The sequence below is a fragment of the Humulus lupulus genome, chromosome 4 (assembly GCF_963169125.1).
Source record: "Humulus lupulus chromosome 4, drHumLupu1.1, whole genome shotgun sequence".
NCBI lineage: Eukaryota > Viridiplantae > Streptophyta > Magnoliopsida > Rosales > Cannabaceae > Humulus > Humulus lupulus.
In genome coordinates, this window is record NC_084796.1 from 5,735,904 (window position 1) to 5,807,992 (window position 72,089).

A 72,089-nucleotide genomic window follows, 5' to 3' on the forward strand; every position below is an offset into this window, starting at 1 on the left:
TAGAATGAATTTCTTTCATCATTAGTAAAAGTTAAAAGAACATAAACCTATACATAAAACAAAATAAAAATATTAATACAACAATTCTAAATAAGAGGGCACGATAAAAAAATTAAAAGATAAAAACAAATTTTTACCTTTAATCTTCTGAAAAAAAAAATCAAAATTATCTTTAAGTGACAATTCTTCTTCCCTAACTTCCAATTCAAATTCTAGAGGATTTTTTAACTAACGTGAATGACAAACAATGATGCCAACAAAGGAATAACTTTAAATCCCTAAACTTAGAAGGCAATAGGGAAGCCACGGAACTCATATCCTGTCTTTGATGAATCTAAAATGCTTGTGAGGTATTTTATTGTTTCATTAAAAGACCAGCGACCCCAAGGATATGCCTAAAACTTTTCTTCATCAACAACTAAATTCAAAACAAAGTTATCAACCAACCTATCACCTCTTTTACTTCCTATTATGTTTTCAACAATGTATACTTTGACTAACTTAATGGCATCTTCAGCATCAATATTAATTCTTCTAGAGTTAATGAAATCTTTCAACTCATTTCTTGAAATTGATGATTTTACAGAAAAGTATTTAACAAGTAATCTACTGTTATCATTGTTAACACCCACATCAGAATGAATTTCATAACAATTTAAACTTGTTATAATAACAAACTCTTCAATGCCAAACTTTGTTCTGTTACCTCCAAAATTTAGATGCAACTCATTTCCATTAAAGCTACCGTCCTCATGAAGAAGAAGAGCATGCATGATCATATGTGACGGTTCAAGCGATCATCCAAATCCAAAATAAACCCAACACAACATTGTTTCAACATTTGAAGTTCTTCATTACTAAGAAAACTTTGTATGCACCCAATATCACTCCAATAACATTGAGCTCAAATATTAAAATAGACAAAAACTAATTTATCTTCACTTAAATTCCGCACAGAAAAATAAAATTAAAAAAATTAATTATATAAAAAAGTAATATAAAATTTGAACAAAAAATAATTGAATTTAGACATGATAAAACTTTTATATACATAGAAAAGCATAAAAATTACTTACTTGAAACATATCTTTTGTTTTTATATTAACAATTGGTAATGACTTCTTATCTTTCTTAATGGAAGATTTGGGAGACATCTGAAATGGTAATAAACAATTAATCACAAAAGAAAATTAACAATAATCATAAAAATGTATCTAACATTACTGATTAAATAATGCTCAATTGAAACAACTGTCTTGAAACATAAACAGTAATAGAAACTTGTTAATAGAAAAATATCAAAATTAAACTACATGCACAAGTATTCATAGAAGCACATACAATGACTTGAACTACCCGATTATTCTTTATTTTGCATAATAAAACTACTTGTATACTAAGAAACAAGACATCAATCTAAAAAATGAAATATTTTTATATTTTAAACAAAAATTATATAATGATTTTGCAAATTGGATTTTGGAATCGTTAGTATAAGTTGGAAAACGAGGGAATTGCGCCGTGGCACAACAAATATAGCGCTGCAGCGCTCAGGAGACAGTAACATATGTGCTTCGGGTGCGCTGCGGCTCTCAGAACACAGGTGCATATCTGCTTCGGGCGCGCTGCGGCGCTCAGGAGATAACAACATATCTGTTGCAGGTGCGCTGCAGCACTACATGAATAGTGCCGCAACAATCAGGAGGCATCTACAAAATTGTTGAATCGATATCTGTTTTGCAAGCTAAAATAATAAAATTTAAGCTATCTAAGACTTGGGGTTTAAGTGTGATTTTGGATCAAATTTGATGCTAATTAAGCCTTGAGGTTCAAATTTTAAGCATTTAAGGCTCATGGTTTAAAGTTTAAGTTTAGTAATTTAAATTTAAAGCCTTGTGATTTAAATTTGTAAAGATTTTGGTTTACATTTTTTTTTAAATTATAGTTTAAAGATACTTGTTTTATAATTTAAGTCGAGGGGTTTAAAATCTCTTTCTCTTGGGCTAATATGAAAGTTGTATGTGGACGGATCATCCAACTAAAATAGTGCCGGAGTAAGACTAATCTTGGTATCACCCGAGGGGCACATGATTCACAATGCCCTAAGATTTGGGTTTGACGCCTCGAACAATGAGGTTGAATATGAGGCCCTCGTAGCTGGATTCTGAGTTTCTTGAGAGCTTAAAATTTAAACCACAACCTTTTAAAAGTTAAACATCAAGGCTTAAAATCTAAATCACAATTCTTCAAAATGTAAACTACAAAGCTTAAAATGTAAGTCACTTGGCTAAAAATCTAAAACCCGACTCTTAAACTTTAAAGCATAAGGTTTAAAATCTAAATCAAAACTCTTTAAAATTTATACCACAAGGCTTAAAATTTAAACCATTAATCTTTAAAACTTAAATCGCAAGACTTAAAATTTAAACAATGACTCTTTAAAATTTAAACCATATGGCTTAAAATTTAAACCACTAGGGTTAAAATATAAACCACGTCTCTTTAAACTATAAATTTAAATTATATAGCAAAATCTTTAAAATCGAAACAAAAATTCTTTAAAATTTAAACCACAAGATTTAAAATTTAAACCACTACGCTTAAAATCTAAACCACGTCTCTTTAAACTATAAAGCATAATGTTTAAAATCTAAACCAAAATAATTTAAAATTAAACACAAGACTTAAAATTTACACCACTAAGCTTAAAATCTAAACCACGTCTCTTTAAACTATAAATTTAAGCTATGAAGCATAATATAATATCATAGTTTTTATCTTTTATTTGGAATTCACTACATGGAAAGCCTTGTTAGTGGATCATTTATATAATAGTATGAGAATATAACACTTTACTCAAACCTAAGAGCAACAGAGGAATTTAACCCTTTGCTAAAAATATTTGATGAATCATTCATTAATGAGAATGCCATCAATGCAATCAAGTCCATATTTGGCATTTTCAATAAGAAATAAGAAAATTGGGTTCTTTTTTCATTTTTATTCATGGATGGACTTTGAGTTGTTATTGTGTTCGGCATATATATATGTGTAAACTTATGTAAAGCTAACAAAAGCGCTTAGGGTTTTGGTTTCGGGGAATCAATTTATTTTTAATTTGTTGATATAGTTTTACTTTTTGAACAAATATTGTGTAGTTCTGAAAAAAAAAATTCTTTCATTATTTCAAAATTTTCATCATCATATTACTCATTAGCAAAAGTGTTTTATGTAATTTTATTTGTCAAGACAATGTGCATCTTGTTTTCTCTTTTTTGTTTCAATGATTAAATGAGAATTATATTAAGAAATTCCAGATGTTACAATATGATAAATATAACATATATAGGAATATATACATGTAGAACAATACATATCAATGATGGAACTATTGTAGTTTATATTTTTCTATTATACTTCTTAATGTGAGTGTTGATTTTCATAAATTATCATTCTACTAATCCAATAAATAATTAATGTATTATCAAAAATCAATTTGGAAGTCATATTAATATGTTTTTATGTTCAATATTATGAACAAAAATGGTAAATACATAGTCATCTATTGCAACTAACTAGATTTATGTATTAAATCTTGGAACTCTGGTTTGATTCGTGCATTGTAAAATTAAGAAGCATGTTGTTTCTCATCACTGGTGTGTTGCATTATTCATTACTGATTGTTCAAGCTAATCTAGTGTTGTACCTAACACGGGAGTTTACATTGCATATTCATATCTAGAGGGAATATTGGACAAGTGTGATAGAATCATCAATTTATCTATTGGTATTTTTCTTTTCATCAAAGACACAATGAGTAGTACTACTCCTATACTTTCCATACACATATGTATATTCATAATACGAGATCATCAGACATTTAAAGAAAAAGAAAAAACATCAATGAAGACTTTCATCAAAACAAACACAAGCTATGAAAACGCTAGATAAGGGAAATTATTCATTTGATGTTTAATGAGGACTTTCATCAAATAAATGGAGTGCAATATATTAAACAAACTTCTTTTACATACCTCGCTACAAGATAAACTAGGTGATTGCAAAAACAAAACAAGCTTCCAAAATGGCTTGGAAATCGGTGCAAAAATAGAGGAGCTCGGCTCTGTCATGGAAGAAGAAAATGAAAGGGGAATCTAGTACAATTAAAGCGCTAGAGATTGTCAATGAAAGGAGTTGGTCGATCAAGGTGCTGGAGTGGTGGAGCACCGTCGAAATCCTTGCGTAGTTGTCGAAGAATTGCCTGCGCCGGAGAGTGGGGAAGCTTGAAGGAAGTTAGGGTCGGAATGCAGAAGGTGGTGGGGGGAATTCAAGTCTGATCTAGAGGAGGAGGAAGATGAAAGTTAGGGATATAACTAGAGTTTGTCTAGCTATGTAATGAATGCTACTAATGGTGGTCGGAGTGGTAGAGGATGGTCGGAGCCGTCGAACAACTGTGAGTTGTGAGTGTTTGAGGAGAGGAAGACAAGGGTGTTTAAATCGTAGGACTAGAGGGGTATAATAGGGATATTGATTGAAATAGTGGGTATTATACTAAGACTTAAAAATTGTAGATAAAAATGAAAGGGCTTACCTAAAAGTGGCTACTATATCTAATTTCTACCAACCTCAATGAACTAGACGTTCAAAACATTCTGTTTGACAAGATTTCCCAAGCCCTTAACCCAAGAGATTACCATCAAGAAATTCCCTTTGAGTTGAACCCTCTCAAACATTCTCACTTACTCACTAGGGTCGTTCCTGAGTATAGGTGGGCTAGACCCATACGCCCTAAAGGGCCCAAATTTTAGAAAAATATCAATTTTTACATACAAAAAAAAACCTCACGTGTAACGACCCAAACTCACTAAGAAGGCTTAAGGACCTTGATTAGTATGTCAGGAGGGCATTATTGGAATAATTGTGATCTAATGAATAATTATGTATTTAATATTGTTTATATGATTATAATATGTGGTAATATGATATGTGATATATGTGAGAACCGCATTATTATGTGGACAGGTTCGCTGAGCACGACTCAAGACGATTCTAGGGCCAGATAGCGGGAAAAGTCACAATGGAGTTTAAGATATGACTTTGGAGAAGTCAGGGATATTTTTAGATAACGGGTAGTGACTTGGGTTATCGGGACATGAAAATAAATATATGGAGATATATTTGGGGTTAGAATGTCTAGGCGGGAATAATGGGGGATTTGACCATTTTGGCCTCGGGGACGATTCCGGCACCCCGAGCCTCGGGATTAATTTAACAGATAAGTTAGACTTGAGGAAGCTTTTAGAAAACATAAATCGACTAACACTTAGGCTCTCTCTCTCTCTCACTCACGCTCAAGGAAACACAGAGAAAAACACAAAGGAAACCAAGGGAACTAGCTGGGATTTCTGTGATTTTAGATGAGGAATTGAAGGTCTAGCTCAGGGATTTATCAAGCATTAGAACAGGGATTAAGGTAAGTATTTAACTCTGTTTTCTGTGGTTGAATTATGAGATTTTGCTGGGTTTTAGTTAAGTGCTGAAACAAGTTTAGTTGTGATGTTTTAAGGCAGAATTAAAGAGGAGAATTTGGGGACTTGACTTGGCTATAGCTTGGTGAAGTGGTTCTACAGCAGAGGTGAGTTTTAACTTCTGGTTTGGAGGTTTTAGATTGAGTTTGGTGGCTGGTTTGTGTGTTTTAGCATTTGGGTTGCAGAAATTGAAAGGAAGAGATTGGAGTATGTTAGGCTATGTTTTCTTGGGAGTTATGCTATTTAGATCATGTTAAAAAGGTTGGGAATTGATTGGTTAGGAGTTGGGGAGTTTTTGGATGGTTTAAGGTAAGGTTTTGAGCTCTAGAATGGTGAAAAAACTGGGTTCGAAGGGGAGGGCCGCGACTCTGTTCTAGAGCGCTGCGGCCCTAGCATGCAAAGAAGGCAAGGAGGTTCGGCTAAGGGGGCGCGTCGCGGCGCCCAAGGCAAGGGCCGCAGCGCATGTGTGGTTCATTGAGGGAATAGGTTCTGTTTTGGGGAAGGGCCGCGGCTAGGCTTTGGGAGCCGCAACCCTTGGTTGCACACTTGGGATTTTGAGGGTTTTAAGCATGGGAGAGTGGTCTTGGGTGCTCGGGTTTGGTTTCACCACCGTGCTTGGTGGAATTAGGAGTCCCGAGAGTTAGTTTTGTAATTGGGAACCTATATTTGATTATTTATGAAACCCTATGATTTGGTTGTGGTTAGGTGATAAAAGCTTAGGCTCGAGAACGAATCGTGCTTAAGGGGCGTTGCTCGTAATTCGATAACCGTTCAGATTAAAGGTAAGAAAACTGCACCCGGTTGAATATATGTGACGGGACTAAGGGCTCCCTATTGTAGATGCTTGAAAATATGGTATTATGCCATGCAAGCCATTTAGTGAACCAACAACCTAAGGGTGCCATGGGTCTCACTAGCGCACAGGGTGCGGCTCGGACACTGGTATCCGAGGACAGCTTATTATGCACTGAGATTGGTTTAAGCGGGCCAGAGTCAGTGGGTTAAACAGAGGGTGCGGCCTAAGTCGTCGGCCTTGAATATTATGAGATATTAATGATATATGAGATAAAATGTGTCTTGGATTGAATTGTATATGCTGATTGTCTGTTGTGGAATATCTGATGAGTATACATGCTTACTAAGCTATTTGTTTGCCTGTTGTTATTGTTTGAGTTATCTGTGATGTTTTCTTGCTGGGCCTTGGCTCACGGGTGCTACGTGGTGCAGGTAAAGACAATGGCAAGTTAGATCAGCCTTGACTGGAGAGCTCAGCGAGCGGAATGTACATAGCCAGGTGCTCGGCCACCACGGTTGAGATCTAAGCAAGGACATGGAACCTGAAGACTGTCTGTTTTGGCCTTAGTATGGCTAGTGGTTCCTCATGTATTTTTGGAAGTCTTTAAACTTTCTTTAACTACGTTTTTAAATGGGATCCCATGCTACTACAGTTTGTACGTGTTGAATGAGTCTTTTGAGACTAAAACCTTTTTAACCCTAGCTCTTACATGTTTAGCAACACGATTTCAAATTAATGATTTGATTAGCAAGTCTTGCACCTTTATAAGTACACAGTGTAGCGGCATTGGCTATCCAGGGCGTTACATCACGCCCCGCCCCTGGCACTCACTCTCCTTTGCAGGTTCTCATCAATGCACATGTAACAAGTTTTTACTCACCAAAGAATCTTGATTTTCAATTACAAAAGATAAGCCTGCTCTTAGGCCTTGAAAATATCAACTTTTAAAATAACTATTTGGTACCTTAGCACTCCAAAGGTGATCTGATGCTATGTCTTGGATCTCATAAGCATCGAGGTGTATTCTGAAGCCATAATAATGCCTGCTGAAAATTTCTAGACTTGGACACAAGAAAACTGGGGCTGCAGCATGGACAAGGCACATTGCTGAGGCCATGGCACCAAGTACAGGTGCTGCCATGGAGAAATCAATTCTCAACTGGTTCAAGTAGTGAAAGAGCCGTACCAAAACAAAGAAAAGTGTTATTAATTCAGTAAAGAAAAATTGAGCAAACTGCATAATACTTCTATTATATATTATGTACATATAGAACTGAAATTACATGACTAAATTGCCAATCAAATTGGATGGATATTAAAGAACTGAGATAAGCTACGCACCTGATGCTTCTACTTGCACCAATTGATCCAAATTCTTTCATTTCTTTATCCTTAAACTGAGAAGAATGATACATATTAAGTATTTCTGTGATTGGAAACCCCATTAGATAAACTGAGACATCAATTGAGAGTCGAAACAGAATTCTATTCCAATCCAATACATCACAGGCTCAACAACTCAAGTACATTTTATACAACTGTAATACCCAACACTTGCAACACATAACAATCAGTTTCAAGTTACAAGGCAAAAGATTGTTCAGTTTTTGGGTTTAAGTAAATCTAAGTTGCAAGTGATTAGGATATTACAGTAACATACCTTTCATATAATGGTTTAATCAACTTTGCTCTTCTTTGGGATTGGCCCTAAGATATTGTTTTTTTTAGTTTTATTACTTCACAGCCGCCCTTTTCATTCCAGGTTGGTCTTCCTGCTCAGAGAACTGTGTGCCTAAACCCAAATGATTCATCAACAACCAAGTGAAAGTCAAAAGTTCTCCACCCCTGCTTGGTTGCTGTGCATGAATAATCGGTCTACAATTAATGGCTGCATAAGACATGAACTCCACCCACACTCGATCCATTATTGTCCACCGCTCATTTTCAAAATTTAACAGTTGTTGTGCGAGCATGCATGCATCAAAGAACACAGATTTACTTTTAGTTCCCTTCACAGCAGCTGATCTGAATTTTGATTTTGTAGATTTCATCTTATCCAAAGCCATTGAATGATCTAATATTGAATACTTTTTGAAAAATCTCTTGCCCTCAGCACAAGTATCCTGGAATGCCACATGCCAATCACCCAGAACTGTGGACAACATAGTAGGTTGTGCAATCAGTAAATAAAACATATAATCTGAAAGAATCTTACAGTACCTCTTCCTTTTATTTTCCCATCTACTGCTTGTGGTTTCGTCTAGGCAACATATTTCAGTAGCTATGTGCCACAATAGAACACTTTCTGCATATTTGAAGTCTCCAACGCTCCATTTTAGCTTGAGATAGCCAGCAACATTGTTCTTAATGGTACTTTCCAACAAAGCTGAATCCCCTCTTTGTAGGCATGCTTCCCTTGCATCTCTCAAACTGAATGCCTCCTCGGATTTCTTTTGCAGAACCACAAAAATAAATTCTTGAAGATCTTCAGGAACCTTATGCGAAGATGAGTACCACCTGATTTTCATGTTGTCTAGAATTTCATCAACGTGAACAAACTTGGCAAATCGGTAGAACCACATAGGAGGCTCGTCTAAACAATAGCTTATCATATTATACTGAGAGATCAACCTCGACCACCTTTGTCGTCTTAAGATAAATGAAGGAACATAATCTGTCCAGTTATCTTTAACGAGTACCAGAGTCCAATCAGAGCATATAAGCACAGTAATCGATATGATCTCGAGGGCAATGGCTGCAATGAGCAAGGCATAAGTAAGAAAAATTTCAAGCCTTCCAAAATGGTGCTTTTCAACTAATAGAAAATATACTGCGGCACTCAATATGGTAAGGAAGCTAATGAACCGAAAGATGTAGCCTATTCTTTGATTCACCACGACCGTCTTGGTGTGAAGAACCTGGAACATGAAGCTGAGCTCGTACTCTAATACTCTAAAAGCAGATTTGTAATCAGCTTTCAGAAAATACTCTCTGCTGGATTTTCTGTCGTCGAAGTTGAGAAAGAAGCCAACAATGAGCCCTTTGAACCTCTCAAAGAGAAGACGAGCGACCCTCAGTTGCCTTATCTCAATCGAAACACTTGAAGTGATTCTATCAAGTTCAAAATAAGGGTTCCCCATAGTACTACCTCTTGGCCTCCCTGAAGTGATTTCTCCCTGTAATGGAGCCTTGACCAAATTCGAGGAATAGATAGACGAAGCCTGTTCGTAGTCAATCCCAGGTTCCGGCTTCGGCAAAGCGGTCCTTCCAAAATAGTCCAAGCTCGCAAGATACAACGCCCGAGTCCTCTCCACATACTTGACAATTCCGGCAAAGAAAACAAGGACCGTACATGGCCAGAGCTTGTTGCCGGAAGGGGTGAGATAGAAGCTGTAAGCAGCTGCTATGGCTTGTATGATGAGCCCAAAAAGGTGCCGAATCCAGAACTCGTTATCCTCGAGAGCAAAAGAAGTAATGGAGTCAGGACCACCGAGATGGACCAAGAGAAAAGCAGCCCAGAATGCGTAAATTTCTTGGTTAAGCACTGTTTTGGTGTCGTTGTCTTCGATTTGTGTGATTAAACCAATGGCGAAAGCTGCAACCCAGTCGGCGAGCAAGTAGGCCGCCCAAATCAGGGAGATGAAAAATGAGTTTTTAGATCGTTGTCTGGATGATGCAAAGAGGACTAGGAAAATCTGTAGAGAGAGACTCAGCGTAATGAAACCACGAAGATTCCATACATCCCAGAGCTTCTTCAACTTACTGATAATGAATGGTGGCGGTGGTGGTGGCGGTGGTGCCATGTGTGTGGACGTACTAACCTTTTTCTCCCTCTCTATGTTCAGTATCTCCTACTTCACTCAAAGCTCACAGCACAGCAGCCGCTCACTTCACACTCTAAGGCAACTCCACCCATGAATACCAAAAAAATGGTGTTCAACCACCGTGAAAATTGGGTCATTTTAACTCCATATTTTTTTTTTTAATCCAATTGTAACACTCTAAATTATAAAAAAAAAAAAACTCCACAAAGTGATATTATTTTATCTTATGAATTAAATAATATACGTATAATTATAAGTATAAAATACTAATATAAAACACAAAAATAAAAAGAAAAGTTTATCGTAATGATCAATCCCAAGTCAATAATGTCGTAGCACTATTTATGTTCCCCATTTTACAGTATCATTTATCATTTGATTGGAGTAATATAGGGTGTAAAATCAACACTAAATTAGTATTTTGCAATCTCGTTGGACTTAGCCTTAAAGAAAAAAATAAGTCAAAAATAAGCATGAATAATATCACACTATTTGACTAACTAAATATTGTTGGAATATTTTATAATAATATATATTAAAAATTAATTTGCTACAACTAATTAATTTTTTATTCATTTAATATATTAAAATTAATGGTCAACATTTATTGTTAATTTGAATTTCCTAACTAAATAGAGGGAATATATCAATTAAGTTAAGAGAATATTTCAACATCTGTAACTATGGCAGAAACTCTGATGGTAGGTCTCACTCTATAAATATAGATTATATAGAGTACTGGTCCCCAAGCTCACTACTCATTCTGATTTTCAGTAACTCCGTCTAAAGAGTTAGTGAGAGCTTGGAAGTCCGTATACTCATTCTAATTTCTTTTCTTTTGTAGATCTAAAGTTTATAGATCGAGATTATCAATAGCAATGACTGGAGATACATATATTCGATCCTCTCTTTATATATGTTCAATCTATATATTAATTTCGCCTACATGTATAGAATTGTTCATATACCTATATATCATTTTTAATCTAATATTTGATATCAGTCGCCATTCTTATCTTTGCCTTGTTAATTTTATCTGCATATATATATTTATTTATTTTATATATACATTTATATTCATATATACATATATATATATATATATATATATTCAACTAGTGTATGTTTCATATTTTCGAATGGTAATTCCAATTTGTTTCTTAATTCAGTTATATTAGAAATATTTGGCACATTTTTCCAATGACTTGTTTCTTCGTGAACCTAATTTACATATAATGGAAACAACTTTATTTATTTATTTATGTTTAATTCTCACTCGTTAATACCCATAATAATCATCCTCACATATATACATATATATGTGTATATTTTTATTTTCATTGCCCATTCATTTATTATTTTGGTGTATGTTTTTCCTTTGTTTTTTATCTTAATTCCATTATTAATATATTAAAATTCGTATTTTTTTTTGGTTTTGTGTATTAAAAACGAGTTTTCTAACCATTGAAACTTATCTTTTGGTCCATTCATACACATTCATGGCCGATTTTTTATTTTTATTTTTATTTTTATTTTTTTATATTAATCTTTGATTTTAAGTTTTTTTTTTTTAAATATATATATTGAAGAAAAATTTATAAAAATTCTGAAAATTACATTTTTAATTTATTTTTGGAATTTCATTATTTTCTTGATTTTAATGCTTGTTTGGACAATAAATTTCATTTTTTTTAATTTTTTTTGCCAATTTAATTAAACAATATAATTTTGGTATATTATATATTTGGAAATTAATTAAAATGTGCAATTACTTGATTTTGGTATATTTATTGTATGATTACTTTCTTTTAATCATGCAATATTAAATAATTGTGTTTTTTTAAGAAGGGTTTATACCTTTTTGGACCCTGTATTTTTTTCCATTACATGTTTGGACTCTGTGTTTTGACAAATTACTTTTTGGACCCTATGTTTTGTAAAATGGTTAAAATAGAACCCAAAACTCAATTTTGATGAAGAAAAAATTGAATGTAACAATATAGTTTTTAAGCAGAATAATTTTATTTTTGTTCTGAATTGTTAGTTTGGTAAATTATTTGTGATTTTAGTTGAGAAAACATTGACCAAAATCGAGTTTAGGATTCTATTTTAACCATTTTACAAAACATAAGGTCCAAAAAGTAATTTGTCAAAACACAGGGTCCAAACAGATAATGAAAAAAAACACAGGGTCCAAAAAGGTATAAACCCTTTTAAGAATGTAATTACATTTTTACTTTACAATTATTTTATTAATTCACCAAATCAATAAATGATTTTATTGTCTTATTTAGCATGAATTTTTCTGCCAAGCGTATATATGGAATTATTGTATTTATTTTCCTACATATGAATAATTATGCTAATTTGTATGATTATTTTGTTATTATTCATCAAAATTAATTTTTAGTATAATTATATGCATGACTTTATGATTATAAATACGTTGTAACATTCCATTATTGTGCTACATATATTTAGATTATATGCAAACATTAAGATATGTTGAATAATATTTAGCACATTAATATTCATAATTTATTCATAAACTATTTAGAGTGAATAAAATTATGAATAATTCATAAACAATTTTGTGGTTGACATAAGAACGCATGAAACTGAGACAAATGCTCAATCTATGTAACGACCCAACTATTCTAGACTTTGGACCATTAATGACTACTATACTAATCTTAAGAAAACGTACATATGAAATAACCATAACTTTATTTAAAAACTGTAAAGTAAAGGTTAAATACATAAAAATTCATTTAGGATATGGGATCTCATTGTTTTGAAAACAAAACATAACTTAAATAAATTGGTTACAAAATTAAGTGCGGAAAAATAATGCATAGAAATCATAACTAAAAGACTTAAAAACTTCATCCTCGAATCGAACGCGCAATCCACCGATTCCATCCTGCCTCAATAAACATCCTCAAACTGCCAAGAATCTTTCCTTCGCCATAACTATTTCCTGCACATATAAACATAAAGGAATGAGCCTAATGCCCAGCAAGGAAAAACTACTACCCACATAAACATACACATAAAATCATATCATAACATATGCTAAAAACATATCATAACATATACTATATAAGACTATACTAATAATGGCTATTATGACATGTGATAAACCATCTACGTCCCCTGTCTAATATTTGAGGTAGGTTAGATCACATGTAGTGTATGATAACCCATCTACGTCCCCTGTCTAATATTTGAGATAAGGTAAATCATAACATAACATATAAAAACATAAACTTATCATAACATATTAAACATAACATAACATAAAAACATAACATATCATACAAACATACAAGATCTAGCCTATTTTCCTTACCAAAATATCGGGATATGAGAACAGTTTTGGGACTTTGGAACACTCCTAAAAACCATAAATGGAAGGGTGAGTATACTAAAGAGAATGAGATGAAAAGAATGGAAGAACTATACCATTAAGAATATACTTACCAAAAACCTTATGTTCAAGAACTTAGATTTCCTATCCAAGAATTAGGGCTGAGCATAAAATCCGAAAAACTGAAAAAACCAGATAAACCGACCATCCGAACACCGAAAAAACCGAAACCGAAAAAACCGAAACCGAAAAAACCGACAACGGTGCAAACCGCCACTGTTCGGTCGGTTTGGAAATATTGTCCAGACCGACCGAACGGAACCGAAACCGACCGAGCACTATTATATATAATAATATAATATTATATAATTATTAATTAAAAAATAAATAAAATCTATTTTTTTATTTTTACTAGGGCATCAGAGAAGAGTCTCTCTATCTCTTCCTTCTCTACGCACGGCGCAAGCGCACGTATCAGGTCTCAGCCCTGTACTCATCCTTCCTCTCTGTCTCTCCTCCCTCCGGCGACTGCCCAAACGAACGAAACAGCCCAGCCCAGCCCAGGCTCTTCCTCATCTCCTCCTCTGCTCTTCCTCTCTGTTTCGCGAACGGAACGGACCGAGCAAACACGTCTCAGCGGCGGCAACACTGCCCAGCCCACTCCGGCGACTGCTTCACGGACACAGTGCCTTCCCTTCCCACTCCGGCGACCACTTCACGGAGGTATGCCATTATTGTATTATTATATATATATCATTATAGATTCGTGAAAACAGATTGACATATATATATATAGATGAGCATAATCTTGAAGTTGTTAAACTTAAATATACTGCTTTAGCTGAGCATAATTTAGAGAAGAAGAAGAAGAAAAAATAAGTAATTGTTTAGTTGAAATGAAAGAGTGAAAAATTTGTCTGTATGTGTACCCTTGTTTCGCCAGATTGCTCGTTGCTTGAGCAGTTCACACTTTCAGGTGGGTAAATTTACTAGTTGCTTGCTAAGTTTCTCCTATCTTTTGTTTCTGTGATGATTTCTGAACTTCAGTTGAAATTGTTGCAACCTCAATAATTTATTTTAATATGAGGTTCTGTTATTCATTTAGTTTTGCTTGTCAACCATAAAATAAAATTAGACAACTTTTGAATTCGAAGTATGTTGAAAATATTTTATACTGGGCATGACTATATCATATAATTCAGTAAATAAACATTCTGCTGACAAAATAAAGTATGTGTGTTTATCTATAAAATGACTGCTTTGTAGGAGTTTCCATTAACAGTTTGGCACCAAAAGTTCAAAGAAAAGAATATATTTCATTGGGTCATTTCTGTGTGTTTGTCTGCGTATGCAACTTCCTCAAATTTTAAGTTGGGCTAGAGTTTGCCCCAAGAGTAAAATCAGATTCCATGGATTAATTAGATTCAGGTGTTTGTTCTAAGCTCTTTGGAAGCTTATTTCTGTTCTTTCTCAAATGCTGAGTTTGTTTGAATGAAATTGTGCAATATTCCTTAATTTTACTTCGGTGAAAAATTGCCTTTTAATTTTCTTATCTTATAGTTGTCAACATTGTATATGCTAGCTAGTTTTGTTGAATATATTGAGATCAATATAAGGGTAGTGTAGCTATAGCCGGTAGTATTATTATATATATAGAGCTATAGCTATATAGCTAGCTAAGAGTAACTTTCAATTAGCTTGTAGTGAGTGAGAGATGAGTCTTTTCTTTGCACTTTCTTTATGGCTTTGGTTTGGTTTGTTGTCAACATTTTAGAACAGAATAAAGAATTAAGGAATATTAGAACACTTAATGAAAGAGTGAAAACTTGAAAGTGAGGATCTTGTAAAATTTGCAGACATTTTTATTGCTTGATGATGGCCACACGTTTGAGGTATTGATGATGATGATGATGATGATCACCATCATTCATTATATATATATATATTATAGCTTATTTGTAGTAATTGAATATTTGTCAGGTGATGGCTCGTGTGTTACCTATGTACCTGAGAATCTTGGCAGTGGGTCTGGGAGTGGGACCGATAAGAACAATTGAAATCTCAAGGTAACTAGTTGAATTCTAAGATTGTAGTTTAGTAGCTTTATTTCTCTAAAAAGTACCATGTAGCATGTGTTATATATACATTATAATTTTATTCTTTCTTTTGTCTTAGGACCAGGTGGTCATGGTTGCTTGATGCAGGCCATGAAATGAATGAATGCTGGATTTTGGATTGGACTTTGTTTTCTATCTATTCTTTTGAAATTTGAACTTGATTTGTGTTGTTGTAGTTGATTAGACTTAGATTTAATTTGTGTTGTAATGGACTATGGACTATGGACTTTAAGTTTAAACTTTAATCATGTGTTGAGATTTGTGGTTGTAGTCTTTTGGTTTTAAATTTTAATTGGGTTGTGTCTTGGATTGAACTAATATATATTGGAGTATTAGACTTTTGATGATGTGTTGTGATTTGAGATTATGTTATGCTCTTATGGACTTTTAATTATGTTTCAAACTTTAAAATTTGTAAATGTAATTATGTTCTATATATTTATGTTTTAAAAACGCACAAAAATGGATTCTAACAATCCAAAATTTTTAATTTTTTTAACTAAAACTAAAAAAAAAAAAAAAATCAGTTTGGTCAGTTTAACCGACCAAACCGCAGTCCAAAACGATCGGTTTTTTTTTAAACTGGTTTGGTTCGGTCGGTTTTTGGATTGCACCAATCCGGACCGAAAACCGAATTCTGGATTTTTTGTTGTGAAAAAACCGCCCAAACCGACCGTTGCTCACCCCTACCAAGAATAAAGAATAAAGTTGGGGGCTGAGTAGAAAACTATAAGAACTTGAAAAAAATAATACCAAATGAACTAGAGTTTTGGAATACCTTGAATGTTTTATGACCAATCTAAACCTTGAACCGAAATGTGTTATAAACCTTACTTCCCAAGTGTTTGGTAAGCTTAAAAATGATTAAGCTTATAATCCCCAACCCAAGTGTTTACACTCTCACAATAACCTAGCAACTTGCAGCCTCTGAACTTAGCTTGATAAATGAATGAAAAATGTTTGGTGCTAGGTCCTATTTATAGAGTTCTATGAATAAAAATCTTCAAATTATAATCCAAATTTAAATTTAAATTTAAAATAGAATCCTAAGGAATAAAAATCTTCTAACTTTCTAAATCCCGTAACTCTAAACTAACCTAGAGTAAAATCAACATATCTGGAGCTGTAGGACTCCAATTTAGAATATCTTTATACCGTTAGAAAGCTAATTAAATTATCTACAACTTTTTAGAAATAATATTTTTCGAAATTCATAACATAACTGGGTCAAAAATAGGTCAGAAATTACAGTAACCTAAAGTCACGAAAAATCTATTTAATTATCTAAATCACAAAAATCTAATAAAATATCTAAATCACAAATAAATAAAATTGTGAGTCTAAATATCTAAATAAATATCATGCTCCTAACAGATTCTGGTGAAAACTAAGTCTTATAATTCCCTTATTAAAATAATGACTCCTTAATAATCATGCATATGACAAGTGTCATAATCCTATAGGCTCTATCTAAACCTTAGGTTATAATAATCATCATATTAATAACCAGCAATATTAATCAAACCTTATGTTATAATTAATATTCTTAAACTATAGGTTAAACTTATAAAATCCATAACTATTGCTAGGAGTTTCCAACTAAGTCCCGGCTTGAACCAAAATCCACAGTAATGAACATACTATAACTAATACTAGCTATTACTACTACTACTACTATCTAACTAGCTAAGTAAATTCTGGGACTCTACAATTCTCCCCTACTACAAAGAATTTCGTCCCCAAAGTTTACTTATCAAACAATTCCGGATACCAGACTAACATTGTAGAGTCCAAGAACTTTACTTAGCTAATTGTTTAGTAGTATTATAGTATGTTTAGTGTTATCTTTGTTACTATGGATTTTTGGTTCAGACCGGGAATTATTTGGACACTCATAGTAGTACTTATTGATTTTCTAAGTTTAATCTATAGTTTAAGAATATTAAGTATAACCTAAGGTTTGATTAATGTGACTGATATTAAGGATTATATTTATTATATTATAAGGTTTAGACATCAACCAATAGGATTTTAAGCACATGTTATGAATGGTGATTAAGGATTAAGTATTTTGAGGATTAAATTTAAAAAGGAGTAAAGTTTGAATGTTATAGGGTCAGTCAGCAGCTTTGAGTACGTTGAGGGCTTAGTCAAGGCTGTTTACTCCATTCAAACTTAGCTAAAAATGTGTAATTTCGTGTTTAATTATTCAGCGTGTGCCGATATATCGCAGCTATAGGGGCGATATATCGCAGCACGTAGATACAGAAAACACGAGACGATGCACGGTCGCCTCGGGCATACCAGCCCAGGCGATATATCGCCTACAGGGGGCGATATATCGCCGCCTCCAGCATAAATTCAAACTCTTTTGAATTCATTTCCTTTCAGCCATTCAAACTCCTTCAACAGTCCAGCATCTTTTGAACGAGTCTTCAGCCTCTGCTGAACGATTATTCAAATGATTTTCACCTAAAAAGCCATTATTTTTATTCAAGTAAAATCAAGATATTTTCATTCCCAAACTCTATAAATAGGACCTAGTACCCAGCCATTTCTTCACCTTTTACTCTAAGTTCAGAAGCTGCTAGTGCTAAGTAAGTGTGAGAGTGTAAACACCTGGTTTGGGGAAAAATCATAAGCTTAAACATCATAAGCTTATCAAACACTTTGGGAAGTGAGATTCGTTAGTATTTCGGTTGTGGTTAGATTGATCTTGCAAGTCTTTGAGGTAAACCCGAAAATCTAGTTCATTTGATTTATGTTATGTTTCCCTTCTCTTAGTCTTCTACTCAGTTTCCTAACCTCATTCTTATTTTGGTTAGGGAATCCAAGTTCTTAAGCACATAAGTTGTGGTAAGCATATGTTCGTTTAATGGTTTAGTCTTCCTATTCATTTTCATTTCTTCTTCTTCTTAAGACTCACTCTTTCTCATATGGTTTTAGGAGTGTTCCAAAAGTCCTAACTCAGTCCATTATATCCCGGTAACTTTGGTAAGGAAAATAGGCTAGAATCAATATGTTATGTGCTTATGTTATCTATATGTTTTATGTTATTAAATGTGTTATGATATGTATGTATGTTTTTAGGCTTGGGCATATGACCCATATGACTAACAAGACCCCAAATGGGTTATGGACATATGACCTACTTAGCTAGTAGGACCCCACTAATTCCATGGGCATATGCTTAATTAGTCTATGGGACCCCAAGTAATAATGGCCATTATAATAAGTGTATGTTATATGTATGGTGTTAAGTCTTTATGTTTCTTATGAAATTATGTATATAACTATGTGTTAGATTTTCCTTGCTGGGCATTAGGCTCATTCCTTTCTGTTTTATGTGCAGGAAAATAAACTTTAGAGGCGGTAAGATTCGTGACGCTTAGAGGATGTGTATCGATGGTGAATGGACTCAAGGGGCCGAGCGTTATTCGATTCGAGGATGTAGTCTCATTTTATGTTTTTTTATGGTTTTATGTGTATTTTCCGCACCAATTATGTAATGTCTTTTATTTTAAATCATCTTTTGTTTTTAAAGACAATGGGATCCCATAATCCTTCTTAGTATTCTATTCAGTTGTAAGTAACTCTTATTTTACAAGTTACTAAATAAAATTGCGGTATTTTCGTAAAAATGTAAGTTTATGTATAGTTTCGTTAATGGTCCAAATAGTCTAGATTAGTGGGTCATTACAAACATGTCCTCCTCCAACTCCCACGTTGCCTCCCGTTCGGAACTATTACTCCATAGGACCTTGACTATCGGAAAACTCTTAGACCATAATTCTTTCATCCCTCTATCTAGGATGCTAACTGGCCGTTCCTCGTAACTCAAGTCTTTCTGGAGTGCTATCGTATCGTACTTGAGGACGTGAGATGGGTCTGACACATATCTATGCAGCATCAAGATGTGAAATACATTATGACTATCTGCTAAAGCTCGCGGTAGGGCTAATCTATATGCAACTACTCCCACTTTGTCCAATATCTCAAAAGGACCTATAAATCAGGGACTAAGTTTGCCTTTCTTCCCAAACCGCTTCACACCTTTCATAGGAGATATTCTTAAGAAAACTTAATCTCCGACTTTGAATTCCACATCATGCTGCTTAGCATCTGCATAACTTTTCTAACGGCTTTGAGCAGCGAGCATACGCTTTCTAATCAGTGCTACTACATCCTGAGCTCCTCTAACAGCTTCAGGTCCAAGTAGTTGCCTTTCTCCTACCTCGTCCTAATGCAACGACGATCGACCCTTCTTCCATAAAGTAGCTTGTAGGGTGCCATCCCGATTGTTGACTGGTAGCTATTGTTGTAGGAGAATTCTATCAACAGCAAATACTCACTCCAAGATCTCGATGTAAACACCGATCCTCCATCGAATACTATTGTCTTAGAGATTCTATGCAGTCGTACTATTTCTTGGACTTAAACGTTTGTGTATTGATCCGCTGTGTATGAAGTCTTAACAGGAAGGAAATGAGCTGACTTGGTTAATCTATCTATTACTATCCAAGCCAAATCATGCTGCTTACTTGTTCGTGGCAAACCCGTCACGAAATCTATGGCTATATCATCCCATTTCCATTTTGGAATGCTAAGTGGTTGCAATAAGCCTGTAGGCTACTGATGTTCTGCTTTCACTTGCTGGCATACTAGACACTTAGACCTATGTTCTTCTTCATCCTTGGCCACCAATACATTGCCTTGATGTCGTGTGCCATCTTAGTCGACCCTGGGTGAACTGAGTACGAGGTACTGTGCGCTTCTTCTAGAATCTTCACCTTAATCCCTTGATCTCTTGGCACGCATACTCGATCTTTATATCTTAATAACCCTTGGCTTGATATTGAGAAATCTGTGGCCTTCCCTTCTCTAACTGCATCTATATGTGTTACTAACGTGTCATCATGCACTTGCCCATTCTGTATATCTTCTAACAGACTTGACTAAATGCACAAGTTAGCCAGTTTACCAATGACTACTTCTATTCCAGCATTGATCAACTTCTACTGTAGCGGCTTTTATATTCCAGCTAACGCTGCTAGACTTCCATAATTCTTCCTACTTAGCACATCGGCAACTACGTTTGCCTTTCTTGGGTGGTATATGATTTCGCAGTCGTAATCCTGCACTAACTCTAACCACCTGCGCTGCCTCATGTTGACCTTGTTCTATGTGAAGAAGTACTTTAAACTTTTGTGGTCCGTATAAATCTCGCACCGTTCTAAGTAAAAATAATGGCGCCAGATTTTCAACGCAAAGACCACCGCTGCCAACTCCATATCATGCATTGGATAGCATTGCTTGTACTCCTTTAGCTGCCGTGAGGCGTAGGCTATCACCTTATCATTCTGCATCAGCACGCAACCCAACCCTTGCTTCAATGCATCCCAGTAGACTACGAACTTATCGTTGGGTGTCGGTACACAGAGTACTGGTGCTGAGCACAACTTGTCCTTAAGCAACTGGAAGCTTTCTTCACATCTATCACTCCAGTTGAATCTTTGTTATTTCCGGGTTAGGTTGGTGAATGGAGTGGCTATCTTAGAAAAGCCCTCTACGAACCTCCTATAATAACCTGCTAATCCCAGAAAGCTCCTTACTTCGGATGCGTTCTTTGGTCTTGACCAATCCTTTACGGCCTCAACTTTAGATGGGTCTACAACAATCCCGTCCTTGGATACTATATGGCTTAGAAATACTACTTGTGAAAGCTGAAATTCGCACTTCTTGAACTTGGCGTAAAGCTGATGCTCCTTTAGTCGTAGCAAGATTAACCTTAAATGTTTCTCGTGCTCGACTTTATCCTTTGAGTACACCAAGATGTCGTCGATGAAAACTACGATGAATTCATCCAAGTAGTCCTTAAAGACCCTATTCATTAAATCCATAAACGCGGCTGAAGCGTTGGTAAGACCAAAAGACATAACTAGAAACTCATAATGTCCATAACGAGTTCTAAAAGACGTCTTGGGAATATCCTCTTCCTGTACCTTGAGCTGGTGATTCCCGGACCGTAGATCAATCTAAAAAAAATGGTTACCCCTCGGAGTTGATCAAACAAGTCGTCAATTCGAGGTAGCGGGTACTTATTTTTATTTGTCACCTTATTCAACTTGCGATAATCTATACATATCTGCATGCTTCCATCCTTCTTCTTCACAAATAGTACCGGTGCTCCCCATAGCGAATGACTCGTTCTAATGAAACCCAAGTCTAAGAGTTCTTCTAACTACATCTTTAACTCATTGAGTTCGGTAGCAGCCAGCCGGTATGGTGCCTTGGAAGTAGCACCAGTACTAATTCAATTGTGAAGTCCATTTCCCGCGTCAGCGACTATCCTAGCAAGTCGTCAGGAATACCTCTGGAAATTCCCTTACAATATGTACATCTCCGACCTTTAGTGGTGTTCCCTAAACTACATCCGTAACGCTAGCTAAGAATGTGTGACATCCTTTTTCTATCATCCTCTAAGCTTTGAAAGATGAAATAAGCGACGTATGTAGTCCTAAAACTTTTCCCATATAGCATCGTTTCTGACTGTCAGGAGTCTCGAACATCACTTGCTTACGTCTGCTATCGATGGTTACGCCATGCCTTGCTAGCCAGTCCATTCCTAATATCACGATGAAATCTTAATCTCCAGTTCTATCAGGTCTCCTTCTAATTCTTACGTCCTCAATTTTGATCGGTATGCCTTGTACTATCCTTGATGATAGGACTATTTTACCCGATGGCAACTATGTCACAAACCTAGTTCTACAAGGTTTGTCTAATTTCTCTATCATTCCTAACGAGATATACAAGTATTTTGTTCTCGAATCAAACAATACTAGAACATATACTATCGAGGATTGGAATCTGACTTGTAACTGCTTGTTACTAGCATTGGCTCCTCCCTGGGTCAAGGCAAAGACTTTGGTCTAGAACCATCGTTTAATCCCTTTTCTCCTTCTACTTGAGCTGTGGACATTCCGTCTTCGATGACTTTCCTAATCACAGTTGAAGCATCCCTTGATGTTTGCATGACATTCCCCAAGATGTTTCTTTTGGCCCTTAGAGAATTGCAGGTATTCTACATAACCCGACTTATTGCCTCCATTGTTTGTCTGTGCTCTTTTATCACCATTGGGCCGCTTATCATCTGGATGCCTTCTCTTCTTACCATTACTATAACTATTGCTATGTTGACGGCTGTTGTCGTGGTTGTTTCGACCATTCTAAGGTTAACCCTGTTGTTTAGGCTCAGGCCTACTAGCCTTCTCCCTACTAACATTCGCCTGAAGCCTTTCTACTTCTATTGTCATTTCTAGAACATTGACATAGGTAGTATTTCCCAGGTTTGCTAGCTTAACCCCTAATTCAATCTTTGGTCTAAGTCCTCTAACGAACTTGGTCACCCTCATAAAGTCAGTTGGAACCAACTCTGGTGCAAACTTGGCTAATCTGTTGAACTGCCGAGCATATTCTACTACCGTTAAGTTGCCCTGCTTCAAACTAGCGAACTGCTCGACCCTTGTAGCGATGACTGCCGAGTTGTAATACTTCTTGTGGAACAACTCCACAAATCTTGTCCATATCATGGTGGTGACATCGTTAGTCTGCTGAACTAAGTCCCACCATATTCTAGCATCCTTCTTAAGCAGAGACGAAATGTAGGATATACGATCCGCGTTGCCGAGATTCATATGCGCTAGGATTGGCTCTACATTTCTGAGCCATTCTTCTGCCTTAAAGGGTTCTGTTGTCCCTTCAAATTTTGGAGCGTGTTGCTTACGAAACCGCTCATAGATTGGCTCCATGTGTTGAGCTGGGTATGGCGCATAGTTCGCCATTGGCCATCCCCCATAAGGACCTAATTGATGGGGTACTTGAGCCATCTACTAAGGTTATGGTTGCGGCTGAGGTGGAGGCTGAGTCTGAGTCTGTTGTCGTTGTTGTTGTAGTAATTCCTCCACTTGCTATCGTAGTCTTGCAATTTCTGCAGTGTTGTCAACCGACGGCGGCGGCACTCTCTCTTTAGCAGCAGCATTGGTTGCACGTCTTCCCCTTCTGCGAACTGGAGGGGCTTCATAAGTTTCAGGAGCAACGCTTGAGGCATTGGCGTTGTTGTGAGCAGATCTTCTGAACGACATCTTCCGCAAAAGTTCTAACAGTCGAGAACATGTTAGAACTTACCCTATTAGGCTCTAAGGCAAAACTTAATCTAAGCAAACATAACTCGGACCTATTAATTATGATTTCTTATGAAAAAAAAAATTATGTAAGCCTTCTTTATAATTAGGGTGTGTTTCTAAACTTAGAAAAATAAGTCATCTTTATAATTTATTAAGTCTGTTTCTAATCATCCTATATGACTTAATTCTCAGGCTCGAAACTCATCGTTGTTCCAAAGTTAACCATATTGAGGGAGGGCTGGGATCAGTAAAATCGTTCCCACTACTATGGCCCCCTAAACTCTCAATATAGAACCCGGTCCATTGATTTGTATCCACCCTCACCGAACTTGGTCATTATTTATTAAATTTATTATTTATTATGATTGTAAAAAAAAAATCAAACTCATACATGTCATTAAAAAATAACGATGATATTTATTTGGAAAAAAAAGTTTTCACTATATACAATCATAAATTCAAAGATAATAAATAAAATAAATAACGAAAAAAATAAACTAATTTACAAATATTATTAACTGAAAACATAAGGACTAAAACATTAACTAAACACATAATCAAAACAACTAAAACATAAACACTTACATTGGCGGTTAGATTCAGAGCTTTGAGTGTGTGTATCGAGGAGAACTTCATGCGAATGGACCGTTTGCTCTGATACCAACTGTAACGACCCAACTATTCTAGACTTTGGACCATTAATGACTACTATACTAATCTTAAGAAAATGTACATATGAAATAACCATAAATTTATTTAAAAACTGTAAAGTAAAGGTTAAATACATAAAAATTCATTTAGGATATGAGATCTCATTGTTTTGAAAACAAAACATAACTTAAATAAATTGGTTACAAAATTAAGTGCGGAAAAATAATACATAGAAATCATAACTAAAAGACTTAAAAACTTCATCCTCGAATAGAACGCGCAATCCACTGATTCCATCCTGCCTCAATACACATCCTCAAACTGCCAAGAATCTTTCTGCCGCCATAACTATTTCCTGCACATATAAACATAAAGGAATGAGCCTAATGCCCAGCAAGGAAAAACTACTAACCACATAAACATACACATAAAATCATATCATAACATATGCTAAAAACATATCATAACATATACTATATAAGACTATACTAATAATGGCCATTATGACATGTGATAAACCATCTACGTCCCCTGTCTAATATTTGAGGTAGGTTAGATCACATGTAGTGTACCATCTACGTCCCCTATCTAATATTTGAGGTAGGGTAAATCATAACATAACATATAAAAACATAAACTTATCATAACATATTAAACATAACATAACATAAAAACATAACATATCATACAAACATACAAGATCTAGCCTATTTTCCTTACCAAAATACCGGGATATGAGAACAGTTTTGGGACTTTGGAACACTCCTAAAAACCATAAATGGAAGGGTGAGTATACTAAAGAGAATGAGATGAAAAGAATGGAAGAACTATACCATTAAGAATATACTTACCAAAAACCTTATGTTCAAGAACTTAGATTTCCTATCCAAGAATAAAGAATAAAGTTAGGGGCTGAGTATAAAACTATAAGAACTTGAAGAAAATAATACCAAATGAACTAGAGTTTTGGAATACCTTGAATGTTTTATGACCAATCTAAACCTTGAACCGAAATGTGTTATAAACCTTACTTCCCAAGTGTTTGGTAAGCTTAAAAATGATTAAGCTTATAATCCCCAACCCAAGTGTTTACACTCTCACAATAACCTAGCAACTTGCAGCCTCTGAACTTAGCTTGGTGAATGAATGAAAAATGCTTGGTGCTAGGTCCTATTTATAGAGTTCTAGGAATAAAAATCTTCAAATTATAATCCAAATTTAAATTTAAATTTAAAATAGAATCCTAAGGAATAAAAATCTTCTAACTTTCTAAATCCCGTAACTCTAAACTAACCTAGAGTAAAATCAACATATCTGGAGCTGTAGGACTCCAATTTAGAATATCTTTATACCGTTAGAAATCTAATTAAATTATCTACAACTTTTTAGAAATACTATTTTTCGAAATTCATAACATAACTGGGTCAAAAATAGGTCAGAAATTACAGTACCCTAAAGTCACGAAAAATCTATTTAATTATCTAAATCACAAAAATCTAATAAAATATCTAAATCACAAATAAATAAAATTGTGAGTCTAAATATCTAAATAAATATCATGCTCCTAACAGATTCTGGTGAAAACTAAGTCTTATAATTCCCTTATTAAAATAATGACTCCTTAATAATCATGCATATGACAAGTGTCATAATCCTATAGGCTCTATCTAAACCTTAGGTTATAATAATCATCATATTAATAACCAGCAATATTAGTCAAACCTTATGTTATAATTAATATTCTTAAACTATAGGTTAAACTTATAAAATCCATAACTATTGCTAGGAGTTTCCAACTAAGTCCCGGCTTGAACCAAAATCCACAGTAATGAACATACTATAACTAATACTAGCTATTACTACTACTACTACTACTATCTAACTAGCTAAGTAAATTCTGGGACTCTACAATCTATAACGGTTTTTAATGATTTTCGGACGACCACACTAGGAGCACTACTCTCTGTGATTGTCTATTATGTTATAACGAAATTGTTCTTAGGTCTTCCTAGAGCCTAAAACATAATGTCTAGTGAACCATATAATTTTATATAATTAGGGAGTAGCCACAGCATCTTTAATTATATAAAGTTATATATTAATTTGAAAGGATCACATAATGGACATAAATTGTGATTGATTATATAGATATAATAATTTTACCCCACAGGGATTTTATTATATTTATATAATTATTAGAATAATATATTAAATTAATTTTCTTAATTTACCCATAGGAGTTGTGATAATTAATTTAATAGTTTTATCATAAATTTTAATTTAGATAGAAGAACCAAACATTAATTATCCCAAATAATTCGTTTGAATAATCTATCATCCTATACATCAAATTTTATTAAATTAAAAATTTAGCCCACAGGCAATTTTTGTGTAATAAAATTTCATCATTCAGCATGTAATACATTGGTAAAACATGACTTCATTAAGCCTCAATCTTTAAAAATCTAAGTTTGTAATCCTATTCATGCAGCTTATTCATCCTCCTCTAATTTCGCTGAAATCCTTACCGAAATTCCTGAGCTTAGGGGTGATAATTTCAAAATCTTGAAGGAACGAGTTCTTCTTCACTTAGGTTGCGCCAACATGGACTACGCAATAAGGAAGGATGAACTTGCTGCAACCACTGCGACTAGCACTACTGCTGAGATCGCACTATATGAAAAATGGGAGCGATCCTATCGCCTCAGCATCATGTTCATCATGTCTAAAATCCCTCTGGGAATGCGTGGATCGGTGGAGCAACCTGAGAAAGTCAAAGACTTTATCAAATTGATCAATGAACAGTTCGACACTTCAGACAAACCACTTTACAACAACCTCATCCACCAGTTCTCATCCACAAAGCTCACTGGTGTCAAAGGAGCTAGAGAACATATCTCAAAGATGAGGGACATTTCTGCTCAACTGAAGAAGTTCGATGTAGTCATTCTTGAAACCTTCCTGGTCCACTACATCCTTAACAATCTTCTACCTCAATACGGGCCTTTCAAAATTTCCTACAACACACATAAGGACAAATGGAGTATCAATGAACTGATAACCATGTGTGCTCAAGAAGAAGCAAGGCTCCTACAGGAACAAGGTGAAAGTGCTCACATGGTCACCCAAGGAAAGAAACGTGAATCATCCAAGAAGGACAAGGGGGAAAATAAAGTGTCTCCCCAAGGCGAAATAAATAAGGATTCCATCAGGTGTTTTTTCTGCAAAAAGAAGGGACATGCGAAAAAGGAATGCGCCAAGTTCAAGAAATGGATGGACGACAAAGGTAATCTAATTTCATTCTTACGTTATGAATCTAATATGGCTAATGTTAATATTAACACATGGTGGATTGATTCTGAATCAACAATTCACATTTCAAATTCCTTGCATGGTTTACAAAACCTAAGGAAGCCAGTGGGAAGTGAGCAAAACATCTTATCTGGAAACAAGATGGGCTCACATGTGGAGGCTATTGGAACGTGTCATTTAGTTTTAAGTAGCGGTTTTGTTTTAAAGTTAGAAAAGACCTTTTATGTACCAAGTTTCTCTAGAAACTTGATTTCCATTTCAAGATTTGTACCTTTTGGTTTTTCCTTTACATTTTCAGACAAATATTTTAATTTATATACTAAATCTGAATGTGTTGGAAATTGTATTTTGTCTTATGGTCTTTACTGCCATAATTTACAAAACAATATCGCTTATAATAATGTGCATGTTCAAGCTGGCAATAAACGATGTGTTATGAATGAGAATTCCTCTACATTATGGCACCAGAGATTGTGACATATCTCCATTTATAGAATTAGAAGGTTAGTGAAAGATGGGGTACTCAATACCTTAGATTTTACTGATTTTGATACTTGTGTGGATTGCATTAAGGGAAAGCATACCTCCAAGTCTAAGAAAAGTAGCGTCCATAGGAGTTCCAACCTATCAAAAATCATACATACTGATATATGTAGTCCAGACATGGACTCATATGGTCATAAACACTTCATCTCTTTCATAGATGATTATTCACGCTACATGTATATCTACTTACTTCAAAATAAAAGCGAAGTGCTAGATGTCTTTCAGATATTTAAAGCTGAAGTAGAAAAACAATGCAACAAGCAAATTAAGATAGTGAGATCATATAGAGGTGGAGAATATTATGGTAGATACACTGAAGATGGACAAGCATCTGGTCCTTTTGCAAAGTTTCTTCAAGAAAATGGGATTGTTGCCTAATATACCATGCCCGGTACACCTGAGCAAAATGGTGTTGCAGAAAGGAAAAACCGAACATTGATGGACATGGTGTGGAATATGCTTAGCAGCAACCCCAATCTTCCTAAATCATTGTGGAGTGAAGCTCTAAAGACATCTGTGTACATATTAAACCGAGTTCCAACCAAGGCAGTCTCAAAAACTCATTTTGAATTATGGAAAGGTTGGAAACCGAGTTTGCAACATGTACGCATTTGGGGATGCCCGTCTGAAGTTAGGGTATACAATCTACAATAAAAGAAACTAGACCCAAGGACCATAAGTGGATACTTTATTGGATACGTTAAAAGGACTAAAGGTTACAAGTTTTATTATCCATCTCATAGCACTAGGATTGTGGAATCAAGGAATGCAAAATTTCTTGAAAATGCCTTGATTAGTGGGAGTGATCAATCCAAGGACTTAGGTTCTGATAAATATCATTCAGAACCCTCCACCTCGAGAGCAAGATTGATTGTGGTTGATAACACTCCTGTAGTCCAAATGGATGTTGAACCACCACAACCAATTGTTGAAGATCCACAAGTCAATGATGAAGTTCAAATGGATCAAGTTGTTCAAGAGTTACCTATAATTGTTGAACAACAAGTTGAACCACCTGCTCCCCAAGAGCCTGCTGGTGTAGCCTTAAGAAGATTCACTAAGACAACAAAATCGACAATACCTAGTGACTATATTGTGTATTTGCAAGAATCTGACTACAATATTGGAGCCGAAAATGATCCAGAAACGTTTTCACAAGCTATGAATAGCAAAGAATCGAAACTGCGGTACAATGCCATGAATGAAGAAATGAATTCTATGAAGAGCAACAGAGTCTGGGATCTTGTTGAGTTGCCTAATGGGGCGATAGCTATTGGGTGTAAATGGGTCTTCAAATTAAAGAAATACTCATTAGGCAACATTGAGAGACACAAAGCGAGACTCGTTGCTAAGGGATTCACTAAAAAAGAAGGAATTGACTACACAAAGACCTTTTCTCCGGTATCTAAGAAAGATTCCCTCAGAGCTATCCTAGCATTAGTTGCTCGTTTCGATTTAGAGTTGCAGCAGATGGATGTGAAAACTGCCTTCCTAAACGGTGACCTAGAGGATGAGGTATACATGAAACAACTAGAAGGATTCTCCTCTAGTGATGGTGAGCATTTGGTGTGCAAGCTTAAGAAGTCCATCTCTGGTTTAAAACAAGCGTCTCGCCAATGGTATTTAAAACTCCATGATGTCATCTCTTCTTTTGGATTTGAAGAGAATGTCATGGATCAATGTATATACCAGAATGTCAGTGGGAGTAAGATTTGTTTTCTTATTTTATATGTGGACGATATTCTTCTTCCAACAAATGATAAGGGCATGCTACATGAGGTGAAACAATTTATCTCAAAGAACTTTGAGATGAAGGATATAGGTGATGCGTCTTATGTCATTGGCATTAAGATCCATCGAGATAGATTGAAATGTATCTTAGGTCTAGCTCAAGAAACCTACATTAACAAAGTTTTAGAGAGATTTCAGATGAAAGATTGTTCACCAAGTGTCGCTCCTATTATTAAGGGTGATAAATTAAATTTGAGCCAGTGTCCAGAGAATGATTTTGAAAAGGAAGAAATGAAGAACATCCCATATGCTTCTGCTGTCAGAAGTTTAATGTATGCTCAGGTGTGCACAAGACCCAACATTGCCTTTGCAGTCGGAATGCTAGGAAGATTTCAGAGTAACCCGGGGTTAGACCACTGGAAAGCTACAAAGAAAGTTATGAGGTATCTTCAGGGTACTAAGGATTACAAACTCATGTTCAAACAAACCGACAACCTGGAAGTAGTTGGCTACTCAGATTCAGACTTTGCTGGTTGTACTGATTCACGTAAATCAACCTCTGGTTACGTGTTTATGTTTGTCGGTGGAGCTACATCATGGAGAAGTAACAAACAAACCTTGACTGTTACTTCTACTATGGAAGCCAAGTTCGTTTCATGTTTTGAGGATACATCGCATGGTGTATGGCTAAAGAGTTTCATTTAGGCCTTAGAGTTGTAGATTCCATATATAGGCCATTGAGGATGTTCTGTGATAATTCATTTGCTGTATTCATGGCTAAGAACAACAAAAGTGGTAGTCGAAGCAAGCACATCGACATAAAGTACTTAGCCGTGAGAGAATGTGTTAAATAAAATAAAGTGGTCATTCAACGCATTAGCACTGAATTGATGATTGCTGATCCTATGACGAAAGGCTTGCCACCTCATAAATTCAAGGATCATGTAGTGAACATAAGACTTGGTTCTCTTATGTAAATTTATTGTACAAACTGAAGTTATTATCAATGAAACTCTTATTTTGATGTTTTATCATATTTATGCGCATTTTAATTTTATTTGAGAAAAATTTATCTTCATAGGACCTAAATAAACAGAGGGTTTATTCGTTTAAGTACATAGCCACATAAAGTACATTGTTATGTAATAAATACATTGTAATACATAGAAGATAATACTCGCCATGAAAGGAGGACCTATCGCAATGATTCATGCGTTTATTATCTAATAGGGATAATCGTTGAGATTGAGTTATACATTAATTAAATGTTGACCAAGTGTGAGAATGTTGAAATATTTTATAATGATATATATTAAAAATCATTTTGTTATAACTAATTGATTTTTTTTATTCATTTAATATATCAAAATTAATGGTTAACATTTATATGTTAAACCCAATTTGAATTTCTTAACTAAATAGAAGAAATATCTCAATTAAGTTGAGAGAATATCTCAAGCTCTGTAATTGTGGCAGATGACTCTGATGGTAGTTCTCACTCTATAAATATAGAGTATCGGTCCCCAAACTTACTACTCATTCTGACTTTCAGTAACTTCATCTAAAGAGTTAGTAAGAGCTTCGAAGCCCGTATACTCGTTCTAATTTCTCTTATTTTCTTTTGTAGATCTAAAGTTTATAGATCGAGATTATCAATACCAATGGCTGGAAGTACATATATTCGATCATCTCTTCATATATGTTCAATCTATATATTAATTCTGCATATATGTATAGAATTGTTCATATACCTATATTTCATTTTTAATCTAACAAATTTTTGATTATTTTTCATAGTGTTGCTATTTTGCTCGCGCCCAACATTACACGAGTTTACACTCATAATTACTCATCCATAAATCCAATAAGAGTAATGATATTTAAGGTGGGTCCTACTAACTAAAAATGATTTGTCACACAAGTATGTGTAATGTTTGGGTGTAATTTGTGTGTGCACATATCATTACTCATCCATAAATAGTAATGATATATACACACACAAATTATATCCAAACATTACACACTTAAGGGACAACTTTTTTCAACTAACCACATTTATTTAACATGGTTCTCACTAAGTAAAAGTGACTTGCCACATAAGTGTGTGTAATGTTTGGATATAATTTGTGTGTGCACATATCATTACTCATATTCATAATACTTATTAAATTCAAATACACGGATTCGATATTAAATTCCTTCACTAGAACCCTAAGCAATTCTCTATTGTAGGCCTAGAAAATAGATTTTTAAAATTATTCAAATTTTTTTAAAAAAAATAGTATAATGTCTCCTATACTATACACTATTATATAAAAAAAATATATTAAATTATAAAATTTCAAAAATAGAAATAAAAAATAACCATATATTATTGAGAATCTACTACTTTTACTGTCACTGTTCCGAAGAGAAGCGATGCAGCTTTACACCTACTCCAAAGGTCCAAACCCAAAAATTTCACATTTGTATAATCTAAGTTTCAGATTATTTTATTTTATTTTATCAACAACTTGAATTATTATTTTATCTTGCTGACAACCCTCCACTAAATTTTTATTTTATTTTATCAACAACTTACCCACATTATAGCTAACCATTTTTTTTTAAATTATTATTCTTGTAGTTATGTCCTAACCATATATCACACACTACAAATTAATTATTTTTATAATGATTATTTAACTAATTTTTATGTCATATATTTAAAGTATGAGAAAAAAAAATTATTCTTTTATTAATTTTTTTAACTTATCCTTTTGTACTATTGTGGATCGGTATATATTATAAAAGAAAACGATATATATCTGTAGATTCAAAGAATATGAGAACCTTTATATATGAATGAGTAAATAAATTTAAAATAAGTAAAAAAAATATTGATATAATTATCTAAAGAATTTACATATTTTAAAAAGGGATTTTGACAAAATTTGTTTTGAGGAGAGCATATTTTTATTTTTGAAAATAAGAATGTTTATATAAATTAAGAGACAAATTCTCTACCCAATTTACAATCACTTATGAGCATATGTATATATATATTCATACTAGGTAGAACAAGGTGCAATATACGTTTGATTAGTTTTAAAGTTGTAAACATTATTTATAATTTTAATAAAAATTGTGATTCACAAATTAAAAAATATATATATAATAGAATAAATTATAGTTTTATAGTATATGTAAATATTTATATCAATAATCTCTAGATATATGACATTTAAACACAACATTGACATAGATATTGTTTACCCAAAAACGGACTACCTGATGACGTGACAGAACTGGTATACACGTGGCAGAATTGATCTACACGTGGAGTGCACTGTGTGAGAATGTGAATCTAAATCTCTGGTTCAAATTTTAAGGGGTAAAGTTAATAATTTGTGTGAGCCCCACATGTATTTCAATGGTAAAGTGAACCATTTTGTACACAAGAGTTTAATATTACCTCCATCCTAAGTTCATCTACATTTTTCAAGATAACTCAACTACTCAAAACAAACACCCCTAAGTGTATCCTGCTCGGCCATCGACCAAAAAATTATTAGTTTATCAAGCATCATACTTATGGGCGACCAGCCTGGTCGCATACATTCACTTATTTCCTTCTGAAATGCCTGGTCGCATACATTCACTTATTTCCTTCTGAAATGTAATCTGGTAATTATGCATTCATTATAATTTCTCATATTATTTAGATACACAAATATTAATTGTAATTAAGGCCCATCGGCCCATGTAACCTTCTTGAGCCTATAAATAAGAATCAAATGACTCAAGGGGGAGATTTTCAGACCTTTGCTTTTGGAACATTTAGCTTGAGAACGCTGAGAGATTCTAAGAGAAAAAGAGTGTTGTTATCCATCACATTTGTATCCATATGAGAATTAGTGAAACTCGTGAACACTAGTCCATTGATCACTGTTCTTGGAATACTACATCAATGAGAATACTAAGTGGACGTAGGTCATTACCATCTCATTGGGACCGAACCACTCTAAATTGTTTGTGTCGTTTACCTTTTTTCGTCTTAATTTCCTCTTGTTTTCATCTCATTTTATATCGTATAACTGATTCCGTGTCGTTGACCAATCTGAGGGTCAACATAAATGTATATTTAGATGGCTACATAACATAAATATAAAATATAATAATATTTAAAAATGAATTAATAATATAAATAAAATAAGAATAGAAAAAATCATAGTCTAGAGAGTAGTATACATGCATTAACTATTTTTAGTTTATAATGTATCTCACAATGTCCATTGATGAATTTGATGAAGAAAAAGAGCTCAAATTACTTGATAAAAAACAAACTATCACTCAAATTTATAAAATAAAAAAGTGATATATATGTCTTTATTATTTTTAAATAAATATAATTTAATTATTTAAATTATCATAAAATATCTTAAAAATATTATATTATATTTTAATTAATTAATTTATTTTTGTTTATGTTTATGTTTGTTCTAATTTTTGAATTTAGTAGTGACAACAAAAAATTATATATTATATGTTTAATATAATATTAAGTTTAATTAAATTTTATTTAAATTATTAAATATATATTTTTATTATTTTAAATAATTATTATTATAAAATATCTCAAAAATATTATATTTTAATTTGTTTAATTATTTATTTATTTAATTTTGTTAAGTTTAAGTTATGTTTATAATATACTGTTAAATATAAAAATATTCTATTAAATATAAATATTTCATCAAAATTTAGAGAAAAAAAATCAAATCCAAAATCAGAATTTTCCTTTCCCTATATATAGCATATATATATATATATAAAAAAAAAAAAAGAGTTTATATTTTTTTGGCCTTATAATTTGTCATATTACTTGTTTGAACTATGTATTTTGATAAATTATTTTTTTAACTCTATATTTTGTAAAATAGTTAAAATAGAACCCTAAATTTAATTTTGATGAAGAAAAAATTGAATATAACAACATAATTTTTAAGCAGAATGATTTTATTTTATTCTGAATTGTTAGTTGGATAAATTATTTGTGATTTTAATTAAAAAAATATTCCCTAAAATGAAGTTAAATATTATATTTTAATTATTTTATAAAATATAGTGTTCAGACAGAAAATATATGTCCAAAAAAATATAAACCAAACAATAATCACAATTTTCATTTTAGTCCATTGACTGAGTGAGACATTCTCTTCGAAACCTTTTTTACGTCCCTTTCACATCAATCTCAAACTCAGAACGTATTATCTTATAACGTTAATCTCACCTTGCTCGAAACAAGAAAAGCAGTAGCTTTCTCGCAATGGCAGCAGGAAATCTCTCAGTCGTCGCAGGTCGGATCCTCGAATTGCTGAATTCGGAAGAGAAAGTAAAAGCCATGGAATCTCTCTCGGGCGCACACAAGGAGTTCATGCAGAGACTGAAGGATTCCATTTCAGAAATCGAGCCCGTTCTTCTTGATGCGGAAAAGAAGAGTCAACGCGATAACAACATCAAAGATTGGCTGATGGAGCTCGAACACGTCCTCTACAATGCCGAGAACTTGCTGTGCTTCTACACCCAGCAATTTGCCAAACAGGTACGCAGTGATTTCTTCGCATCATCTAAGCGCAAGAACATGCTTCAGGAATTAAATGAAGTTAGGGAGGCACTAGGTAGAATTGTAGATCAGAGAAAACTTTTCGATTTGGAAGTGGTGTGCGGTGAAGAAGTAGTCATCGGAAAAGATCATAGGTCAGAGAACCAGTCAGACCGACCCATAGAAGGCACTCTTAGGAACGAAGATATAACAAAAATCATTAGAATTTTGTTAGGTGCGGAAGATAGGGAGAAAATTGGGGTTCTTCCCGTAGTTGGTAGGGCAGGAACGGGGAAAACCAGGGTTGCAGAAGTTGTGTACGAGGATGAGGCCGTGAAAACTAATTTTGAACCTCGAATTTGGGTATTCGTTTCTGAAATCTTTGATGTTGAACTAATTCTGAGAAAAATACTTGCAAAATTAACTGGTAAAAACATAGAGGATCTTCCGAGTAACCAAAAGTCGCAAGACTCAATGCTTGCACAGTTATTATCTGGAAAGAAGTACTTTATGGTATTAGATGACGTGCATAAGACAGAGTCTAGACAATGGAGTTCTCTAATGGAGTCTTTAGAAGTTGGTGCATTAGGGAGTAAAATACTTGTGACTACTCCATCTAACAGGGTCGCAGACTTGGTTAAAGGCAGCCTCAAACCTTATCTGTTAAAAGATCTAAGCTTAGACAACTACTTGTTTTTATTTGGAAAATTTGCATTTGGAGATTGTAAGAAGAAGATTGAAGATCGGCCTCACCAGATACGCCTTGGGATGGAGATCGTAAGGAGGTGTGCTGGTCGTTCTCTTGTCATTAAGGCAATGGCAGCCATGTTACATTCAAGAAGTGTAGAGCAGTGGCGGCTCTTTTACAAGAATGAATTTTCCAAAATAGGGGAATATACAAATGATCATAATGAGATGCTGAGTTTACTGAAGCTGTGTTACGATCATCTCCCTTCACCTCTCAAACATTGTTTTGCTTTTTGTAGCTTGTTTCCAAAAGGTCAAGTGATGGTTGTCCAGACGCTGATAAAGTTGTGGATGGCTCAAGGTTTCATCATTGAAAAATCTGATAAATCTGCTGAGGATGTTGGTTATGAGTATGTTCAGATTTTAGTCGGGGGATACTTCTTTGAAGTAGTTGAAAGGGACGCTGCACAGCAAGTGACAAAATGCAAATTGCATAGATTCATGTATGATCTCGCAGTGTTGGTAACGGGCGGCCAATGCTTGTTATTATCATCAGCAGATAGTTATGATACCAGTAGAAGAACTTTGCATGTGTGCTTTGATTTTGACTTATCTTCTACTGAATTCATTGCAGCTCTTGATGTAAAAAAGACAAGAACGATTGTTTTGTCAGGTCAATCAAGACAGAGACAAGGAGGGAGATATGGAGGGATTCACGTTAACATAATTTTTGATAAAATATGTTCCAAATTCACATTTTTACTAGCACTGGACATGCATGATTCAGGGATTGAGATCGTGCCAGATTCTATTAGCAAGTTGAAGCTTTTGAAATATCTTGATCTTTCTGAAAATGAGGGCATCACAGAGCTTCCTAATTCTATCACTCGACTTTTGAATTTGCAAACATTGAGACTCTCCTCTTGTTTCAAGCTTAAGAAGTTGCCTGAAGATTTTAGTAATCTGACTAATTTAAGACATCTTGAGATTGATGGGTGTAATAATTTGACTAATCTTCCGAGAGGAATCGATCAAGTACATGATCTCGAGGCTTTATCACAACTTGTAGTAAGGGAAGACTCCTCCAAGTCCGATGGTGTGTTGAAAAAATTGCAAGAACTGAGCAAGCTGCCGATCAGAAATTTGAGACTTGTTTTAAGACATGAAAAATATGTCACTGGTTATTTGAAGGAAGTATCAAGAGGAATTCGATCCTTGTCATTAGAAACTGAAGGTTATAACGTGGAATCTGAATTCAAACAAACATGTCTAAACAGATACCTCAGTTCTGATCTTGAAGAATTGTCTATAAATGGATTCAGGGGTGTCTCGCTATTTTGTCCTTACTCGTATTTTCCTGGTAAGCTGGTGAAACTTTCATTGAGAAGATGTGCAAATTGCAAAAATTTACCAGCAGTTCAGTTATCTAGTCTCAAGGTATTGGTGCTAGATGATATTCCCAATCTAGAATACATTGCAGATTCTTATTCATCTTCTTCAACAACATGCTTTTCAACCCTGGAAGAACTCTGGCTCACGGAACTACCAAAGTTTAAGGGATGGTGGAACAATGAAGTCAACGGGTTGCCTTCATTCCGTGGTCTCTCTAAACTAGTTATTGAGGATTGCCCCAACTTGGCCTTCATGCCGCGATTCCCAAATCTGGAGAAAGGCCTAGTTCTGGATAGAATTAGCTGGAAGCTGTTTGAGCAGACCATGAACCAGAATGTAGCAGATCCATCATCATCAACTTCCCTGCCTCCTCTCTCCAATTTAAAGATTCTGTGTATTGTAGGCATTAAAGACTGCATAGCTGATCAAATTAGGTGGAAAACTCTAAAAAAACTACAATTCTTGAAATTCGATTGTCTTCCAACACTGAAGATTCTTCCAGATGATCTTAGAGAACTGACCGGCTTGCAAGAACTCCATATTTGGCGCTGTGTTATCAAGAAACTACCAGACTGGATCAATAAACTCCAAAGTCTTGAGAAACTTGTGATTCACGTGTGTCCCTTTTTGGAAGAATTACCTGAAGAAATCAGTAGCCTTCCTGTTTTGAAGACACTGGAGATTGAGGAATGTAACACACTATTGAGAAGATGCGAAGATAGAATAGGTGCAGATTGGTCCAAGATTGCTAAAATTCCCAAAAAGAAATTGGGTCTGATTTCCGGGAGATGATGTAGAGTCATTCCTTTTTTCAGGTACACTAGTCATACTCCTACTAATGAAGGATCAAAGCCCAATCTATCATTCTCCTCTTTTTTCCCTTTCACTGTTTTGATGCAATTGGAGAATTTAACAAGTGGTATTTTTTATTGTTGTTTTCCTTTCTTTGACATACAGAGCAAGGCACAATGATAGAGACATCTTTACAGAAAATATGTAGCAAGTGAAAATCTAATGGTAATGACCTTATTTTCTCATTTTGATTTGGGGCTCATTATTAATTTGCAGAACAAATTGGTGGAAAATTTTAGCTTATAGATTGGATCTTGTTTTATCCTCAGCTTCTTGGAAATGTGAACAACTCTAGAGTAAAGAGGTACTTATTTCTCCATTCCACTAACTTAACATTTTCATTGTAAATCTGGTAGATGAAGTGGTATATTGTGGTGTTTCATTGCAGAAGCAGAAAGGAAACTGGATAGAATTGGATGATAGTACTAGTGAATGCTAAGATTTGTTTAGAGGTATTTTCATTGTTCGTTAATTCTTTATAGATAATCTGTATGTATTCTTTATAGACAAGCTTATATGTATCTTTTAATCAATAAAAAAAGCATACAATCTGTATTGAAGCCACCAGTGACCACATTGCCTTGATGAATTTAGTCTCACTTCTTAATAGATAAGCCAGTTGAATGATTGCCCATATTATAATTTATTGGTACACAAAAAATGTGATTGTAGAAAACTATGGTTGGGCTTTTTTAGAATAGAGGACAGAACATGACTTTATGAGATGGTATTCAACCATCCCTGGTCGTTTTTATATCATATGTAATCCAAAAGTTTAGTAAGAGCTAACATCATATATAATAAAATCTTTCATCTAGAATTCTGAAATCTTACTTGCTGCAATAGTTTTGTTTTTATTAGAACCAATTTCTGACATTCAAAGTGATATAATTCTTTATTATCTTGAGAAAAAATTGTTAGGCCCGGAACAGTTATCACATATACTAGGCAATGAAAGAGCTAAAAGTTAGTTGTAGTTAGTTTTTTATGCTTAGTTGCATGACTTAGATTTAAAATATAAAGGGAAATTTGATAAATCATGCTTACATTAGCTTAATAATTAAAATTTGAACCAAAGTTAACCACCCTATGATACAAATGCTTATCTTTCATTTAATACCAAAAATACTCCTCTCATAACAAAATCCCATACCTTTCCTCTCTAAAATCTTGCAAAAAAGATACACATGGGTAAGTAATTTTCTTTGATTCTTGTTGTTGTTGGTTGTTTTTATGATTTAGATTGCTGTTTAGATGTTGGATCTGTAGTTTGTTGGTATTTTTTGCTGTTTTTTGGGTGAAAATCGTGGTCTGTGAAAATCTGCGTTTTTTTGGGTTCCTTGAATTTTTTTCTAAATGCCCGATAGTGTCCGATATAGGCCCGATGCAGGGACGATAGTTGTTGGGTTTCAAGGTTAGTGATGAGGTCCGATGGCCACCCGATGCTTGCTCGATATGTTTTGGTTACCCGATGGTCATTAAGGTTCGATGGCTACCCGATGGTTGCCCGATATTTATTTCATTCTACAAACCCTTTAAGTACGATAATGGATCGATACGAGTCCGATGCATGCCCGATAGTTGTTATTAAGTTAATGCAGACCTAGTCGTACGATTGTACACGATGGTACCCGATAAGTGCCCGATGCTTGCCCAATAGTACGATGGTACACGATTTTACCCGATGGTACACGATAGTGATAAAAAAACTTAATAAAAACCGTACCTTTCGGCTTTTCCCCTGCCCATTTCCCGTTCCCTCCCAAATCCCAACTCTTCACTCCCACAAAACCATCGAGCAACATAAGTACTCACACCCGACGCTTCTCTCTCCCTCACCCACCATCACCCGACGCTGCTCTCTCCCTCACCCGACGGTCAGAAAAACCCCCACCGGAGACGTAGAAAAACCAAGCCCCAACCCCCACTGGAGACGAAGAAAAACCAAGCCCCAACCCCCACCGGAGACGAAGAAAAACCAAGCTCCAACCCCTCACCGGAGAAGAAAAACCGACACCCCATTGCGCAAAAATGTCTAGGGTATGTGTTTTTTTAAATCTCTTCTCCATTAAAAAATGTTATAGTATGTATTGTTGAATTTGACTGTGTTAAATCTGACTGTGTGACATCTGATAAACCGTAAAATTTTGAAAAAAATTTCTGGGTTTTTTTAGAGGTACGATAAGGTACGATAGTGGGTCGATATGGGTACGATAGTATTTGTGTTTCTCATAACTTCAGGTTGAAGATGAGTGTACGATAGGGGTACGATAGTGGTTCGATGGTGGTACGATAGGTTGTGTTTTCTGATAACTTGAGGTTGAAGATGGAGGTACGATAGGGTACGATGTTGGGTACGATGTGTGCCCGATAGTGGGAACAAATTGTTGTGTATGTTATAATACGATGGTGTACGATGTGAGGTACGATTGTGCACGATAATGTTATAGTTCCAGTTTTCCATTGGTGTCCGATATGGTGCGATAGATTCCGATAGTTGCTCGATAGTATATTGCAGAATATAAAATTTGATGTTTTTTTTTGTTATTCTATTTAATTGGGTATTTATTTGTTTTATGCAGAACTTAAGACCTCCACAACTGATAGTTCCAGTAGAGGAACATTTTACGGGACGTATCACTTGGCGCGACAGTTGGTACTTTCCAAAGATTAAAGCAAAATTTATACAGTGTGGTTTATTGGATAGGGTGAAGGAATCCCCTTTCAAACAGTTCTTCATGGCGGAACCATTAAATTTTTCTGGTGCCTTAGTCCATCAATTGTTGTTGCACAAATTCAGAGGGGAGAAGACTGACGAAGTCCAGTTTTATATTGGGAAAAAAAGATGTAGATTTAGCCAATTGGAGTTCGCTTTAGTTACTGGTTTAAATTTTGAGGCCGGACCGTCTGAAGCTGAGATTAAAGCGAAGACCACTTCGGATCGGTTAATTCTTGAGTACTTCAATGGTCATTCCCAAGTGAGCATAGGGCAACTGCGCAGAACTTTTGAGAGTTGTCAAATAGTTGATGATGTGTACAAGATGAGTTTGTGCTTATTAGTTGAGGGTGTTTTGAAAGGTCGTGAGGAGAAGTTGATGGTTTGGACTGACATGCTGAAGATGGTAGACGACGTTGACTTCTTTTTCCAGTACCCGTGGGGGAAGATATCATACCAGAAGTTGTTACAAACTTGTCAAAAAGACTTTGTTGAAATGAAGAAGCATTTACAGAAGAAGATTGAGAAAGGAAAGACTCAAAAGGAGGCCAAGTACTCTATTTATGGGTATGCTGCAGCATTGCAGTATTGGGCTTTTGAGTCCATCATTGAGTTGGGTCAGGATCATGCTGTGAGATTGGGCCAAGGCATACCAAGAATGATCAACTGGCAGAGCAAGGAGAAAGTAGAGATACACAAAGAGCAACTTATTAAGTTGTTTGCCAAAAAGGTGAGCTTTTACTTTACTTTTGAATGTTCTATATTTTTTTCTAGATATGCAATTTTATGGGTACTGCACGATAGGAATACGATAGAGTACGATTTGAGTACGATTATGGGGTTATATTGTGGTTTTTTGTCAACTGTTTGAAAACTGACTAAGTGGTACGATTTGGTACGATGATGGTCCGATGGGGATACGATATGTATTCTTTGTTAATGTAGTAGTAGTGGTACGATATTGGTACGATGTTGTACGATGATGGTACGATAGTTAGCAAGCAATTCTCACTTACGGGTACGATATTGTTATGTTATGGGTACGATATGGGTACGATAATTGCATGATATGGGTACGATATGGGTACGATTGGGGTACGATAGTTTACCATTTTTCAGAGATGACAATTACTTATTTTTTATATTGTTTTACTTTCCAATCTAAATATGCATTGTTTTTTGTGGCAGTTGACAGTATACCCCTACCTGTGTGCCCGACCTGCTGAAGAACAGTATGTGAGGACCCTTACAGACAATGAAGCCCCATTGTATGTGGACATGGGGTTAGAGGAACTAGAGGTGGGTCCCGATGGACAGCCTACACAGGAAGCCTTACAGAGCCAGGCTGAAAAGCTTGCTGAAAAGTTAGCTGAGCAAGCAGAAGCAGCAAATATTTTTAAGGAGGTTCCACCAGCTCAACCTGAGGTTCCCCATCAACACCTCATGCCAGCACCTCCTCCCAAGCTGAGCAACCAGGCTACTCTATGATTTTGGCCAGGTTGGAAAAGGTTGAAGGGCAACAAAGTGCCCTTATTAAAGGTCAGTCCGAGATCTTGGGTCAATTGCAGAAGCTTATGACAATGATGGAAGATCTTAGTAGGCCAGTTCCAGATCCACACCCTCAGTCCACTGAAGAAGGCCCTCAGTCTCCTGTAGATGAAGACATTCTCCCTAACGATTACAGACCTGATGATGTAGATGATCATATTTTTCGCACACCAGAGGATATGCAAATTACTGTAATCGGAGATACTGAAGATTCTGAAGTACAATTCTTAAACATAGCTCCACCAGCACCGGAGAAGAGGAGAGAAAGAAAGAGGCCTAGGTGGTTCGATGAGTACACTGCAATGAGGAAAAGGAATAAGAAATCGAAGACAGCAGTGAATGTGGATCCATTGAGGGTTGTTGATGGTAAATTACTTATGACCTTTCACAAGTGGTTGCTTGGCACCATTGGGAATAAATATCCGAGGGAATGCTTCTCAGGGACACACGATGCTGCTTGGTTCCTGAAACTGCATACTCCGAGGACATGGCTTTCTGACTCTGTAAGTTTTCTATAACTTCATAATTAAATAATGTTGAAAATTTATTTAAATGTTTCTATATATAGTGGTACGATATGGGTACGATATGGTACGAATGTAGTACGATAATTATAAGTGTCAAATTATAAACTGTTTATATGTCAATGGTACGATGGTGGTACGACATTAGCACGATAGTGGTACGATATAATTTGTTAAGTAGTTACTATTACCATCATAATTTTAGAATTTGTAGTGGGACAATTTAGGTACGATGGTAGTACGATAATGTACGATGATGGTACGACAGTGGGACGCTAGTGGGTACGATAGTGTATAATACTAGTTTTTGCCATAAAGGTACGATGATGGTACGACATTAACACGATATTGGTACGATAGAAGGTTTTATTGTTACTATATTCATGTACGATTGGGGTACGATAATGGTACGATTGGGGTACGATAGTTACTATATTCATGTCTGATAGTTTTTTGTTTGTTTATTTTGGTACGATATTGTGGTTACTGACTTAATTTTCCTTTAATGTAGCATTTAGATGCAGCATTCCATCTCATGAGGAGGCGTCTAGAATTTTATCCTAACGTGTACCCTCAGAAATGTGTTGTTATGCCTACAATTTTTCCCGAATCATTGAAGGGTCGGTGGGACGCTTTTCCAGGTTCTGACTACTCTAGATTTAGTTGGGATGACAGTATATTGGACCTGGTTAGGGGTGATGCAGTCCAGTTCTTACCGAGTTGGCAGAACAAGGAGTTCATTTATTTTGCCCTCTTCTTGAAAGACCAAATGCATTGGGTAGCTGTAGAGGCAGACCTGAATGGGTGGATGCTCAACATCTTTGACTCCAGTATTGGATCAATTTCCGAAAACGATTTGATCAGCTTGATGGTTGACTGGTGTACCATTTTCCCGTCGGTCTTGCGACAGTCCGGTTTATTTGAGAACCATGACGTTATACTCGCGCCTCAGTTGACAGCATCAGAGAGTCAGGTCAGACCCTTCGATTGGAAACTCATTCCACGTGAATTCGTACCGCAAACAAAATCCAGGTGAACTTTATTAAATATCACATATTAATTATTATTTCTTAATTACAAAACTTTATTAAATTATTGTTTATTTTCTAATGCAGTGGCGATTGCGGATGTTACGTAATTGGGCATATTGAACATAAGCTTCTACAACTACCATTTGATAATGTAACTGACAATAATATGAAACTTTTTAGGCAAAGGTGGTGTGTAGACTTATTCTACCAAAACTTATGTTGAACGGTCTTAATTTTTTTGAATTGTATAATTTTTTTGATTGCTCTTTTTGTAATTACTACATTTTAATGTGCTTAATCTTTGCATCGTACTATCATCGATCACTATCGTACTCTATCGTACCCTCACTTGCCTCACAAATTTCACGAACAGTCCTGAAACCATACCATCGTACCATTATCGGACCAATATCGTACATTATCGTACCCTAATGTCGTACATTAACTATCGTACTACATCGAGCAACGTCGTACCATATTGTAAGATACATTTAAATAATCCTACAACAAACAATATCGTGCATTGTCGTACCGGCATCGTGCACTATCGAACCAACACTGGATTATTACATATTTAAGAGTTTCATAATGGAGAAAAAAACAGAAAAAAACCTGCAAAATCCAGCACATAACAAATATTACTAGTTCAAGCAGAAATAAAACATAATAGGTCAACTAGAATACAAACAAAACAAGTTAACCTCGGTACTTGCAAGACGCTTTGTTGTGCCCTTTACCACCACACTTGCTACAACATCGTTGTATCACAACCTTGTCTCCATTAGAAGGATATCGATTTTTCCTAATTCGTCCGACCTTTTGCTTCTTCGGTCGGCCTACAGGTTTCTTCTCAATCGGTACTCCAACTTGGATGTCCTTAATGTCTTCAGGAAATTCCCAATCATCCTCATCACCAACTGGCATAATTGTCCCCTCATATGTGCTCTTCCAACTCTCTCTTGTGTAATATTGAGAGCACAATGCGTACATGCTAATATTTCGTTCTTGAGCAGCAGCACATGCATGTGGACAAGGAATCTTCATGATTTGGAATAGGCCGCAACTGCATTGTCGTGCCTCCAAATCAACTATACCACCGCTCTGAACTGTTCCTCCGGGGTGGACATTAAATGTATAAGGTCCAGCTCTGTCGACGCTTAAGAACCGAGATTTCTCAAATTGACATGACAAGTCCCCCTCCATAACTGGTGATAGAGTCGTGCTACACTTTTCAGCGTTTTCCTTTCGAGTAGCAAACCATGTTTGAATAGTAAACCTGATGAATTCAACAAAAGCAGTGATCGGGAAGGCTCTTGCGTCCTTAGTTTTGCTGTTGAAACTTTCAGCCCAATTACTTGTCATTACATTGTAACGGTCCCCTGGAAAGTACGCACGAACCCATTTTTCAAATCCAATGCCCTCAAGATATAGTGCAACTCGAACATCCATTGCTTTTATCTTTTCAAATTCTCTTTCAAAATCTGTCTTCTTATACGAGTATGCACAACTGTAAATATGATCCATGAAGCAATCAGTCTTGAACTTGCTAGCCACGTTCATAATAATGTGGTGGTAGCATGCGCCATGGGGTGCATCAGGGAAGACAAGTTCCAAAGCATGAACAATGCTTTGATGCCTATCCGATACGAATGCTAAGTTCTCAACATCACCAATCGCTTGTTTCAACTTCCTCATGAAATAGGTCCAAGAGTCGTGGTTCTCACTGTCAACCATTGCGAAAGCAATCGGAAATATGTGGCTGTCTGAATCCAATGCCACGGCACACAACATTTGGCCACCATACCTAGTTTTCAAGAAGGACCCATCAATACATATAACAGGTCGACAAAACTTGAATCCCCGCCTACAAGCACCCAGAGAAAAAAAGCAATACTTGAAGCGACCCTCGTCTACCTTGAAATCAGTAATGGAATCGGGATTGTTCAACCGCAGCATGTGCAAGTACCCAGGTAACTTCGAATATGAAGCTTCAGGCGTACCCCTAACTATGTGGAGTGCTTTCTCTCTGCATCTCCAAGCCTTCTCATAACTCATTTCGATCCCGAAAGAATTCTTCATATCTTCTCTTATTTTGGAGGCTAAATAATCTGAACCGTTAACTGAGAATTTATCCTTGATCAGTTCGGCAACTACCAAAGGTGATGCTTGACGGTTATCTTTTTTTCGAACATCGAGGGAACATGTGTGTACATTTTCAAATGCTGTCACCTCGAATATGTTAGAAAGCTGCTTCTTCTTCCCTCTTAACCTCCACCCACAATCAGGATCCTTGCATGTAATATACCAAACATCAGTACCAGACTTCTTAACTATAAAGTCGAATCCCTTCTTCATTGCAAACAAGCCAGCAACCTTTTTTAAATGTTCCTTGTCTCTGAAAAACTTTCCTAAATGAATCTCCCCGCCCGATGTGCCACCCATAGATATATAGTGACTATTATCCTCAATGTCTTCTCTTGTAAACATCTGAGCTTTGAATTTACTATAATATGTCGAAGAAGAGAGTGAATCACTAAATTCTCTAGCATCATTTGTTCCGTCTGGACGACTACTACTAGTACCAGGTGTTTGGCGATCTTCTCTACGGGGTCTACTTCTACATGTTGTTTGCCTCGGTATTTGGTACGACAGTGGACTCAGGCTCAAAGCTTGAGAACGGACCTCTGTTTCTTGGTCGTCATTGCCCTCAAAATCATTTTCAGGGTCAGGACAATCAGGAAAATCATCATGAAATGGCATCTGTGCTACATGGTCAACTGTTGGTATGAAAGGGTTTGATTCAGGTATAGCAGTGGCTACCAGCACCTCCGGATTTGTTTCTGGAACATAAGTCCCAACCTCACTACGAGTATCCTTAACAGTACTTGGTGGAGGATTACGATCAACAATGATATTCTTCTCCACCAAAGTCACAAAAAGGGGAACAAATTCATCTGGCTTCTTCAAAAGCATTGACAAATATAAGCTTACACCCTTGTCATTCCTTATAAGTTCAGGCCGATACATTAACCCTTTCATGTACTTATAATTCACTTCTAATTTCAGGTCATACTGCACTTTGTCAACCTCCAGCTCTGAGTACAGAAGTTCAACAAGTTGTGAGTAAGTTATGTCCTTCTCCAACTCGAACGTTAAATTTTCAGCTCCATTAAAAACCCAATCTCTACCTTCACGCTCCCAAACACCATTATACATTAAGTACGCGAACAAAGTTGACCCTATCATGTACAAAGAAAAAAAATCAATAAATGGCAACAAAATGTCGAAATTTAGTTCAAATGTTTGGGAATCGTACCAGTATCGGGCTATATCGGGCGGTATCGGGCAAAGTTTTATTTATGTTTTTTGATCACTTAAAACACTAATATCGGGCAAGTATCGGGTAACATCGAGTACTATCGTACTATTAGGTCAGCAGTAACTTAATAATAACTATCGGGCATATATCGGACTACTATCGATCCATTATCGTACTTAAAAGGATGTGTAGATTTAAAATAATAATCGGGGCAACCATCGGGTAGCCATCGTACCCTTATAACCATCGGGTAACCAAACTATCGGGCAACCATCGGGTTGCCATCGGACCTTCATCCCTAACCTTGAAACTCAACAACTATCGTGCCTGTATCGGGTCTCTATCGGACACTATCGGGCATTTAGAAAAAAACTCAGGGAACCCAAGAAAACGCAGATTTTCACATAACACGATTTTCACCCAAAAAAACAGCAAAAAATACCAACAAACTATAGATCCAACATATAAACAGCATTATGAATCATAAAAGCAACCAACAACAACAAGAATCAAAGAAAATCACTTACCCATTTAATATCTTCACTATGAGCAAAAATAACACAAAGCTTGGTGTTTCTCCTCAAACAATCCACAATGTCCGAATGTGTATCTTTCTTGCAAGATTTTAGTATAAAAATCTTGTGTGTAAAACGTATGGTGAAGAGAGAGTGAGAGAGAATGTATGGTGAAGAGAGGTAGAGAGGAAGAGGGAGAATAGAGAGGAAAGGTGTTATGAGAGGGGTATTTTTGGTATTAAATGAAAGATGAGCATTGATATCATATGGTGGTTAACTTTGGTTCAAATTTTAATTATCAAGCTAATGTAAGTATGATTAATCAAATTTCCCAATATAAATAGCCCAGCCTGGTGTAAGTTGTATTGAATTTTAAGGAGAGATTCTCTCACACCATCTCTCTTACTCTTTGTAATTCTCTTCACTCTACCAAATCTTCCACATTCATCTTTCTTATGTTTCAAATTTTACAATGACACGTAGGGTCAATCCGTTTGTTTCTTCTGAGTAATGTAATGGTGTTGTCAGAAAATTATTAGGCTCCACAAATTTCTAATACAAAAATATTTAAACCAATGAATCAAAACATTGAGAAACTTGCAATAAATATTTAGCTATTGTTTCTCTACTGTAGAGACCACATATTTCTTAATTTTCATTGTGACTGATGAGTTCGTACTTAATTCAAAATCTGGTTCTTTGTTTTGGCTCGTCAGATTATACCCAGACAATATGAGCATGTTCCATCCAACATTCGAGAAGGTAATTAACTATATTTAGTCCCTTTATATATTGTTGAATAAAAGAAAGCGTTATCGCCTTGTTTGTGATTTTAATATGAACATCACTCACTAGTAGTGTCTGTCATCACATGTAGCCATTATTCTTTTTGAAACTCGTATAATTTCCGTATTTGATAATACTCTTCCTGAGGTTTTATTCTTTGAAACCATCAAGGCACACATTGCATACGTATAACCTTTTAATAAAAGTTCATGATTTTTCTTGTCATTGTAATTCAGCATAGTGGCCACAACAATCAAAGACTTGAACAACCATCACAATTCGCTTCAGGGATTCATGATGCTGGCACACCATAGTTTGAAGCCAATTATAGCTAACTCCCCTGATCATCACTGACACTGAGCCTTAAATTTTAATGGAAGGGGAGAATATGATAGTTCCACGCTATCCCATAAAAAGCAATTAGTTTACAACTTTATGGGGGAGATTTATCCACTTGCACTTGATCTCTTGTTCAGGTACACAAATCAATAATGTATATGATTCCTGATTTGGAAGCTTCCTTATTGCAAATGATTGTTACTTTCAGTTAGTTTGTTATGATGGTTAAAAAGAGAATTCTGGGAATGTAGCTGAAGGATTTTACGGATTTCTCAGTGATGTTAATTTCATAGGAGCTGTGTGATTTTTTTCTTCCCATAAGAGTGTAATCTTGACATCATGTAGCGGCAGATGAATTATCATATTATTAAGAGCATTGCTGTATGGTACCAATGGTGTCTAACACCAGTTAATTTAGTTTTGATTGGTATAATTTACTAGTGCATTCTCCATATGGCTCATTTAATGTAGGAATTTACTCACTGGGGTACTCTGTTTTTTTGCAAAGTATCATTTTGTATTTTTTTCTTCAATAATGCTCATATGATACCAGTATTTTAAAATCATACATATTTGATACCATTGACTCAGTTTTAATAAATATAATTGTCAATATGAAACTGTCATAAGTAAGTAAATTTGAATTTAGAACTCATATAATTGAAAGCGGTTTGATTAAATTTGTAAAATTTTATTAATTAAATTTGAGTTTAGGGTACTAAATATGTATGATTTTAAAATACACTGTACCAAATATGTACGATTTCAAAATACAAGATATCAAATGAGTATTATTGTAAACACAAGTACTAAAATGATATTTTACAAAAACACAGATACTAAACACATAGTACCAAATAGTTACCTACTCTTTAATAAAAAGAAATTCTGTGAGTTATTTTTTGTTTTTTTTACTATACTACAATGATCAAACATATCTTAACAATATGCACTTCCACTTTTTTTTTTCCTCTCTAAATTCACCAGCAAAGAATAAAACCAGCTTCGGTAACCACCATTGCCGCAGCCATAAGCTCCAAAAATCAATCGGATATCCACCCACAAACTAATCCAAATAATATCTCATTAACAACTTCATATCAACCCCATAAACCTAAACCTTTTCCCTCAATCATTTTCTACTCTCTCATTTAAGTCTTTTTCCTTTTCCTATTTTGAAAGCTTCGTCACCTTTTCTTTTCTTAGATAGCCTTTTTAATTACTATGTTATGTCATTTTTTTTCTTATTAATTTATTTCTTCTCACTTTCTCTTTCATCACTTTTGATCTCATTATTCTCTCTCATCATTTATTATTTTATTATTTTATCTCTCATCACTAACCTCATTTTCTCTCTCCTCATTTTTTTATCTAGCCATTTTCTCTCTTATTTTTTTTTTCTTATATCAATTTTTTTCTTCTCAATTTTTCTTCCTCAAAATTTCTCTACTTATTTTCTACATCTTTATTTTCATTATTTTTTCTTTCACATTACTTTATCTCATTATGTATTACAAACTTTTTAAAAAAAATTATCTTTATAAATATATTTATTTAAGATTTTTAAAAAAAAATAAACCTAAACAATTATTTAAAAAAAAACATTAACCAAACACTTATTATTTTTTAAAAACTACAAAAACTATTTTATGTTCTCATTTTTTAAAATACAATTTTGAAACACAAAAAATAGAAAATAATACTAAAATGTCACTTTAATTTGATTGATTTATATAGATATTTTTTAGAGCCTATTTGGAAACATCTATGTAAATATTAAAATAGTAATTGTTTATCTGAGTAATTATACTATATTTTAAAATATAAAATATTTTTAGATATAAAATGGTAATTATTTATAAATTTCTATGGTTATATTCGACAAAATAGTTAATAATTATATTTAAAATTGATATTAATTGTAATTTAACGATTTCTCGTATGGTTACTAGAGTTGTAGAGTGTTACAATCAATTTCAATTAGAAGGAGGGATTTCATACTACGAACCAGGGTCGGGATGAGACGAAAATATTACACGTGTCAAGACGAGTGAAAACAAATAATATTTAAAAATAACAACCACGTAGGGAAATCATTTTTAAAAAAAGCGGAAAAATGAACAGTACCCTGCAGTTCTCCTTCTATGTTGACTTTCTTCGTCGTCATTCCCTTCACCATACTTGCTTCGTCTCCAAAACCAACTTCAAATTCCATCAACTATGGCTGCTGCTGATTCGGTTAGTGATGCTTTGCCCTCTGGTTCGATTCCGCGTTTGCTGCAGCGATTGGGCTCCGAGGACATACTCCAACTATTCCATGGAAAGAAACCCATTCTCAAGCTGCTTGACAAGTTGAACACAAGCCTGTCATCAGCTCATAAGCTGCTCAATGATGCTGAAGGGAAGAAACTCATGAACGAGGAGGTCAGACTGTGGCTTTTCAAGGTTCAAGATCTGATCTTTGAAGCCGATGACTTGGTGGATAGGATTGACTATCAAGCTCTGCGATCCAAACTTGAAGATGATCAATCCAGCAACGCCGCAAGCCAGGTATTTCACCAACTGAAATCCATGTCCTGTTTCTTGCCCACATTTGATAAAACCGTACTGCGTGATGCCTCCAAGATCCTCCTTGAACTAGATGATCTTCTTGTTGGAACAGAAGTTCTTGGCCTGAGAGAAGGTGTTCGAAGCAAACCTCGGCAAAGGCCACCTGCTCCTTTAGTAGAACGGTCTGATGTTTATGAGTGGGGTGATTATCAAAAAAACATTATCGATCTGTTGCTAAACGACGATGTTGACGATGGTAGTAGGGTTTCTGTCATCCCGATTGTCGGGATGGGTGGTATGGGCAAAACCACTCTTGCTCAACTTGCTTATAATGATGATAAAGTGAAAGAACATTTTGAGCTGAAAGTATGGATTTGTGTATCAGTCCCGTTTGATATTTTGAGAATAATGAAAGCGATTATTGAGGGCGTCACTTCTAAGAAATATGATTACGAAAACTTAGACGTTCTTCGATATAGATTGAATGAAGCATTGGAGGGGAAGAAATTTTTGTTTGTTCTTGATGATGTTTGGAACGAGAATGATGCTATGTGGGCAGCTTTGAAAAGTTGTTTTGAATCTGGATCAAGTGGTAGTAAAATTATTGTGACTACACGAAGCCAAGTTGTTGCCTCAGTTATGGCCACTGGGAAGATTTATTACCTAAATGAGTTGTCGGATGAAGATTCTTGGCAATTATTTGCAAAATATGTTTTTGGAGAGAACGTTGATCCCAATGACTACCAAGTCCTCCAAGTAATTGGTAGGGAAATAGTGAAAAAGTGCCGAGGCTTTCCATTAGCAATAAAATTTGTTGGTAGATTATTGCACGCAGAACGGGATCCCAAAAAATGGGAAGAGATACTTAATAGTGCCATATGGGAGGAATCATATGAACGAGGGGGATATGTTCTTCCAGCTTTATGGTTGAGCTATTGTCACTTACCGGCACATCTCAATCAATGTTTTGTGTATTGCTCCATATTTCCCAAGGATTATGAATTTGATAGAGAAAAATTGATTTTGCTGTGGATGGCAGAAGGTTTTCTACAAGTTGATGAACAGAGCAAAAAGATGGAGGAAGTTGGAGAGGAATACTTTCAGGATCTTATGTTAAGGTCATTTTTTCAACATTCAAGTAATGGAAAATCGTTCTTTAACATGCATGACCTGGTACATGATTTAGCTATGCGTGCATCAGATAATTGTTGTTTTAATTTGGCTCCCGATAATAATTTCATTGGCCTTTCAGAAAAGACCCGCCATTTGTCATATATGAAGGGAGATTATATTGCCCACAAATTTACAGGCTTGTCTAGAGTCAAGAGCTTGCGTACTTTTTTAGCATTGCCATTACAACAATGCTATACGAGGAACGTAGTCCCATATGATGTGCTGCTTACAGTAGGAAGTTGTTTAAGAGTATTTTCTTTAAGCGAATCTTCTATTAAGATGCTGCCTGATTCAATTGGTATGCTAAAACATTTAAGGTACCTGGACTTGTCTTTCACTGTAATTGAAGAGTTGCCAGATACAGTTTGCAATTTGTATAATTTGCAGACACTATTGTTGGAAGGTTGCACTAGACTTACTACATTGCCAAAGAGGATAGGGGAATTAATTAACTTGAGACATCTCTGCCCTCCCCCCTTCTTGATTGAGAGGCCACAAATTGGTAAAATGTCAAGTGATATTTGTGTGGATAAGAAGACTAAGTTTAGCATGAAGCAGCTACAAAGGTTGAAAATTCTACCAGAGACTCTTCGCATTTCTGGACTAGAAAATGTTGCAGATGTTAAAGATGCTTTGGAGGCCGAGTTAAAGAATAAGAAGTCGGTTAATAAGTTGATATTGAGATGGGGTATTAATCATGCAGCCGATTATAGTAAATCGCAAAAAGAAAGAGAAGTGCTTGGCCAACTTGAACCTCATGCAAATTTGAAGGAACTTGAAATCCATAACTACAAAGGTACCACTTTCCCAGATTGGTTTGGATCCCATTTGTTATCTAATATGGTGACTGTGAGTCTATATAAATGTAAGCATTGTTTCATCTTGCCGCCTTTGGGGCAGCTACCCTCCCTCAAACACCTTATGATTTCGGATTTTGCAAGCGTGTTGAGGATAGGGTCAGAGTTCTATTCTATTTCTGGCACAATACCATTTAGATGTTTGGAGAGTTTGCATTTGGAATTGATGCCAGAGCTCCGAGAGTGGTTGTTTATTGAAGGCGAAGTTGAAGGTGGAGTTTTTCCTCTTCTCAAGGAACTTGAATTGAAAGACTGTCCGAGACTCAAAGTTTCATTGCCTAATTACCTTCCATCATTGAGAAAGCTTGTCATCGATGAATGTGACCAACTACTACCTTTACTTCCAAGGGCCCAACAGATGGATGCTGCATTTCCATCTCTTGACACTATAAGAATATCTGAATGTCAAGGACAGGAGATATTTCTAGAAGGGGGTTTGCCTTCGAGTTTAAAGGAAATTGTCATTTGCAGTTGCGAAAACCTTGAGGCCTTAGACTCAAAAGCCATTCAACACCTCACCTCCCTTGAGAAGCTGGAAATTTTGTTCTGCGTCAACCTTGTTTTCTTGCCAAAACCACCTCGTTCTCTTCTTTCTCTATCAATCAACTGTTGTCCTTTACTAACACCACGACTACAGAGGGAGACTGGGGAGGATTGGCACATAGTTGCTGATATCCCGAAACTAGATATCCGATCACATCCTTACTTGAGCGAAGACCAGGCGGAAGATGATTGTTCAGTTCATTTTCTGCAAAATTCTCCACGCTAGCTGGTACTACTTTTTCCGCTCCACCCTGTTTATAGTTTTGTGAATGTATAATATGAATTAAAAAAGTTTTTAATTATTGTTATTGACTTTTGCAATTAATATGCTATTCTTGCATACTTCCAACTGATTTTAGTACTGAGATATCCTTGTCCAAGAGATGTGATGTGCAACTTAGTTTGCTCCAATTTTAGTATCTAATTACTGGAAATAGACTACATTTCTTGTTGCAGCTAATTTGAAATGCGTCTCCGTTCTTTGTTTCAGGCATTATATCCCCAACATAATGGAATCTTTTCAAATTTTACAATTATGGATATCTTTTCTCTGTTCATTCAGGTAATAATATTGCTATATCTTAAAGTACTAATGATGCAACATATTCCAGTTACGTATTGTATTCTTATGCGGAAACTTAAAAAATTTCTGAATGTGTAGCACATATATACAGGCATCTCATATAATTGTGAAAAGAAGGGAGACAAAACTACGTTTAGTGGATAGTATAAGTTAATTTTTATGTTAATTTCTTTATTTTACATCTCTTAAAATGAAGTACTATGCTTTTTCTAGATTTGACATAGGCTGTGTTTTTAATCCACTTGCTATGCTCTTTTATTTTGCAGTACCAACGTCTGCTGTTAATAGGTACAGTTTTATGGGTTTTGAAAGAATATGACGATATAATTACATATATTTTTACATTGATTGTAATCTACTGGGGTTATAACTATTTGCTGTTAACAACTCTGTCATATACCATCTGCAGTGGCTTCTATTGGACTAGGATTCAACTCGCTCTTGTGATTGTCTCCATACATGGGTCCTAATTCTGAGCGTTGCGCTATGTATTTTCATGGAGTTCAACTTTGCTTCTGGTGTCATCTCTCTTTAACCATTTTGGATTTATTTATTTGTTTAAGTGTAATTTCAGTTGACATTTTAGTCGATAATCTCGCTTAATAATTGGTAGCCCACCTTTGTTGCTCAACTGTGTTTTGGTTTATGGATTGAGAGATTTTGTTCGAAATATTATTTTTGGCAAATATTTTGTTTTAATAATTCAATTGAGGTCAAATTCTATGATAGTGTATATTATTCTGTTTGTGAGCAACTTAAGTCTCAATATTTACACTAGTGATTGTCCTGAACTCAATTCACTTTCCACTGGTTGTTGGTTTGTCAAACTAAATGGACGACTTGTCTCTTTCTTGGGATAGCTGTACTGTACCACCACCAGATAAATACCACCAAAACAAGCTTAGAACTAAAAAAGATATACCTTTTCCTGAAGAGACGTCAAGAATGGTAAAAGTTTAACTACCATCCATTTATTTATAGTTGTTCCATTTTCTTGTGTTTTTATTTTTATTTTACTTGACGGGTTGTTTTTTGGTACGAACATATTTGTAGTGTTAATATTGATTAGGGAGAGCTATTTTATGCTCAGGCTTTCCAAAAGCAACAAATCTCATGCTAAATGATGTTTATTTGATTATTAGTCAATCATTCATTTACAATTATTAAACATATATATATATAAAGCATATCGTTTTGTACATTGTGGGATTCATTTCTGCTTTTTTTTTTTTTTTGTCCCCTGGATTTGCACCCTTGAAAAGAAAAAGTGGCTGTTATTTATTTATTTATAGTTAGTTTATAAAATTTCACCTCATTTGTGGCACCTCTTTCACATTCTCAGTGTCTTTGTTTAATATATTTAGATTCGGTTGATAATTTATAATATTTTTAAAATATCATATTTAAATTTTGTCAAAAAAAATATATTTAAATAATATTACATAGTAATTATAAAAAGGGTTTATACTTTTTTGAAAATTGTTAAAATAGAACCTTAAACCCGATTTTGATTAATGTTTTCTCAATTAAAATCACAAATAATTTACAAACTAACATTTTAGAACAAAAATAAAATCATTCTGCTTAAAAACTGTGTTGTTATATTCAATTTTTTTTTTCATCAAAATTGAATTTAGGGTTCTATTTTAACAATTTTATAAAACATAGGGTCCAAAAAGTAATTTGTCAAAACACAGAGTCCAAAGATATAATGAAGCAAAACACAAGATCCAAAAAAATATAAACCCTTATAAAAATTTCAAAAAATATTGTTGCTGACACTCCTGTACGAACAAGAGTTTGTTGCAAAGTGACTCTCATGCAAATATTAGTTTGTGAAATAAAATAAAAAGTCATTTAATAAAATGAAATAAAATAATTATTACACTAAAAATTTTGTAAGTTATAGTAATTTGACGCATTTTTGTCTTTATTAATTATGATATCCTTAGTTCAATATAATTTTTTCACATATTTATTTTATTTATGTTTTTTTTTCCATACCTTATAGTATATCATTTTATAAGATTAATTTATATATTTTTCACATACACGATTATATCATCTAATATCATTAGTTCAATATTTCTATCATATTTATTTTTCTAAATTTAATTATTTAGTGTATATATCTCTTCTATATAAAAAAGTATATGTAGATATCATAAATTTTTTATTTTAACAATTTATTTTGTTAAGTTTAACGGAATATTCTAAATATTTAATGGAATATATTTTTTTTATAAACGAACGAAATATACTTTTAAACTAACTAAATACAGATATTTATTAATTATATTAATATAAATTCAAATATTAAAAAATATTATTATTATATTAATATTTAATATTAACTAAAATATTAATGTTGACCACGATTTTGGCCAACGACGAGTAGACGTCCAAACTACAATAAACCTTCAAGAGAAAAGCGACACTGATAATTTTTATAGTATTCCAGCCCCAATGTGTTGGTAATAGCCTAATCCACTTATAGTTGTGATTTATGGATCTATACTCAAGATCAGATGAACTTGTGTCAACTGATTTTCTTAAGTGTAAAGGAAAAGAATACAATATTCTCTTAGAATACAAATACTCTCTCAAGAAAATCAGAATTCGAATCCCTTCAATGATGTCATGAGCCCTTTATTTATAGGCTCAGGATCGCACAAATCGAAATCCCTCATAATCGGGATATTTTAGTTGCTCTCACAATATTTAATTAATAATAAAATTTAAAATACAACAATATGCGATTTATTTGGGATAATCTGAGAGACTCCCGCTGTGGGTACGACTAATTCTAGCTGAAGTCGTTACTGAAATTTCGCTGCATAATGATGATCTGTCTAGTCGGCCAACTTCACTCCTTGAAGAGAGATTGGTCAGCCAAAGCACTTGACTGGTTGGCCAAAACAGATGATTGGTCGGCCAAGCACTTCACTGGTCAGCCAAAACAGATGACTGGTCGGCCAAGCACTTCACTGGTCAGTAAAAAATATTTACCGGTTCGACAGAAATTCTACCAGGTCGGACAGATCACTTCCAAATCAGATAAATAATTTTCATGTCAGTAATATCACCATATTAATCTAAAACCTTTGACTCAGCCATTTCTTGCCACTTGTCACTTTTATTGTCACGTCATCGTTTTCAAATTTTGGGGATAACATTTGCCCCCCAAGTTTATTATATGATATACTCACATAATAAACTTTTTTCTCCAACTGTTAACGGCATAAAAAGAGAAAGCTGACGTTACACATTCTCTCGCCTTTGCAAACAAACCACGACATCTTACCAGACCACGATCATTGTAGTTAATTTCTCCCAATCATGGGGAAAAGAATAGCCAAGATAATTTCAAGAGTCTAGGGTAAGTGAAAATTTCCACTCTCTTCCCTTTAAATAGACCCATAGGTGCTCACAATTCATAAGCAAAAAGAAAACAAAAGGCTCACAAATTTCCCACTTGTCTCTTGGCCGAAACCTGTTGGGGTTTTATGCCCTAATTAAAACCCAAATTCTTTGTAATCTCATTTTATTATCAATAAAAGAATAGAAATCATTTTTTGACTTGGTCAATCACTTTGCTCACATGTTTTATTTTCGTGATTATTTGTTTAATATAAACTTCTATTAAATCCCGAGCATATAGCTAATCTTATTTATAGTGACGTAATCACAGTGGAATATAAATATGATTATATGTTCAAAATAAGTTAGTCCTAAGATTAGTCAGTGCACCGGATTTACATTGACTTGCCAATCTACGATATGATCTACTTACACATTACAGTGTTATGTTCTTTCCAGAACATTAGCAAAGTAGATAAGATCGGATGTATTTGTTACATCGGACAGGACCGATATTGACAGTTGATAAGATAAGTAAACATGCCGTTATTATCTATTCTAGTCATATCGTATAGTTGGCCATAGGTCAATTCAATCTCAATTCTGAGTGGTTAGTATTCTAACTGATTGTATTATTTGAGTTCTTTGACTTGTTCGTTACCAGCTTACCCTACGGACTAGCCCATACTTACATCTTGGGAACTCGGTAGTATAATTGAGTGGGAGTGTTAATCATAGATATGAACATCTATAGCTTCTGATGAAGAAGTGAAACGATGGTTTCCTTTTAGTTTGGTTCAAGGTAATAAATGATAGAGATCTCATTTCAGTAATTAAATTAGTTTACTGAAATATCATTTACAAGGAACTAAGTGTTTTAAGGATAAAATACAATGAGGGGTAAAACGGTATTTTAGTCTTATCTCATTGTAGACCGTCTATAGAGGATTGAGTGACAATTATGGTTGTAATAATGGATAATTAATAGCGTATCTATATTTGTTATAGAGTGTTCTATGAATTCAAGAGTGCAATTCCAAGTCTATAATGGAGTCACGAGGAATTAATAAGTTAGTAAATTTATTTGTTAGATTTATGAAAACTTATTGGAGCTTGATTTCATAGGCCCATGGTCCCCATTGTACCTTGGATAAAATCATCTAGATAGTCTCAATTAATTGATTCAATCATCAATTAGAATTATCAAAGTTGACCAGGTCAATTTTGGATAGTTTCACAGAGCTGTGTAATTTTGAGAAGAAAAGAGAAATTATGGCAGATTTATTAATTAAGATAAATTGGTATCTAAATTAATAAATAAGTTTAAATCAAGGTTCAAATTATAAATAATTAATTTGATAAAGGATTTAAATAATTATTTAATTAATTAAATCAATAGAAAATAATACATGTCTTAATTTTAAGTCCAATGGGCTTATAATCAAATGGGAAATTTCACGGGCCTATAGCCCATGATAATTTCGACCTAGGGCTTCAAAATGGCTGTTATTTTATTGATTTTTTAATTAAATTAAATGGCCTAATTGAGTCTATAAAAGGAGTGCTTATAGAGAAGTCAAAACAGGGGTTTTTGATAAGTCAGATTTTCTGATAGTTTTATATTCTCTCTAAACACAAGTCCTTTTCTAAACCTCTTTGTTAATTTCTTTTCTTCTCTCTATATCTATCTCATGTGTTGAGAATTGCCCACACTAGTCTAGGTGGTTCTAAGGATACATTGGAAGATCGTGAAGAAAATAGAAGATCGGTTCAGTTTCTTGATAATACTCTGCGACAGAGAGGATACAAGAGTTAGAGAAACTGAAGGAAGGACTCTTAATTCCGCTGCGTATACTGTAAGTATTCTATTTTTGTTTCTCTTTGAATTCAATTTTAGAAACATGTGTTTAGGCTATCTCGTATTAATTTGTTTAGTATTAGATATACATGAAAATAAATAAAGATCCTGTATAAGTTTTTTCCAACAAAACCTTCAAAGCTTCTCCTCCTCTTGGCCGAAATCCTCCAAGAACTCCAAGAAGGGCTCCAATCTTCTTCAAGCAAATCCAAGGATTCTTCAAGAAATCAACACCTATTCAAGACATTTGGGTAAGCTCTTCTTCCTCATCTCCATTTGTAAGCTTTTTTAAACTTAAAGCTTGTTAAACCCTTGTATGTGTCGAAACCCGCTTTAGAATACACTCTTGGATTTGTGTATAAATCTTTGATGAATGGTGCAATTTGTGGCTGTTTTGATGTAGTTTAGGCTATGGGTAAATCAACTTTGTCTCCAATTTCATGAAAATTTGAAGAAAAAATTATTTTTCACCCCAAATTGCATATTTGGGTTTATAGGTATTTGATGAGCATATAAAATCCCTAGAACCTCATGAAATTTTCAAATCCCACCTTTTGATCTTGTTGTAGTGTCCTATAAATGGAAGAACAGGTTTGTGCTTCAAACCTTTGAGATTTATGGCCTTTAAATTCTTACATGATTAGTAGTAAAATCTAGCTCCTCAGAAATAGATTATTAGGGATGCTTGTGTATGGCTGATCGACTATTCTTATTTGTTTGAACACTCGGACATGCCCCTAAATCGCTCGGGCATGCCTCTTCCTGCTCGGACGCAAGGGCACAACTACTCGGACATGTCCATGGCTGCTCGGATACGCACTTCATCCGAGTGGGTGCTCCTCCATTCGCTCGGACGTATGCGCCAACTAATCGGGTACCACACGCCTCCTCTCGGACACTTGCACCTTAGGCTCGGACGCTCCTCTATCAGCTCGGATTAGTGCCCCACTGATCGTACACCATGCAAACTGCTCAGAAAACCTTGCATCCGCTCGGACTAGCCCTAGCCGATTGGACGCACGGCATCCACCCAGTCATCACGCGCACATGCCCGGACACGCCAGGCTATCCGCTCGGACACTGCATCACCCGCTCTGACACCAAGCGCATCTGCTCGGTCAAGCCACACCATCCGCTCGGACACCACGCCCAGTCCGATCGGATGCCCCCCCTTTCACTCGGGCATCTCGTGCCAGCGGCTCGGCCACCACGCCATCCACTCGGCCCATGAATGCTCCCAAGCCTTTGGGCTTGTAAAAAATGTGTTGACCCTGATTTTGGTCAACTGACACGGAGTCAAAATTGCTTGATGTGGACAGGTATGTTGAAATAAGAATGATGACAAAAACAATAAGACACAGAAATTTATAATGGTTCGGCCCCAGAATCTGGTAATAATCTACGTCCACTTGAGCTGTTATTGATATATGATTCAAAGGAGTGATCAAAGAACTAGGGTTCAATGAGTTTCACCAACCTCTGAAGAACAAAACAGTATATCAAATAGAATAACTCTCATCTCAGATCATTAGAAAGCCCAAAAGTCCCCCTTCCTTGAGCTATCTTTCTCTATTTATAGGCTCAAGGAAGATTACATTAATTCATTACAGATATTATTTCCTAAATAATCGGATACTCAGGAAATCATGGGAGATAATTTCGGATTCGATCATAACTGCATAAGATTTTCTCCGTATATAGCGTGCATACGACCAGGCTGGTCGTATATAGAGATTGAGCGTTGCGCCAATAGATATCTTCCTGGTCGATAGTCGAGCATGAATTCTGCCAGATGTCAGCCACGTGTATTAAATGTCTGCCATGTCATCCATGCCTGTTTTTTGGATAACATTTGCCCCCCAAGTTTGTTTAATGCGACCAGCAATAAAGAAACTTTTAGGGAAACAACCGTTCATATGCCCCACGAAATCTGTCAGGATCCTCGTGCGTTTTTGAAAGTCGTGACATAATTATGTCTAATCAAGCCTTTTCAGTTTTCAAGAAAACAATTTGACGGCTTATACACTTCCCACATTTCGAAAATGGAAAGTAATGATTGCCACTTTTTGCCATACCTCAGCCCCTATAAGTAACTTCTTTTTCTTCCTTATAATTTTTTACTCACCATCCTTATCAAGAACCTCAAGAACTTTGCTTCCAGAACCCAGAGCTTCGAAACCAATCAGACGTCTAGCCGAAGGTCTTTCCGACTCGAATTTTCTACTTTATTCTGAATCTCTACCTTTGCCCAGGTAATTACTTTGTCTTTAAAACTTTTCATTATGCCATGCATGCCGTTATTATGCTCTGTAATTTCCTGTGTTCTTGAGTAGGGCTTTATGAGGATTTTTTAATAAACCTTCTAATGTTTGGTAAGAGAGTGTCTTTCTGCTTTGTATAAGTAAGGAATTAGTTTGATAGTAAGGATCATAGGCTTAGGGCGTAAGATTGACGTAAAAAATCAATCTTTAAGCTAGTTGAAAAAACTGGGTTTTTTCCCGCCCTTTAGGAGTCGAAAAAGTTCTCTTTCAGAAAACAGTTTATTTCCTTTTTGATCCGTTTTTCAAACCACTAGCGCCGAACTTAGTGTAGGGGTAGGATGCTGCTGGTTATTTAGACGCGAGCAACGTTATCCCACTCTCCCACGCTACTTCGCAGACTATGTGTCTTATCTCCTCCATTGTCTGTTTTCAGTTCATATGCAAGACCCTTGGGGAGGAGAAAGACCCATTGAAGATGACCTTTTGGCCCAACTACTTGAAGGCAAAGAAAACCCATCTACTTTGATACCGGATATCCCTTTTTCTCGCCCTAGTCCAAACCTTCCTCCAATCCTCACTCAGAGAATGGCTCGAACAAAAACAAAAGCTCAAAAAAGGAAAACCCCCAACTCCTCAGGCCAGCATTCTGCTGATGCCCCCTCGACCAGTGGTCGAGGTGAATTTTCTCCTGACACCAATATTCAAAGGCGTGCCCGTCCTCGACATGCTGACCAGCCGGCTGTTGAGTGGCACGTCGTTCCTCAGAGTAGGGTGACACTGCGGATGATCGCCAACTATTTAAATAAATACAACTTGACGGGGGTGACCTTAGTCAAACCTTCTATCGAACAGCGAGCCAACCTGCCAGGCAGAGCCTATAGCACCTGGTCGAGGTTTCATATTGAGGCAGGTGCCACCCTGCCTTTTCACTCGTTCTTTCAGGGGGTGGCAAACTACTTCGGAGTAGCCCTCTTCCAAATCACCCCAAATGGGTATAGAATGCTGGCCGCACTCTATATCCTATATAAACTCAAAAAATGGCCAGTACCTACTTCCCACGAGGTCAACTTTCTTTTTGACCTTAAGTCCAACCCCAACCAAGATGGCACGAGGTTTTTTCATTTTTGCCACCAAGAAACCAGGCGCACTTTCTTGTCCGACACTACTCATATCTCTAACGTGGGGAGGTATCACCATGAATACTTCCTCACTCCTGACCTAGCTGCAGACAACCTGGCCTTCACTCGAGGAGGTAAAAGTTCTTACGCCAGTAGCTTCTTAACTTAGTGTTTTTCTGTCATAATGTCTTGACATTCCACTGTGTTCCAGGCCCATGGTTACGTCCAATCCCCACTCCAGGAATGAAGTCAAGGGCAACACTCTTAGCCAGCATGCCAAATGCTGATAAGAGTGTCAAAAACTTAGTTACTGAGGCTAACCTTAGGCTGGTTGGCCTCTGGAGTTCCCAACCCGCGGCGAATGAACCTTCGGCGGGCGATGTCCAAGCCGAAGTGGAACCCGAGTAGGAACCCAAGCAGCAACCCCAGGCGTCTCCTCCGCGGAGGAGACCAACTGGGGTTACAATCAGGGAACCTGTCGTCCCTCATCGAGCGGAGAAACCCTTGGTCCCAGAGGGCAAAGGAAAACAAAAAGCTGCTGAGCCTACCGAACTTTCTGACGATTCGTCGAAGTAAATGGTACAATAATCTCGCTTTTGAATCATTTTCCAATTCCCTCTCATCTATTTGATGGGGATGGCAACTTTAGGAATGCTCCCTCTTTATACTCAGATTTCTTCCAGGAACTAGGTAGTTCAGTAAATAATGCTACGACCAGTAGTTGTAGCCTAGGTACTTTACTTGTAATCCTTTTACTTTTATCCTTGTTCCCTGCATGACCATTTAGTCTTATTGCTTGAGTTGCTTCCTTTTGTGCAGGTATGGACTCCGAGGACGTCTTCGAGCATTATCAGGTTGCCGCTGCCTCTTCTGTCCCAAAGAAGGATAGTAAGAGGACTCGAGGGGAAAGTAGCAAGACCTCCTCGAAGAAGGCTCGAACAGACGATGCTCCAGCCACCGCCCATTCCAAGGAGAACTCACCACCTCCGCCCCCCACCGAGCAGACGACTCCCAATCCTGATAATCCACAGTCTTCTTCTAAGGCTATTGATGAGGAGGCACTGGACACCTCGCCAGAAGGCTCCCTACCCAGCTTCGTGGTCGGCCTAGCCAGGGAGAGGATATACAAGCTTTCGAAGCACAGGCGTAGCTAGGCCGCCATCACTGAGACTGCCTCAATGGAGGCTGATCAAGTCGTCAACAGAGGGTTGAACGAGATAGTTAGCGTAAGTCATCTCCTGCTACTTTGCCATTTATGTCTAATTTCTTTCCCTTACTTTGTCTCGCTCTTTGTTTTCAGGGACTGCTAACTTTAACTGCTGGCTGGCGCCGTGTTGGGGCGTTGGTTTCTCGGGGGAAGAACTTTGACTCCAGGCTTGCCCAAGCCAAGCAAGCACTTGAGGCCGACAATATCCTATTGCTCGAGGAGAACAAGGAGCTGTCCAAACAGCAAGAAAAATGGCAGGAGGACAAAGCTACCCTCACCAAGGAGCTTTTGGAGGCCCAAGAAGCCCTGAAGAAAGCCAATGAATCCAGAGAAAAATTCAGGGAAAGTGCCAGGCTTAACACTTAAGAATGCAAGTGGCTTGAGTCTGATCTGATCACCAGCAAGGAGGAAACAAGGGAGCTCGAGAAGCGAGTGCGGGAGCTCAAGGAGGAAGAGGCCAAGAATTTGAAGAAGTACAAGGAGGCCACTCACCTCTGCTTCTACGAATTCAGAAAGCATAACCGGGAGGCTAACTTCAACTACCTATACGAGCGCTTGAAGAAGACTCTGATGGCGCAATGCGCCATCCGGCTGGAAGAGGAAGAGAAGGCCAAAATGCTTGCCGCGAACGATGAAGCTGGTCCTCCGGCCAACCAAGGCACTCCTCCTAATCCTCAAGACTCTCCTGCTCCTCAATAATTTTTTTCTGTTATTTCATTTTTATGGCCCACAGGTCTGTTTGTAAAGACAATTTATCTTTATTGCTGCAAGGGCAGCTTTTTACTTTTAACTGAACAATTACATCCGAGCAGTACTGCTCGCGGTGTAAAAGCTTTTTACTTTTAATTGAACAATTACATCCGAGCAATATTGCTCGCGGTGTAAAAGATTGCCTTATGATATTATAATATTTCTTTTTATTATAACATCTGTTCGCATGATCGAACTTAGCATAGTACTTTGGCTTGATTTAACAAAATATGAATTTTGAAAAATACTCTAAGTACCGTAGCATGCTTTCACTCATTTTGTTCATGTGTTTACATACCTATTGGCATGCTTTGCTATTGATGTACCTTATATGCTCCCCAAGTGATCGAGGAGTTTTAGGTCCTTGGTCACTTTCCTTGACTACGATCTGTGCGAACATTACTGCTCGGTATGAAATGTAACACTTATAATACAGCAAAACAACACACGTAATGAACAAATACTTGTAAAAATAAATTTACAAAGGTTGGCAAGAATGACTGGCTGCAGACAGTCCCTTATAATCTCATATTAAAAATGGACTAAACATGTCTTTACGAGTGATCTTAAAAAGATCTTACACTTATAAGCGATTAGCCACACAATGTGGCTAACCCTTTTTCGAAACTTGTAAAAAGTAAAAATTAATACAAGCCAGTCCTTTAAGAAGGACTGTTTACTGATAATACTTGCGCAGGTGTTCTCCGTTCCAATAGCGTGGAACGAGATCTCCATTTAAGCGTGCAAGTTTGTAGGTGCCTGGATAAAGGACTTCTTCAATCTGGTAAGGCCCTTCCCAGTTTGGTCCGAGCACTCCAGCAGTTGGGTCGCGGGTGTTTAAGAAAACTCATCGTAGTACTAGATCTTCGACGTTGAATTTCCTTTTTTTTACCTTTGAGTTAAAGTACCGGGCGACCTTTTGCTGGTACGCAGCTACTTGGAGTTGGGCTCTTTCTCGTTTCTCTTCAAGTGAGTCTAGGGACTCCATCATCAGTTGGCTATTCTGCTCTTGTCGTATGTAATACGTCGATGTGAGGGCAGATCTAATTCAACAGGAAACATAGCTTCATACCCGTATGCTAAGGAAAACGGGGTATGACCTGTTGTTGTTCGATGAGAAGTTCTATACGACCAGAGTACTTTAGGCAGCTGTTCTGGCCATGCTCCTTTAGCCTCTTCAAGTCTTTTCTTCAGGGTATCTTTAAGTGTTTTGTTTACTGCTTCGACTTGCCCATTTTCTTGTGGATGCGCAACTGAAGAAAAGCTTTTGACGATCCCATGTCTTTCGCAGAAGTCTGTGAATAAGTCACTGTCAAACTAGGTGCCGTTATTTGAGACAATTTTTCGAGGCAAACCATATCGGCAAACAATGTTCTTGATGAAAAAGTCAAGAACTGTAATGACCCACTAATCTAGACTAATTGGACCATTAACGAAACTATACATAAAACTTACATTTTTACAAAAATACCATAATTTATTGAGTAACTTGAAAAATAAGAGTTATTTACAAAGAAACAGAATACTAAGAAGGATTATGGGATCCCATTGTTTTTAAAACAAAACATGATTTAAAATAAAAGACATTACATAATAATGCGGAAAATACACATAAAAACCATAAAAACATAAAAGGAGACTATATCCTCGAATCGAATAACGCTCGGCCCCTTGACTCCATTCATCATCGATACACATTCTCCAAGCGTCACGAATCTTTCCGCCTCTAAACTTATTTTCCTGCACATAAACAGAAAGGAGTGAGCCTAATGCCCAGTAAGGAAAATCTAACACAAAGTCACATACATAATTTCATAAGAAAACATAAAGACTTAACATAATACATATAACATACACTTATTATAATGGCCATTATTACTTGGGGTCCCATAGACTAAACAAGCATATGCCCATGGGATTAGTGGGGTCCTACTAGCTAAGTAGGTCATATGCCCATAACCCATTTGGGGTTTTGTTAGTCATATGGGTCATATGCCCAAGCCTACAAACATACACATATATCATAACACTTTTAATAACATAAAACATATAGATAACATAATCACATAACATGTTGATTCTAGCCTATTTCCTTACCAAAGTTACCGAGATTATGGACTGAGTTGGGATTGTTGGAACACTCCTAAAACCATAAGAAAGAGTAAGTCTAAAGAAAGGAGATGAAATGAAAGAGATGGAAAGACTAAACCATAGAAAACATACTTACCGACTTATATGCTTAAAAGCTTGGATTCCCTAACCAAAATAAGAATAAGGTTAGGGGACTGAGTAGAAGGTTTTGAGAAAGGAAATAACATAAAAATATAGAAAAGAACTAGAGTTTTGGGTTTACCTCAAAGATTGCAAGATCAATCTAACCTTCACCGAAATAATATAGAACTCACTTCCCAAAGTGTTTGATAAGCTTATGATGTTTAAGCTTATAGTTTTTCCCCAAACCAAGTGTTTACACTCTCACACTCACTTAACACTAGCAGCCTCTGAACTTAGAGCAAATGGTGAATAATGGCTGGGTACTAGGTCCTATTTATAGAGTTTGGGAATGAAAATATCTTGATTTTACTTGAATAAAAATAATGGCTTTTTAGGTGAAAATCATTTGAATAATCGTTCAGCAGAGGCTGAAGACTCGTTCAGAAGATGCTGGACTGTTGAAGGAGTTTGAATGGCTGAAGGGAAAAGAATTCAAATGTATTTGAATTCATGCTGGTGGAGGCGATATATCGCCCCCTATAGGCGATATATCGCCTGGACCTTTGTTCCCGAGGCGACCGTGCATCGATTCGTGTTTTCCGTATCTACGTGCTGCGATATATCGCCCCCTATAGCTGCGATATATCGGCATACGCTGAATATTTAAACACGAATTTACACATTTTTAGCTGAGTTTGAATGGAGTAAACAGCCTTGAGTAAGCCCTCAACGTGCTCAAAGCTGCTGACTGACCCTATACATTCAAACTTTTACCCTTATTTAATTTAATCCTTAAAAATACTTAATCCTTAATTACCATTCAAAACATGTGCTTAAAATCCTATTGGTTGATGTCTAAACCTTATAATATAATAATATAATCCTTAATATCAGACACATTAATCAAACCTTAGGTTATACTTAATATTCTTAAACTATAGGTTAAACTTAGAAAATCTATAAGTACTACTATGAGTGTCCAAATAACTCCCGGTCTGAACCAAAAATCCAAAGTAACAATGATAACACTAAACATACTATAATACTACTAAACAATTAGCTAAGTAAAGTTCTTGGACTCTACAAGAACTTTCTTGGTCGTTATGGTAGCGAGTGGCTCAGCTTCGGCCCATTTGGTGAAGTAGTCGACTCCTACGACTACGTACTTCACTCCGCCTTTTCCCGTTGGCAGGGATCCAATCAAGTCTATACCCCATACTACGAAAGGCCAAGGACTCTGCATTTGTTTTAACTCATTTGGAGCTGCGCGTGGGATTTTGGAAAATCTCTGACACTTATCGCATTTTCGCACAAACTCCATTGAGTCTTCGTTCATAGTTGGCCAGAAATAGCCCTACCTTAGAATCTTTTTCGCCAAACTTTGCCCCCTAGCATGATCCCCGCAGAAGCCTTCATGTACTTCCCTCATCAGCTCCTTAGCTTTCTTTGGTGTAATACATCTGAGCAGTGGCATGGAATATCCTCTTCTGTAAAGAACACCATCGACCAGTATGTACCTAGCAGCCTGCATTTGGAGGGTTCTGGCTTTATTTCTATCTGCCGGTAATACACCATTTGTAAGATATTCTAAGTAAGGCGCCATCCACGTGTCCCCATCCGGACTTCCATACTGGTTTCATCTGCTCGTATGCTCGGCTCGCACAATCTTTCAACTGGCACAATATTCAAAGTGTCAGCATCTTTCGCGCTTGCGAGTTTGGCTAAGGTATCTGCGTTCGAATTCTGATCCTGAGGTATTTGCTGGAGGGTATACTTCTCAAACTGAGCCAACAAATCTCTAGTTTTGTTCAAGTAGGCCACCATTTTGAGGCCTCGTGCTTGATATTCCCCTAGGACCTGATTCACTACCAGCTGTGAATCGCTGTAAATATCCAGCACCTTTATACCCATGTCTTTTGCCAATCTTACCAATTTTGTGACTCTCAATAATATGTTACAAGGTGTGACAAATCACATTATGTCACATTATTTAATCTAACATTATATTATTTAAAATAATATAACATATAGTATGTAAAAATATCATATTTTGATGATTTTATCCTAAAATTAAGCCCAATCCAAATTCCAATTGCAGCCCATTAAGTTAAAAAGGCCCTAGGGTTTCATCTCTTCACTTCCTTCCCTCCTTCCCTCTTGGTTCGTTCAAACATTCAATCACTTACTCTTACACTCTCTCTCTCTCTCTTAGATGCACGGTGGCAGCAGAGCAGCAGCAGCTCTTTCCCTCTCGCTCTTCTCTTTGATGCACGGCAGCAGCAGGCACGGCAGGGCAATTCTCTCACTCTCTCTTCTCTTAGATGCACGACAACATGAGGCAGGGCTCTGTCTCTCGCTCTTCTCTTTGATGCACGACACGGCTGGGGATGGGCAGCTCTATCTCCCTCTCTTCTCTTAGATGCACGGAACGGAAGCAAGGTAAACACGTTGTGTCCCTCACTCATGAATATGAACTGATTTTTTTTTGTGATTTGAAATCAATTGATTTTCTGTTCTATTTTGGTATTTTGTTCTAGTCATAGTTACCAAAAAAAAAAACCTTCTGTTGTTATTAGAATTAGATTATTGTCACATAAATTATTAATAATTGTGTTGTTAGAACTTACAACAAGTCGATGTGTCGCATAATTTATTAAAACTTAGACAATAATAACATAAGATTACCACATCGAAGATATATAAATTCTGTTGCTAAAACTTGCAAGTTTTGTATATAAATTTCTTTCTTGAATATTTCTATGTTGCTAATCCAAATAAGTTTTTTCCCTTAAATTCATTTAAAGGACCAAAAATAATAGAAAGAAAATTAAAGGCCAGTGGGTACTTGTAAAAGAGATTAGGAAAGAGATGAAGATTAAAAGTTTCATGAAGCTTCATCCAGGTTGTAGCTCTATAGAGGCATATTGAAAATTTAACATGTAACTAGACCAACTACTTTGACATAATATCATATGGACTATGTAGTGCCTACTCAGTTTTATTATTTTGTATGAGATTTTTTTAAAACACAATCCAGATATTGATGAACGAAAGATTGCTAAACTACAACTACTATCTTTAATAATATTACTATACACATTTTCATATCATATCAAACTCATAATTGATATGCTCTCCAATGACCTCTCATGGCATTAGTAACATTTCTCTAATCAACTTGGTGCTAAAAGGAGTTCATTTTATATTTTACTTGAAGAGTACATTTTTTCTTGAGGCCCATTTCCTCATATCAATTTGTTTACTTCTTACTTTCTTATATTCTTTAATAATATTATTGTGCATGTTGACTCTTTTATAGTTTTGTTTTCTTTTGTTCATGTTGTAAATAGATAAAAAAAAAAATGGCTCAAGACCTCAAAATGATCTGAGCTAGCTTTGTCTTATTTATAGATGAGCAACTCTTATAGTTTGATTGGATGATGATATTTTTGGTAATATATGATGATATTTATATATATTTATTCCATATTTCTCTTTTTTATAGGCATTATGTTGGCTAATACAGTTGTAAATCTAAATGAAGCACAAGATGATTTATTAGTTATTCCAACACATTCTGAAAGTATTGATGTTGCTAGTAATACTATTACGGGAGAAAGTGCAACAAGCACGGCCAAGCGAAAGAAAAGACAGACATCAATTGTGTGGGAGAATTTTGAGGATGTATGGCAAGTTCAGGATGGAAAACAAGTGAAAAAGGCTAAATGTAAGTATTGCAAATCTATCCTTGTTGGTGAATCATCTAAAGGGACTGGCCATTTAAGAAGACACATGAGTAAATGCTTAGAGAAAGTAAACATGGGTAATGATTCAACTCAGAGTCAACTTTTTGTTCAAAAAGATGGAACATGTGTTCGTTCTTGGAGTTATGATCCTCTTGTTGCTAGGGAGTGTCTAGCTAGATACATAGCACAAACAGATTCACCAATTAATATTGGAGAAAGTGTGTGGTTTGAAGAGTTCATTCAAAATGCATTTTGTCCACAATTTAAGTCGGTGTCTAGAACAACCACTAGAAATGATTTGATCAAAGCCTATAAAGCTATGCGTGCACATTTTTTTGGTGAATTGAATAGTTTGAATGATTTTGTTGCTTGCACGTCTGATATTTGGAATGCTCGTTCTAAACAAGATTATTTATGTGTTACTGCTCATTACATTGATCCAGACTGGAGGTTAGAGAAAAGAATCATTGGGTTTAAATTAATGCATCATGAGCATAATGCCGAGAACATATATA

The 72,089-nt window shown here is 35.7% G+C and overlaps 4 protein-coding genes and 1 long non-coding RNA gene across 11 annotated transcripts; 4 read left to right on the top strand and 1 right to left on the bottom strand.

Annotated features, from left to right (window-relative positions):
• Positions 1–7,033: 7,033 nt before the first annotated feature.
• LOC133829801 (uncharacterized) lies at positions 7,034–10,225 on the bottom strand. Of its 2 annotated transcripts, none has more exons than XM_062259595.1 (3): positions 7,985–10,225; positions 7,666–7,721; positions 7,034–7,483 (listed from the first exon to the last, which is right to left on the bottom strand). In XM_062259595.1, exon 1 carries the CDS (start codon positions 10,125–10,127, stop codon positions 8,058–8,060), a length of 2,070 nt encoding a protein of 689 aa, XP_062115579.1. In that variant the 5' UTR covers positions 10,128–10,225; the 3' UTR covers positions 7,034–7,483; positions 7,666–7,721; positions 7,985–8,057. The 2 variants fall into 2 exon arrangements, with proteins under 2 accessions (XP_062115579.1, XP_062115580.1); XM_062259596.1 differs by having other exon boundaries at positions 7,666–7,750.
• Positions 10,226–15,514: 5,289 nt separating this feature from the next.
• On the top strand, positions 15,515–15,955 carry LOC133828791 (uncharacterized). Its single transcript, XR_009891320.1, has 2 exons — positions 15,515–15,584; positions 15,700–15,955. It is a non-coding gene; the product is annotated as an uncharacterized LOC133828791 (long non-coding RNA).
• Positions 15,956–35,260: 19,305 nt separating this feature from the next.
• LOC133829802 (putative disease resistance protein RGA1) lies at positions 35,261–42,607 on the top strand. Of its 5 annotated transcripts, none has more exons than XR_009891872.1 (5): positions 35,261–38,539; positions 38,682–38,741; positions 38,846–38,880; positions 38,965–39,028; positions 42,481–42,607. XR_009891872.1 is itself a non-coding variant. In XM_062259597.1 (2 exons), exon 1 carries the CDS (start codon positions 35,370–35,372, stop codon positions 38,514–38,516), a length of 3,147 nt encoding a protein of 1,048 aa, XP_062115581.1. In that variant the 5' UTR covers positions 35,261–35,369; the 3' UTR covers positions 38,517–38,539; positions 38,682–38,839. The 5 variants fall into 5 exon arrangements, 1 of the variants encoding a protein (XP_062115581.1); XR_009891871.1 differs by lacking the exon at positions 42,481–42,607 and adding an exon at positions 41,159–42,370; XR_009891873.1 differs by lacking the exons at positions 38,965–39,028; positions 42,481–42,607 and adding an exon at positions 41,159–42,370.
• A 1,232-nt stretch (positions 42,608–43,839) lies between these two features.
• On the top strand, positions 43,840–45,530 carry LOC133829803 (uncharacterized). The gene is made up of 2 exons (XM_062259598.1): positions 43,840–44,396; positions 44,480–45,530. Exons 1-2 carry the CDS (start codon positions 43,900–43,902, stop codon positions 44,616–44,618), a joined length of 636 nt encoding a protein of 211 aa, XP_062115582.1. The 5' UTR covers positions 43,840–43,899; the 3' UTR covers positions 44,619–45,530.
• Positions 45,531–52,159: 6,629 nt separating this feature from the next.
• Positions 52,160–55,681, top strand: LOC133828792 (putative disease resistance RPP13-like protein 1). 2 transcript variants are annotated; one of them, XM_062258892.1, is made up of 3 exons: positions 52,160–54,706; positions 54,968–55,039; positions 55,327–55,681. In XM_062258892.1, exon 1 carries the CDS (start codon positions 52,193–52,195, stop codon positions 54,701–54,703), a length of 2,511 nt encoding a protein of 836 aa, XP_062114876.1. In that variant the 5' UTR covers positions 52,160–52,192; the 3' UTR covers positions 54,704–54,706; positions 54,968–55,039; positions 55,327–55,681. The 2 variants fall into 2 exon arrangements, with proteins under 2 accessions (XP_062114876.1, XP_062114877.1); XM_062258893.1 differs by having other exon boundaries at positions 55,470–55,681.
• Positions 55,682–72,089: the final 16,408 nt, after the last annotated feature.

What these genes read in the sequence shown, in the direction of transcription:
- LOC133829801 (XM_062259595.1), bottom strand. Translation starts at nt 10,127, where the DNA reads ATGGCACCACCGCCACCACCACCGCCACCATTCATTATCAGTAAGTTG.
- LOC133829802 (XM_062259597.1), top strand. Translation starts at nt 35,370, where the DNA reads ATGGCAGCAGGAAATCTCTCAGTCGTCGCAGGTCGGATCCTCGAATTG.
- LOC133829803 (XM_062259598.1), top strand. Translation starts at nt 43,900, where the DNA reads ATGAGGAGGCGTCTAGAATTTTATCCTAACGTGTACCCTCAGAAATGT. An exon ending in GTACCGCAAACAAAATCCAG is followed by an intron (nt 44,397 to 44,479) that starts GTGAACTTTATT and finishes TTTCTAATGCAG; the next exon opens with TGGCGATTGCGGATGTTACG.
- LOC133828792 (XM_062258892.1), top strand. Translation starts at nt 52,193, where the DNA reads ATGGGTGGTATGGGCAAAACCACTCTTGCTCAACTTGCTTATAATGAT.